Source organism: Mytilus californianus, unplaced genomic scaffold, assembly GCF_021869535.1.
Source record: "Mytilus californianus isolate M0D057914Y unplaced genomic scaffold, xbMytCali1.0.p SCAF_7, whole genome shotgun sequence".
Classification (NCBI taxonomy): domain Eukaryota; kingdom Metazoa; phylum Mollusca; class Bivalvia; order Mytilida; family Mytilidae; genus Mytilus; species Mytilus californianus.
The window spans coordinates 72733829-72798484 of NW_026262723.1; the positions used below are offsets into that span (position 1 = coordinate 72733829).

At 32.8% G+C, this 64656-nt stretch overlaps 1 protein-coding gene and 2 long non-coding RNA genes across 3 annotated transcripts; all 3 read left to right on the forward strand.

The window, feature by feature from the left end:
• Window positions 1-13934: 13934 nt before the first annotated feature.
• LOC127708784 (uncharacterized) lies at window positions 13935-27672 on the forward strand. Its single transcript, XM_052213902.1, has 8 exons — window positions 13935-14059; window positions 16626-16892; window positions 17407-17552; window positions 21167-21320; window positions 22454-22717; window positions 23190-23303; window positions 24194-24269; window positions 26064-27672. Exons 1-8 carry the CDS (start codon window positions 13987-13989, stop codon window positions 27142-27144), a joined length of 2175 nt encoding a protein of 724 aa, XP_052069862.1. The 5' UTR covers window positions 13935-13986; the 3' UTR covers window positions 27145-27672.
• Window positions 27673-38102: 10430 nt separating this feature from the next.
• Window positions 38103-54790, forward strand: LOC127708113 (uncharacterized). The gene is made up of 3 exons (XR_007985155.1): window positions 38103-38242; window positions 51582-51729; window positions 54524-54790. It is a non-coding gene; the product is annotated as an uncharacterized LOC127708113 (long non-coding RNA).
• Window positions 54791-56997: 2207 nt separating this feature from the next.
• On the forward strand, window positions 56998-58814 carry LOC127708056 (uncharacterized). Its single transcript, XR_007985140.1, has 2 exons — window positions 56998-57105; window positions 58242-58814. It is a non-coding gene; the product is annotated as an uncharacterized LOC127708056 (long non-coding RNA).
• Window positions 58815-64656: the final 5842 nt, after the last annotated feature.

Sequence of the window (64656 nt, forward strand, 5' to 3'; positions counted from 1 at the left end):
ATATGTATTTTAGTTTTGTGTACAAACAGATTACGGTCTGATTTTTGTTTCTAGCTAAAAACAACTCGTATCATTCTAAATCACAGTGTCAAGGCTTAGTTCGTATTAAGTTTTTTACCTTTTATTCGAAGAATTTTAACATGCTGATCATGGTATAAGGACATTTGCTTTTGAATGATATATGCATTCTTAATCAAAATCAATAGAGTTGTTTTTGTTGCCAAAATATCGTTAATAATATTTGCTTATTTTCAAGCTACAAGTTATGCACAATTGTCAGATTTTGTATAAATTTTACATGGAAAACCCAATTTTGTGTGATAAAAAGAAAACTAAACAATATAATTTTTAGATAAAATATGCAAAGATGGCTCTTTTAATGTTCATTTACAAAATAAAAAGAAAAATGGGGGTTATGGAGTTCTTTTCCATGCTACAAAACAATATAGGTAAATTCGCTACACATTCCTTTATAAAAGTAACTTTATCTGAGTTACATCTCCTTATATGGCGAAGTTGAATAAACAATTGAATCAAACAAAAAATTATCTGTATTTTCGAAAATTAACAGTCATAAAAATAAGATACATGTAAAACGCATCATTTTCTTCATTTACGTGAACAGATTTTAAAAGAATTACAAACCTCTCTTAAAACTTGCACAGTTCATTAAAAGATCGATTGTTTTCTGCTATTTTACAATCTAAGATGATGGAAGACCACCACCGATCTATTTCTAACGCCACTTTTAGTACATTTATTGTTATGATTATCAACTTCTATTGATTGATTTAGTTTTGCTTGCTTAACGTCCAGTGGCAATTATTTCATGCATATTCAGGACGAGAACAAATAACAATTAATTCAATAGGTAGGTTCTGCATGATGAAATGACCAGGATGAAGGGCTGGAGTTCTTTTTATGCAGAGAGCATGTAACTATAGGATCAACCAAATTCAACGTCCCAATTCCGACCGGACGTGGTTGTGAATTTATACATCCAGCTGAGCAAAACGGTCACCCCACTTTAAAAAGGGTTTTACTGGCGGAACGGGAGAAGATCAGGGATTACCATATGTCTATACCTCAGTCAACTCTTAGGGTTTCTACTTCTACAAAGCATTGACTTCAAGTAAATTTAAAAGGCAAATTCCCATAATATCTCTTAATTTAATATAAATATTATTTCATCTACTACATGTACATGATGTGTTTTTTTTTCAGATTACATTGTGAAGGTATTATGGAAAATGGAGAAAATCAAACAAATTCGTCATGTACAGTGCGCAACACAAAATCATCACCAATAAGGCCTTCTAATGGAGAACTGGCAAGCTACACAGACTTGCAACCACAAACGGTCATTCGTCCATATTCTATACTGAATACTAGTACTCAACAAAAAACATAAACATGCAGAATGTTAATTCTTAAAACAGTAATACATTTAAAGGGTCGTCATCTTCCTACGATAACGAAGATATTCAGGACAAATCTGACAAGAAAGACTATGAAAACCCTTATAAAACGCAACGTACAGAATCACTTCATGAGTATTCAGATTTATACGAAACAAATGACATCATTTAATATGTGGAGGGTATTGTATGTTTAATGGAGTAAATTTTAAAATTTAATTTTGTCTATCCAATTTTCTCCCTAATCGCCTCGCAGTCGATACCAATGGCAGGGAATATACTTCTACATCGTTAACTGGAGGAAATCATGAACTATCATAGATATAAATAAAAATAGTTTTGCTGTAAACGTCAATGAGACAGAAACCTAACGACAAAACAACAAAAGAACATTTTAAGGACATCATACATCATTTAATAATAATAAACAGACGTCTATATAATATGCCAAGCTCTAAATCATCCCGCCTTTTTTAAACAGACGTCTATATAATATGCCAAGCTCTGAATCATCCCGCCTCTTTTAAACATACGTCTATATAATATGACAAGCTCTAAATCATCCCGCCTCTATTAAACAGACGTCTATATAATATGCCAAGCTCTCAATCTTCCCGCCTCTATTAAACAGACGTCTATATAATATGGAAAGCTCTAAATCATCCCGCGTCTATTAAACAGACGTCTATATAATATGACAAGCTCCAAATCATCCCACCTCTATTAAACAGACGTCTATATAATATGTCAAGCTCTGAATCATAATATGTCTGAATCATCCCGCCTCTATTAAAAAGACGTCTATATAATATGCCAAGCTCTGAATCTTCCCGCTTCTATTAAACAGACGTCTATATAATATGCCAAGCTCTCAATCATCCCGCCTCTATCAAACAGACGTCTATATAATATGCCAAGCTCTCAATCTTCCCGCCTCTATTAAACAGACGTCTATATAATATGCCAAGCTCTCAATCTTCCCGTCTCTATTAAACAGACGTCTGTATAATATGCCAACCTCTCAATCTTCCCGCCTCTACTTAACAGACGTCTATATAGAATCATGTGTAAAACAGTGTAGCCGAGACCATTGATTGGCGCGCTAAAATATCCGATTGACTGGGTCAGATTAGGTGAACGTTCGTCTGTAACGCCCACAACTCACGACGTATTTATTATAGACATTTAAACTGTGGGGTCACCAAAGGGAGTAGTGGAGAAAACCAGAGTTCTGGGCCACTTCGTCTAATGTTAAACCTATGGGAGAGGATACCCATGAGGATACCCAGTGAGGATACCCTCTGACGTCATAATCACCTATTATGACACTTATTAAATTAATTAATTAATTTCTTTGGATAAGGTCATTTTAAAGTGTTACTAATTACGTTTGTGTTAATTATGCATAAGTATATGATTTTTATTTTTATTTTAATTTGATATATGAAAATCTCCAGTCTATTAATAGATATACAGGTAAACCCATCTAAGTGTGTATCAAATATATATTTGTTTATTTATATATCTATTCACCTACGACTGTGAAGAATAAGACGTACACGTTATTATATAAATAATATAATCGTTAAATCAATATTGAAAGCGTGTTTTAACTTGTCGTTATTGTACGTATAGTGACCTTTAACATGTTTAGACGTGTCTTTTTAATATAAGTAAATCGTTACATTAATGGAACAAAATAGTATTTTACATCTAACTATTTCTGGGGTGAAATTTTGAAAGGTATTTAATCTCGAATTTTATAATATAATTGTTCAATCAATATCGATAGCGTGTTTTAACTTTCAATAGGTTTTATTGATAAACGATGCACCGGTGTTTATCATTGTTAGTGTTTGTGTATGTTTGTGTGTGTGTGTTTGTGTGTATCGATTCAAGGTTTAATCCATACAAATATGAGCAAGGAATTATCCAATATGATTCTCCTTTTGTGTGATTGTATTCCTATTTTATTTATTTTTTTAAGTTTCTGCTTCTCGGTACCACACTAGTAATGATAACAACAATAATTTGTACAATATTTAATATCCGCGTCAATTCAGACAGACATGGGTCGCGGAGCCATCCACATGTTGTCTTTACAATATATATAAAGAATAAAATTATCTGTAATTATTTTATACATCGAGATAAAAAGAAATAGAGAGTTGCATATCACTCAACAGTATCTCTAACCTCACGAAAGGGCCAACAGTATGCTATATTTCGTGCAGGGGTGTAAACTGTCGAGACTTGAAGTTAGTCTTTCCGGGAGAGTTAACTCTCTCAAATATCAGATAAATCGCGAGCTTTAATCCAAGAGTTGAATTTCTTTGGCCAGTGTAACCATTTAACATAATATTGCTTGTTGGGTCCTTTGCCTTTTGTTTTGAGGATGTTTTCAACTTTCCATATATCATCTTCCCGAACATCCACTTTCTGCACTTCTGATTGGTAGAAAGTTCCTGAAATTTCTTCGTCTTGAAAATCAATAAGTCGATAAACTGGAAGCCCACCACGTAATATTCTTTGAGATATTCTAAATATCTCTCCGCTCCATTTCTCATCGTATTCCCTGGTAAAAAGTATTTCTTATGTATGTAATCCGAACTTTATCACCGATTTTGAAACGGAAAGGTTTTCGTACATTCTTTGTCTTAGGTTGTAATCTTTTTGGCCAATACATTTTCCACCACAGGTTTGTCTCTTTAGATAGGGTGACTTTATCTGGTGCCATGCCAATCGTTCTATGGAAGGTCTTGTTGTAGCTGTTAGCAAAATTCTGCAAGTTACCCACATAATCATAAGATTTCTTACTGGTGATAAATCTCATGATTTTTGATTTAATAGTTTTGATCACTCTTTCAACGTAATTAGCTTTGATTTCCGTATTTTGTGCAAATAGATGTTGAATATTTCTCTGTTTAAGGAGAGATTCTACTAATCGTGATCTGAATTCTTGTCCTTTATCTGTTCTTATTCTGTTTGGTGATCTTCCTTGTGATAAAACATGTTTCAAAGCATTCACAACGGATTCACCTTTCTTATCCTTTAGAGGCCTTAGCCATACATATTTGGAGAATATATCAATCACCACCAATATGAAATTGAATCCACTGTTAAATTTCGAAAATTAAGACATGTCCATTAAATCGATATCCCATTGATCGTCTATTCCAATAACGATAAATCTGTTCCGCTTAAACGACCGTTTTAATGGTCTTTGCAAGCTGTATGGCTCCTGTCGTTGTAGCCATTTTCGTATTCTATATTTACTGAGAACGAATTTTCCATCTGTTCGAACAAATCTGTAAAGTTTATCAGGCCCTGCAAAACTCGCTGGGTTAGCTGGATTGTAATAAATATTTCTCAAGTACTTTTCCCAAGAGGCCATCTTTACACATGGAATGATGAATATAGAATGACATACAGAGTAAAACGTTCTCATATTTATACAGTTGAGCTTTCATCGTCTACATCCTCCTCCTCCTCCTCCTCTTCATCATCATCACTACTATCTGTGCTTTCAGAACCATCATCATTTGTTTCGTTATCAATAGCTTCATCTAGATAGCTTTCCAACAAAAGTTTATATTTCCTGATGGCTACTTTAATGGCTTTCTCGTAGTCCATGTCATCGTTAAACAGTTCTGTGATCTTTTTCATGACTTTGCCGTGCAATTTACCATTTTGTAGTTGTAGTAGATACTGAACCAAACTACTATATCTGGACAAAAACTGATCCATATCCTCGTCTTTTAGTTTGCGATTGGCCTTACGTCTTGCATGGTCTTCATTCATGTTACCATCCATGTATTTATCAACTTGTTCTTTCCATATATCTTCATTTGCCTCTCTGGCAAGTTCAGCTAATTTTATAAAAGCCACATCTTCTCCATCTTCTATATCAATTTCGTCTAAATGAGACTTCTTGAAGGGAATGTCTTCATCCTCTTTTTCCCTTTTTCTTTTTAAATCATTATTTTCCGGGCACCACCTATTCATGTGTCTAGCTAAATCAGGGACGCTTTCAAAGACTACACCACAATCATCACATGAAGGCATGATTTTTCTCTCGTCTGGTAAATACGTCTGCTCACTTTGAAATGTTCTTCAAACTGAGGTGGTTCTAGTTCTTTTCTGCTAATATACTCTTCTGAAACACCTCCACCAATCATGTTCTTATTTTCGAATATATTAATTTTTAGTCTGTCGTCTTCTGGTGTATTCTGTTTCAGATCAATGAATAGGCTCCCATACGGTCGTTGTGTCCCCTCTTTGTACTTATTCATGAATTTCTTTGGATTATTAGGATACATCTGTCTAGCAAATATGGCTGGCCCAACTTGATCACGCGGGTTTTTGAAAAGGACTATATACTGGCTATTGATGCTCATGGTTCGACTCTCCTTTCCCTTCGAGAACGCATTCTGCATTATACAAGCTACACTTAGGTTCCTGTGATGGCTGCCCTCCACGAAGAGTTCACAAACATCCTTACTATTGGTGGCGTCTCTCATTAAATCGTGTAGGATGATTAAACTTGGATATCTAGAGTCTATGAATGACTCATCATTCAAATTTTCAGGTAAACCTTGAACAAACAAAATGTTTTTAATGGTCTGCTTCAGGTCACTAAATAATGGCTGCCACCGTTTATAACACCATATAATCCTATCAGGTGATGGTTTTATCATAGTCCGTGCTCGCTCCAATAATGTTTTCACCCAAAATATCTTACCTGAACCAGTAGGTCCAGCCAATATCATAGTGAACGGATGATGTAGTACCACATGCTGTGGTGGTGGTGGTGGTGTGTAAAGATGGCCTCTTGGGAAAAGTACTTGAGAAATATTTATTACAATCCAGCTAACCCAGCGAGTTTTGCAGGGCCTGATAAACTTTACAGATTTGTTCGAACAGATGGAAAATTCGTTCGTTCTCAGTAAATATAGAATACGAAAATGGCTACAACGACAGGAGCCATACAGCTTGCAAAGACCATTAAAACGGTCGTTTAAGCGGAACAGAGTTATCGTTATTGGAATAGACGATCAATGGGATATCGATTTAATGGACATGACTAAATTTTCGAAATTTAACAGTGGATTCAATTTCATATTGGTGGTGATTGATATATTCTCCAAATATGTATGGCTAAGGCCTCTAAAGGATAAGAAAGGTGAATCCGTTGCGAATGCTTTGAAACATGTTTTATCACAAGGAAGATCACCAAACAGAATAAGAACAGATAAAGGACAATAATTCAGATCACGATTAGTAGAATCTCTCCTTAAACAGAGAAATATTCAACATCTATTTGCACAAAATACGGAAATCAAAGCTAATTACGTTGAAAGAGTGATCAAGACTATTAAATCAAAAATCATGAGATTTATCACCAGTAAGCAATCTTATGATTATGTGGATAACTTGCAGAATTTTGCTAACAGCTACAACAAGACCTTCCATAGAACGATTGGCATGGCACCAGATAAAGTCACCCTATCTAAAGAGACAAACCTGTGGTGGAAAATGTATTGGCCAAAAAGATTACAACCTAAGACAAAGAATGTACGAAAACCTTTCCGTTTCAAAATCGGTGATAAAGTTCGGATTACATACATAAGAAATCCTTTTACCAGGGAATACGATGAGAAATGGAGCGGAGAGATATTTAGAATATCTCAAAGAATATTACGTGGTGGGCTTCCAGTTTATCGACTTATTGATTTGCGAGACGAAGACATTTCAGGAACCTTCTACCAATCAGAAGTGCAGAAAGTGGATGTTCGGGAAGATGATATATGGAAAGTTGAAAACATCCTCAAAACAAAAGGCAAAGGACCCAACAAGCAATATTATGTTAAATGGTTACACTGGCCAAAGAAATTCAACTCTTGGATTAAAGCTCGCGATTTATCTGATATTTGAGAGAGTTAACTATCCCGGAAAGACTAACTTCAAGTCTCGACAGTTTACACCCCTGCACGAAATATAGCATACTGTTGGCCCTTTCGTGAGGTTAGAGATACTGTTGAGTGATATGCAACTCTCTATTTCTTTTTATCTCGATGTATAAAATAATTATAGATAATTTTATTCTTTATATATATTGTAAAGACAACATGTGGATGGCTCCGCGACCCATGTCTGTCTGAATTGACGCGGATATTAAATATTGTACAAATTATTGTTGTTATCATTACTAGTGTGGTACCGAGAAGCAGAAACTTAAAAAAATAAATAAAATAGGAATACAATCACACAAATGGAGAATCATATTGGATAATTCCTTGCTCATATTTGTATGGATTAAACCTTGAATCGATACACACAAACACACACACACACAAACATACACAAACACTAACAATGATAAACACCGGTGCATCGTTTATCAATAAAACCTATTGAAAGTTAAAACACGCTATCGATATTGATTGAACAATTATATTATAAAATTCGAGATTAAATACCTTTCAAAATTTCACCCCAGAAATAGTTAGATGTAAAATACTATTTTGTTCCATTAATGTAACGATTTACTTATATTAAAAAGACACGTCTAAACATGTTAAAGGTCACTATACGTACAATAACGACAAGTTAAAACACGCTTTCAATATTGATTTAACGATTATATTATTTATATAATAACGTGTACGTCTTATTCTTCACAGCCGTAGGTGAATAGATATATAAATAAACAAATATATATTTGATACACACTTAGATGGGTTTATTTGTATATCTATTAATAGACTGGGGATTTTCATATATCAAATTGAAATAAAAATAAAAATCATATACTTATGCATAATTAACACAAACGTAATTAGTAACACTTTAAAATGACCTTATCCAAAGAAATTAATTAATTAATTTAATTAGTGTCATAATAGGTGATTATGACGTCAGAGGGTATCCTCGCTGGGTATTCTGATGGGTATCCTCTCCCATAGGTTTAACATTAGACAAAGTGGCCCAGAACTCTGGTTTTCTCCACTACTACAAAAAAGGGTCTCAAAGCCTAAATAAAATAATTCGAAAAACTAATCAGGAATAACCTTTGTGTTTTGATTTATATTGAATACTTAAACGTTCTTTACTTGTGTTTTTGTTATGTTTTGATAATGAATTTTTATGATATCGGACGTTCTTTCAGCAAAAAAAGGATTTAACTGGCTTTAATAGTTACAATGGATGTGTTGATTATTATCTTTTTTTCGGACGTCAAAGTGATTTAACAAATGCGGTTGTCCAATTATGTCATCTTTTAACTTTTATCTGGTCAAAACTTTATTTTAGAACGAATGCATGATCAACTTTAAAAAGTGTGCAAACACAAAACATATAGACAAAATATACTTCTTTCCTGTCTTTTTCGTACTTGCAAGTTATTAGACAGTAAAAAGGCTATTTGGATCAAGCCTTGTGAAATTTGCATTTACGTTTTTGAATAGGTAAAATGTATAGTTTGGTGATCTTTTCTGCTAACTACTTTACTTGTGAAAAACCCTTGGCAACAGAAACATATTCAGCTTTTTTTTAATCGACCCAATTTACATAGTAATGGACGACTTCGTACATTTTATGATCGCAAATAAAATATGTATATAATATACTGTGCACTGTAGTTCGTATATATACTGAGACCCTTTGGCAACCCCACAGTTTAAATGTTTATAATAAATACGTCGTGAGTTGTGGGCGTTACAGACGAACGTTCACCTAATCTGACCCAGTCAATGGGATATTTTAGCGCGCCAATCAATGGTCTCGGCTACACTGTTTTGCACATGATTCTAATATTTCAAGCTCTCAATCTTCCCGCCTCTATTAAACAGACGTCTATATAATATGCCAAGCTCTGAATCATCCCGCCTCCATTAAACAGACGTCTATATAATATGCCAAGCTCTCAATCTTCCCGCCTCTATTAAACAGACGTCTATATAATATGCCAAGCTCTCAATCTTCCCGCCTCTATTAAACAGAAGTCTATATAATATGCCAAGCACTCAATCTTCCCGCCTCTATTAAACAGACGTCTATATAATATGCCAAGCTCTGAATCATCCCGCCTCTATTAAACAGACGTCTATATAATATGTCAAGCTCTCAATCTTTCCGCCTTTATTAAACAGACGTCTATATAATATGCCAAGCTCTCAATCTTCCCGCCTCTATTAAACAGACGTCTGTATAATATGTCAAGCTCTCAATCTTCCCGCCTCTATTAAACAGACGTCTGTATAATATATCAAGCTCTCAATCTTCCCGCCTCTATTTAACAGACGTCTATATAATATGTCAAGCTCTCAATCTTCCCGCCTCTATTAAACAGACGTCTATATATTATGCCAAGCTCTGAATCTTCCCGCGTCTATTAAACAGAAACAATCAGAGATATATTTGGAAATTTCATTGAAAGAAAAACCTTATTCTTCTTTGATTCTACTTGCTACAACTTAAATAATTGTCCTAAAAACAACGTCTAGATATTTTTTTCCTTTTGCCAAATTTCATGACAGTAGGGATTAGAAAAAAATAGCACATTTTATAGTAGTATATAATAAGGCACCGGGATGAGTAAATATAAATCAATCCCAAAGAGAAAAAAAACAAACGGCCTGATGTATACTTCAACAATAATCAACAATGATTTAAAATAAAACACAATTAGGGCAGACGATAACAAACGAAAACCAATGGGTAACTGGATATTGGCTTGGAACATGCAAATAAGGAATGGGTTGAACATGATTTAAACGCTAAACTCTCTCCAAACTTTGGACAGTGGTGTAAAGGCACACAAAAAAACTAACTGGAAAAATTTGACAAATGAATTTCTGCACTGAAGTGTCAAACTTTATAATACTAATCATTTATCAATTGAATTATAACAATTTTATAGAAAGGCGAAAGATACCAAAAGGACATTCATGATAGGATTTTACAGATAATGGCCATGCAAATCAACACTAAAATCTGTTTATTGTCAAAAACAATAAAATATCAGAAAAAAAATGATAAAACTCTTGACATAAACTTGTGGCTTCGTCTAACAACGTTAGACGTATCCATTCATCCCTTGTTTTCTTCTCAATAGAGAGCTGTCAGCAAATACAAAATGCACCGTATAAACTAAAGCAGAGAAAGTTTTATATTTTTCTCCAAAAATTACCGGTACCCAAGAAGGAAAAACATCAATGAATAAAATACGATTAAATAAAATCATATTATGTCAATACAGGTTTGAGCTTTAAAGCGTTTTCTTCGAACATTAAAGCAATGGTCTTAATAAATAGTATTAAATTAACCTCCATAAACATCAGAAAGAAAAAAAGTGTATTAATGCTAGCTATTCACAAAGTATACAATAAGGAACCTCGAAATATCAATAAAATTAATAACCTGCTTTATCAATAGAACAATTAGTAATAAAGCAAATAAAACTAGACAGAAGAAACCTAGAGGGCAATCGAAAGTTCAATAGATACCAACATCATGACCAAAATAATCAAAGTACTGAGGTACTGAACATCGGATGACCGCAAGTTCTTGTGGCTGGTCACAAGCACTTGTCTCAGAAAAAAATCACATCTCTATACCTTAAAGTGAGATTAAGGTACATAGATATATTTTTTTCTGAGACAAGTTCGTGCGTGGATGATGAATAAACGACAGGGAATTCAACCTCACCGTAATAACTATTATATTGTAGTGATACAAATCAGTATACTCTGGTTTGTTGTTATATATTATATTAATATTTGTATATAACAGCTACATGTATATATAATTTTCATCCATTTGTATATCATTCTATTCTACTATTCTAATAATAGTGCAGTGCAAGTGCATGGTGGACACTCTTCTGTAATAATTCGATTTTTCTAATAGATTGGATTTGAATAGGCATTCATATTTTCCCGCAAAACGTTCTTGAGATATTCTTCCGCATGCGTTAAGACAAATTTTCGGTATTCTTGATTTGTTATTGATATATATATTTCTCACCACAAAACATTTTCATATCATTTATCTATGTTCTTAAAAATTATTTTCAAGAATATTTATTGATGAAATTGATATATAACAAGCGATAAGGAATGTTATTTTGCGTTCGGTTATCAATTAAAAAACGAAAATCACGTGGGTAAAAATGTATGTGGCAACAATACACGGAATGCCCTCACGGTCATCCGATGTAAAAATAACAATAAAAACTAACAATAACGAAACATTACAGAGAAAACCAGAGGTTGACCAGTCGCAGTCGGTTATATCACAATTAAATCCAACATTCCCGCTGTCACTTGCTACACAGACAGTGTTGAAGGAATCATATTAAATGACATTTATATCAATTCGTGTCGAAGATTTCATCTTGCGAATCTTTATTAGTTTCAAAACATGGAAGTGATTATGGAGTCATGAAACTTTGTTTTACTTGTCGTTTCTCTGTTGTCTTACTTCGATAGTGGTGGTACAGATCATTTCCAAAGTTCTATTTGGGTTGTTTTTCAAAGTATTCACTCGTTTTTATACGATAGCCATTACAAATTGAAAAAAAAAGATTGATTGTCACAGTATCTCGGTTTCTGCACTAACTGGAGTCATTATATCTCTGACTAAGGTTCCGAATGCCATTTATCGTCAATCTGACATCAGTATTGAATGTTTAGGTATCTGGCTTTCATACTTGCTACTGTGAATGATATTCGTATGAATTGTTAGTCATAAATGGAATGTTTCTCCCTCAGTTAACCTCATTTAATTTTGTTTTGGAGTTCATTTAATTATTTTAACTGCGATGGTTGTCTATGTGTAGTTTCCCTCATATATTTATAATAGAAATACGAAAGAACCATCAAACATGTATCCCTAGACTTTAAATAATTCATCTGCTATTGGTATATAAATAATGATATGTCAATTTTTTGCCATCTTGAATTATAAAATCAATAAGTAATATAAATCCATCAAACAACATCCTTTTAAATATTATTATTTGTGTTCAATTGTTTCTTAAATATTTGAATCAGGACTTTAAACTGCACTTTCATACTGTAAAAACTACCATAAAGCCTCATTTTGATAGCTTGTCATTGGTATTTAGATAGGAGCCAAAGTCTTACCATACATTATATTTATCTACAAGGTGTCTTATACCAAGATTCGAATCTGGGTAAAATATGTGTTGGTAAGTCCTAGGATTCTATCTTATTTGTCCACAACATATGATTAGAATCAACATCTTTGGTCAATTATCATATTTATTGATCATAGAACTTGATTTTGAATGGATCATTGAAGCATTTTATTATTTTTGGAATTTCTCGGGCCATACAATGATTCTTATCCTAATTCCTCCATTATCAAGGATTTTTAACTTTCAAAATTTATACCGGTACCGAATTTTGTTTAAAAAAGCTAATCCAGCAGGCTTTAATACTGATTGACAACCAAACAAGTTTTAGAACTCATTCCTCATTTAAAAAAGCAAATTTACAAAATTCGTTATCTAGGTCCCTGTTCATTGTCATTTGAAGTGTGTGGCAATTGAAATGGTTCATTGAATGGAATTTTATTCGATAAGTTTCATTTTCCTCGATAGACAAGTAGCGGCCACTTACTGCGTCAGCAAACTATGCAATTTGAAATATGTGATATGAAAATTTGCGATAAATACAGAATCCCTGAATTCTAGCTTACCCAACATCTCTGAAGCTAAAACTTTTATCTGTCATGGGATATAGAAATCAACAAAAGTTAAAACTGAAACATAACATGTGTTTGGTTTTCTTTGAAATACAAATATCAACATTCATAACAAAACATTTTGACACATCTGCATTTGATGACTTCTGTAATTTATACAAAACTAAAGTTGACATTTCCTCAGAGATTGGATAGTCTTTTGGCACTACACTTTACATAAACCTACACAAATTCTTTTACATCTTGTCTTTCAAGTCTTTGAACTCACGCCGTTAACCCCGAATAAAATTTCGAAAAGTTCAAATTTCACAGACTACAACTGGTGATTAGCATTATTCTTAGAAATTATGTAACCCAAATTATGAGTGGTCATATGTTCATTTCCTAAGACGTGATGGTTCAGTCATGCAATTGTCTGTAACCGGAGAGCATGATTCTTATGAGAAAATCACTAAGTATCTACTAATGAAGGGAAGCAATCCCGTCACAGATCATTTAAACGATTTTCACTACTGTTTGTACAGTTTCCTACGTATCTGTACACGTGTTTGATCTTCTAATGTAAATTATTCATAAATAATGTCAACGAAGCATAATGTATTTTTGAATTTCCTCATGCAAAATTATTTCAGAGATGAATATCCTATTTGGTAAAATGTCTGTAATATATACACTAATGTACAAGTAAATATTTGTATTTATATTGTTAACGTTAAAAAAATAAAAAGGGAAAAGGAAATGTATGATGTGGTCATATCCTATCATGTACATAGTGTTGGTCTCATTTAGTTATGTAAATGTGATAAATGTTTTGTGTCTCGATAAAGTCAAAGAAGATATGCATGGACTGTTTTTGTTTCAGATTTGGATCAGTTTTATACTGACAAAATTCGTCTACATGGAAAGAAACTGTAAGTTTAAATTATATTTTTTTGGAATTTCCTTTTCTCTTACATCTTGTCCTCCCCATCTGTTTATCTCTCCATAAAAAAGTTTTATCAATGCAAAATTTCCGACAAGTGACACATTATTTTAACGAACTTGACGGAACTACTTTACAGCTGACATATGATTAGAACAAAAACTTTACATTACTTTACAATGTTTAGTTGTGTCAATAGTCTGAACGATTTTGAGCTTGAAAAATTGTATTAGCACTTGGCCGATGTCTAAGACTGTATGCTGGCCTCATGATGTGTTTTGGCTATTTTGTCGTAGATTTGCTGTCTCATTGACGAATATCCCATATTTCCTTTTATTCATACCTGAAAACTTTTGAAGGGATAAATTTATTTGTTCATTGGTTCAATAGCTTCCTTGTAATCAGCAACTTACTATCAAGAAATTCATGATAGGAAAAACAAGCACTAATATATCGCGATCGTATATAGAAACAACGTATTTTTACATATGGTGAAGATTGTCTACACAAATCGTCAAAAGAATGAAACTTGATATGATTTCTTTACACAATTGGTAGGTATGCACCTGTGTATTTTCATAAGAATGATTTTCTGTGATTTATCCGTTTCAAAACATGGTATTTCATTTCTTCAAATACACAAGTTTGACAAAGCTCTATTGTCAATAACTTTCATTGGAATTACCTTCGTGTATAGTTTGCAACCTCTATTTCGTTTTTTTTTTTTTATCAAGATTACATATGGAAAAAATTGTCAGCAGAAAATTTCCTGCAGTTTACATTGAAGAAAGAGAATAAAGGGAAGATATCAAAGGGGTCAATCAATTTGTTTTATTTCGATTAATGATTTTTTATCGACCCCTTTGCTATCTTCCCTCTATTGTTCAATGTGAACCTTTTTGACCAGTGATCGCAGCGAACGAGCAAAAAAGCTTCACATTGTTTCGAGGGGCTGAAATTTTAAGATATCTATACGTAGAAAACAACCTGATAATCTGTTTATCGTTCTATTGCTGGTCTTTTCCCGATCCCTTGGATAGTTTACACTTGATGAAAGCAAGCTTGATAACGTCTCCTCTCACATTGTGACATTGCTGATAACTTCTCCTCAGACATTGTGACGTCGCTGATAATACCTGTTCACCTCTCAAACTGTGATACGAGAATTACGGAGCGACTGAGCAGGGTGATATAGGCGAAGAGAAGAACAATAACACTCCATAGCGGATTGGTAAAACTCATATCTTTACTCTAAGACATCACCGAATTCATAAATCATCGGTCATGAAAATTATGTAACCCTAAAACTAAGCCGAATATTTTATCAAGTTTTGGATAGAGACAGCAGAGACAAACGATATATTTGTTAATCTAATGATTGATATAAAAAGGAGTTGGTGTAGATTTCAAAAACTAGTTTAAATCTTTTGACGAACACGTCCCCTCAACGTTACAATTTTATGTCAATAAAAAAGTCAAGCATCTTTGCGATTTCAATTTCAGAGATATTTTTATTTGAAAGTGAGTGTTTTTATTTTTACAAAGTATGATTTGTCCCTTCCTTACATTGTGTGACATGGCTATTATTTTTTCACTAAACAAAGTTAGACTACTTTTTTCAACCTGTCTGTATGTTGAGAATATGGAATACTAGTGTAAAGCATAGAGAAGTCAAATGTGTTATATCATTGCACGAGGAGAGGGACTTATACTAAATATATTTTAATATATAATAATGGGATGTGATTAACAAACAAATAACTATATTGGGTTTGGGTTTGTATGCGTCGACAATGACATATTTGTTATGACGATAGGACAGGTTTGTTGCAACATTTGAGTATTTGAAGAAAGACGAAGTACGAGGGTTCATTTAGACCCATTACGTTTGTAATTCTAATTTGTTTCAAAGATCGCATAGCCTCAACTAATTCGAAACGAGTATCAACGACTATGAATGTGGTTTGATAAAACAATATTCTATAGTTGTTGTCCTTTGTAATAACACGTATAATATGATCATATTCCTTAGGTAATCTCGTGATCGAGAGTTTGAAAGCCAAAATATATATAACAAGGACAGTTTTCAAATAGACCCTGCTTTTATTCGAATCACTGCAAAAACAAACAAAATAAAAATGTTTTATAACTTATTAAGTTTAAATGCCTAGAATTACACCATCTGGTTAGTTTACTCAAGGGATAAGTCATTAAATGTTATATGACGTCAAAATATTTGCTACCGCATAAATTTTCGACATAATATAAACAACAAATACCACTTATATAAATGAAGAGTCCTACCGAATAACATGGCACAAAGATCATCAGTGGGACTATTTATCGACCGTGCATAAGAATATTATTAAGTTCTCTAAGGTTAAATCAGAAAAAAATGCTTAATCTGTAATCGATTTATTTGTACTGTTAAAGGACTTTTTAGAATTGATGTTCATGTAAAATGTTTAAAATATAATGAACAAAGTCATCAACTACTTCCTATGTTAATTGACATTAAAAGAGTTTTTTTCAAACCGATCTTGTAACCATTGTAGTGACAGCAATTCTGTGTGAACAGCAAACAGTGTCATTAAAATGTGACGAAGGAACTAGGATTCATATCAGTGAGGTACATTTTGGACAAAAAGAAGAAGTCTTATCTCTCGCCAATACAACGCCGACCAAAGATGAAAATACAACGAGGGAAATTGTTGAGTTATTATGCAATACGCACAATACTTGCCGCATTGATAACAGTCTAAATAATTTTACTGGTTTTCTGTCACTGGTTCCAAGAAAAATTAGTTTCACGTACAGATGTGGTGAGTGTTTCTTTAAATGTTTAAGATGACAATTTCAAATACAAATGTAAATATGTTTTTCTGTGCATTCAAGGATTCAAGTATAATTGTATATTAAAAGGATAAGTTAATTTTTGGTTTTTATGCCTCTATAATTCGGCAAAATAAATAAACAGTGGAATGATTCAACCTAACAACACAAAAAACACCTACAGGTCAACATAAAGTCACCACAAATTTAAAATGTTTTTTTTTCTGTTCATTCAAAGAATCTTAGTCTAGTTTTATATTAAAAGGATAAGATAATTTTTGGTTTAATTGGCCTTTTTTATTCGCCCTAATAAAACACAAATGGTGTGATTCAAAAACTTAGCAACACTAAAAGACAGCTATAGGTCAACATACAGTCTTCAAAAGTAGATAATGTGTACTTACCAGTTTACGGTCTGATTAAAATCATTTTCATGATAATAAAATAAAACAAAATTAATTCTTATATTTATGAACATTTTTGTAACTACAACCATCATTTCAGAATTTGAATATCATGGTTGTTTCACAGATGAGATGGAATATGGTCTGTATAGTCGTGGATTTTTCTTAGCCGACAACATGTCTGCAAAAATTTGCTATTATATATGCAACACAGGACACGTCTCTCGTCAATTTTTTGCTACAGAGGTAATTTTGTATATGTTTATGTCTTACTCATAATTTTTGATACCTTAGTTTTTGTTTCCACATCATTTACCACCTGTTCAACTTCATTTGAACATAAAGTACCGAGTGAAGTACTCGCAATACGTGTATCTGGAATAAACTACATTAGGTACCCTCGAGATCAAATAAATTAAGCTTCATGTAAGAGTCATGTAGCTCTTCAACTGTTTCGTTTCTAATACATCCTTGGGTTTCAAATATTCGGCTTTGATAGTTTCTGATGAAGGTAAATCTAGAAAAGCGCTTCGGACGCATGAAATTTATAAAGTGTTGTTTTCACTTTTTACACGTACTTTTTGGACAAAATAGATATAAGCCTTACACAAAAAGATATTTTACAAACATTACTATCTGTGAAAATACATCCTTTAGCAAAATATCTTTTTGGTATAACTGTTGCTCATATCTGAAAATTATTGACAATGTCTCAAAATGAGGGTATTTTGGCAGTTTCTTCAGTTTTGCACTAACTTCAAATTTTTTAGGCCCGCACGCGAATATGCAAGCAATATTCAGAAAGTAAATACTTATGTCCTATGATCATCTGAAGGATGTTATTTTGTAGATTTATGATACTTTTTATTATCGATTTCAAGGGACCAAAAAAGTGGCATTATCATAACAACTTCTTTGCCGAAAAGAGTTGCAACATCAATTTTGTTTAGACGAAATGCATGTATGGTTTGAAATGCTAAACAAAACAAACTACAGCAAGCAACTCATTGGGTGTCACACAGTACTTTTGTTCTGATTTTGAAAGAGTACGGCTAGCGTAAGCCAGAACATGTTCTAGCCCTTCAGCTTAGGCCCGACCACACAGTTATTTCGTAGTGCATTTCTTTTAGACAATATATTCAAATTAAAAAATCGCACCTACCCTATCTCAAAAAGATTTTTACAGTGTAGTGTACTACCTTTGGGACAAATTATATCAAAATTATAGAAAAGTCTACCAGCTCTAACTCAAAATATTGACCATTCTATATTAAGGGGGTTTATGATTCAGTTTGACAGCTTCAGAAATACTAATTTTTGACCTATTTCAACTGGACCAAATCGTTATTTTACCTAAAAATATATCACCCAAATTTTTTTAACATGTAATTTCACCCCCTACTTAATATTTCATGCAGAAATTAAAAAGAAATAAATTTGGAAAGTGTATGAAAAAAAAATACAAATTATACACTGTCCACACTAGGGACTATATAAGATGCCAATAAGACGATGTCGTCCGCATATAAAAGTAACGAAAGCGTAGAGTCACCAATATTTACACCAAGTCTGAGACTGTTTACTTCCTGTACCAGGTCGTTGATAAAAATTGAAAAAAAACGTTGGAGATATATTATTCCCTTGTTTAACCCCAGAACTACATACGAACCAATGTGAAAGTCTGTTGTTCACACGAACACAAGCAGAAGTACTAAGGTAAATGTTTTTAATTGAGTTGTACATTTTCCCATCAATGTTATTTAACAGAAGCTTATATAACAACAAATCTCGGTCAACAAAATCGAACGCTTTCTTAAGATCAATGAAAGTTGCGAATGAAGTCTTGTGGTTTCTCGATACAGCATTAAGAGTAAATACATGATCCTCACACGATCGATCGGAGCGAAAACCATTTTGTTCGTCTGATAAAATATCGTTGGACTCTAAATAGGATGATAATCGACTGTTGATGAATGCACTGTAAAGTTTTGATATACAAGAAAGTAAACTAATTCCTCGGTAATTGAGAGGTACACCTGTATCAGCAGATATGTCTTTTAGAATCGGACAAAGTATAGCCTGTCTCCAAACAGACGGAATGATACTGGTACAAAAATCAATTGAAACAATGAATGAATCACGGATACTACAGGTTCATATTTCAGCACTTCGTACGGAATACTATCTATACCACAACTTTTAACGTTTTTTGTTTTGTAAACAAGCCGTCTAATTTCTTCGATGGTTCTTGATTTTCATTATAAAGCGGGTCAAGCATTTTGTCCTCTAATGACGATTTGAGTTTTGAAGCTTGCCTGTAAAATTCATCGTCGAAGTTTTGAAGCGGCATTATCCATATTGTATATTTTCTGAAAGTCCGTTTTCCATTTACTCAATATAGTTTCATCATCCGTGAGAATCGTTCCATCTTCGCCGTATACCTCCATCGGGATTTGTTGGGATCTACGAGGTCCGAGTTTTTTTTATTTTGTTCCAAAAGTCATTAGGGTTCGATGTTGTCATGTTTTCAATTTCAACACAAAACGAATGTCTAAATTGTCGTTCACATCGCTTTAAATTGCGGTCGAAATTTTTTTGGGCAGTATGAAATTCTTCACGGAGTTTACGTTTAACGGACAAGTTACCTCTAAATTGAAGAAATCCTTTTTCTCTATTACGCATAGAATGCCACAGTGAACCAAGATAGTCATTCCAATAAGGTTTTCCTACTTTAAAACGTTTACTTGTCCTTCTACTAGTGTCGAAAACTAGAATTTTAGCGTTCATTTCGTCAATGATTATATTACACAAATCTGAATATATATTATTCATATTAGTCTGAGTTTCTCTCGTGGTTTCTATTCTGTATATCAGTTTGCAAGGCGGTTTTACGCATATCCGACGCTAGGAAATCATTTGGGATCGAGTTTAATTTGTATCGTTTTGGCAAAGAACACGTAGCTTGGCATGATTCTTTAGCTTCCTCGTAGGAAATGAATTCAAATAACCATGTACCGTAATTACAGGTCTTCGTCGTCATAGACTTATGAAAAATGACAAAAAGCAAGAAATCGTGCCTACTTATATACGACTATGAAAGCCGTGCTATTCTTGAAGGAGGGGTGTTTCCTTAGTTCCTCATTACTTATATAAGAGTTTCCTTTGAAACACCCCTTCACATTTGACCTAACCCAATATTTACCCGCGAAATATCTTGTTCATTTCTCCCTTTTATCAAAGTATGTACAAATACTTAAAATAAAGCTTCTACCGAACTGTAACTAATGTAAACTTTCTAATCTATGATACAAAATCATCACACTTACAACCTCGGGATTGGTTTATGTTAGATAGTTGTCTCATTGATAATCATACGACATCTTTTTATTTTTATATTGTCATCAAGATGTGAACTAATATTCTTTTAATTTTTGAATACTTTTCATGTTTGAGTCCCAAATGGCCAAATGGGAAGTTTGAATGATTTTATTCAGGTGCAACACACATATCTATAAATCTGCAGGTCCTTTGTTGAATAGAAAATAACCAAGCATGCATATAATCTTTTACCCAATCTTTTTATAATTTTGTGAAAATCAAATTAATTCGGTTGTCATTTTTAATCAGACATTTAAATTTCTTGTATACAGTTCAGCTAAACAAAGATTGCAATCAGGTTCAAAATGAGGTCACAACTCTTATCCACAACGCCTCAAAAAAAAGAAAGTCTTTAACAGAAACAGCTTCTGTTCATTTTTTACGAGCAAGCAATTTGATATGAATGGTTACAGTATCATATGTAGTTGGTTGTTTATTTTGGGGAAGGGAAAAAAATGTCAGACTCGCTTTAACTGTTGTAGAATGGCGATCAATGTTTTTGTGGTGGTACCATAGGCCTGAGTAAGCTAGAGAAAAGGAAACAGAAAGAAAACAAATGTGAAACTCCATGCGTGTCAAACGAAAATGAAATGTGTGGATCCATAAACAAAGCGTCAGTTTACGTGTTTGAAACAGGTATTTTTTCTAATTGAAATGAGGAGATGTGGTATGATTGCCAATGAGACAACTATCCACCAAAGTTGAACTTTTCTTGTCGTTTTATGTCTATGACTGAATAATTTATTATAATAGATTATAATAGGAAATTTATTATGGGGTAATAGTAGATTTCTAGTATTCGTTATCATATTCGTTAAAAGTGCACTGCATAGAATACTAGTACATTGAGATAGCCTGCAAGTACTATAACTTAAAGCTAAAATTATATCACACTGTACAAAAGAATGATATTCATTATTATCTTTCATAGATAGACAAGGCTTAAATAAACAGTTATCAAAGGTACCAGGCTTATAATTTTATACGCCAGACGCGCGTTTCGTCTACATAAGACTCATCAGTGACGCTCAGATCAAAATAGTTAGAAAGCCAAAACAAGTACAAAGTTGAAGAGCATTGAGGACCCAAAATTCCAAAAAGTTGTGCCAAATACGTCTAAGGTAATCTATGCCTGGGATAAATAAATCCTTAGTATTTCGAATAATTCTTACTTTTGCAAACAGTAAATTTATAAAAATGGCCATATAGTTGATATTCATGTCAACACCGAAGTGCTGACTACTGGGCTGTTGATACCCTCGGGGACGAAACGTCCACCAGCAGTGGCATCGACCCAGTGGTGTAAATAGTTATCAATAGTACCAGGCTTATAATTTTATACGCCAGATGCGCGTTTTGTCTACATAAGACTCATCAGTGACGCTCAGATCAAAATAGTTAGAAAGCCTAAACAAGTACTAGTACAAAGTTTAAGAGCATTGAGGACCCAACATTCCAAAAAGTTGTGCCAAATACGGCTAAGGTAATAAACACCTCTTGACACAGAACGTTTAAAAAATAGAGTTGGAAAGTAGGAATGTTATGCGTCCAACGTGCTTTTCTGGGTTTAACTTCATGAGGAGCGCTCAAACCCTAAACTTTTAAAGCCAAGGTTGTGTAAATATTTGATGATCTATATGACCTTAAAGGACCAACAACAATGATCAAAGACGTCCTGCAAGATCCATAAAATTAATTACGTCAATTTCATGCATGTACCATCACTTTGTCATATTGCAAATTTCTTTTTATTCAAATTCCCTTTGTAGATAAACAACAAATTGATTCAGCCTATACAACGCAGATGAATTTGCATAGTTGTCACTACGGTTCAGAAATGAAAGACATCTACATTAAATCACTCGAAAGATCCGAACATTGTGATGATCTGGCTAATACCACTCTGTCAGATACTCAAAATTGCTACAGAAAATTTTACTGTTTTAATTCGTCAATAGATATCCGTAATATTACAGAGGATTTCCGTTTCTTATTCTTAAGAAAGTATATGAAGATTACCTATTCTTGCTTAGGTGAGTTGTAGTTTGTGGGGATTGAACTGAATTAACCAGGCCCCATAAAAAGAAACCACTTCATTTGAAAATATACCTTCGGGTTAAGTGCATTGATATTTCCTTTTCTTCATGACACCATACACTTACATACTTGAAGGAAGGGGCAAAGAGCATAAACTATTTTAAAAAACAAGCGATAAAAAGCTTCATTTTAAATTAGAGATTCACTGTTATTTACGAATTTTTCGATAAGAGACGCCTAAAATAAAGTTTCCTGGAGACTTGTTTATTTGAGGTTTCATTTCTTTTTTTTAATCCATTCGTATTATGTGTCCTAATTTACTCTGCCTTATCTTTGCGGTCTTGAGATACAAATGTATTTGTTTAGAATGACTATTCTTTTTTCATACACATTTTGTAAAACCCTCAAAACCGTTTTTTACGAGTAATATTAATCATTTTTCAATTTCTTTTTTTTATCTTTGTCTAGGAGATTCCAATGCCCCTGTTGGTTCATTACAGTCAATAAACGGAAGTATAGGTTCACATAACAACAATATAATGAATAGTGTTCCTGTAGGATCATTACACTCAATAAACGCAAGTACGAATTCAAATAAAAACCAAATAGCAAATAGGGTATTTATATAGATTCAACTTTTTTTTAAGTTGTTTGCATATATTCAGTTATATGTAATCAACTATTTTAACCCATATGCATTAATTTTAAAGTGTGGTTAATGATTATAGACGTTGACGTTTGATTAAGTTCTGACATTTTATTTGTGTAGTTACTATACTATATATAAAAATATTGGTTTTTTTAGCCGAATGGGTGGGAAAATAGTCCGATTTTTGCCAACAGTAAGGAGAGAAATATGGATAATGTATAAATACGAGGACCGGATCCAATCTATCTTTGTATAAAATCTGTTATTATTTTCTGTTATTTGATTTCTAAAAGCGTTCCGTTTTTGTATGATTTCCGTTTTAGTACACAGTTCAAAAATAGATATTTCTACAATTAAAACTCTGATTGGTTGGATCAATGTAAAGATCCGAATGACTACTTGCCACACACGAAAGTTTTCTTTTTTCATTTGCTCAAAAAGTATTCCATAAATAAAACACTTTGATGAGGTATTATATCAAACATTTAAAAAAGAAAACTAAGATTTATGGCATGCCTAATTAGATATAAGAAGATGTGGTATGAGTGCCAATGAGACAACTCTCCATCCAAGTCAAAATTTATAAAAGTAAACCATTATAGGTCACAGTACGGTCTTCAACACGGAGCCTTGGATCACACCGAACAGTAAGCTATAAAGGGCCCCAAAAAATTACTAGTGTAAAACCATTCAAACGGGAAAACCAACGGTTTTATATATTTACTGGCATCGTTATAGGTTTCGTTTCGTTATCTTAATGATAACGTGTAGTGTCTGTAAATCATATATCTTATGGTTTTTAGATGCAGTGATATATTTTCAGGTATTGTTGGTGGCGTGGTCGGAGCTGTTATCCTTACTGTTTGCATCGTTTTTCTTACCTTGTGTCTGGTTAAAAGGTAAGGTAATTGTTCTATCTATTAACTGTAAAATTACAATAGTAAGTCAAACTAAAATTCGGGATTGAATTGAATAATGCGATTTCCCCCTTTCGAAAACTCGAAAAGTTGTGACATATTTGTTATAGAATCTAAATCATTTACTCTTCATTTGGATATAAATTCTATGAGACGATTGCATAATTATGCTCTTATATGGTATCGGTTAATTGTCGTAACAATGTCTTAATACGATTTTAATCAAAATAATTGTTTTAAACAAAACATCGAATTACCATACTCACGAGGTTTTTTATGATAAAAACGAGAGGTCGCGTAAACGAAAATGAAACGAAACACATTATTTCATTAGCTATATTAATTTGAAGTGGGTTGTTTTGTTGATGAAACGGATATTCATCAATCTAATTGATATATAGATATGTGATTTCGCTATGATCGACGAGTAAGCGAGTTAAAATAGATCTGAATCTGATGCAAATATCTTCTCATCATATAAAATAAAGGCAACAGTAGTATACCGTTGTTCAAAAGTCATAAATCGATTGAGAGAAAACAAATCCAGGTAACAAACTAAAACCGAGAGAAACACATCAGCTATAAGAGGAAAACAACGAAATAACAGAACACAAAAGTGCAACGAAAACAAACAACAATGCAACATTCATAGAAACGAACTATTAAATAACAACTGCCATATTCCTGACTTGATACAGGACATTTTAAGAAAACATGGTGGGTTGAACCTGGTTTTGTGGCTAGCCAAACCTCCGCGCTTTATGGCAATGTTAAATATACCGCTAAAATGACAACATTACATGACGGGAACAGAGTACAAATAAATGCAAAAACACCAAAGACAGAGAAATACATAAACAAATAATATAAAAGTACATTTCGACATGTTAACCACAGAATAACAACGAATAACTAAAATAATTTAGGACAGTACACAAAAACAGCTTAATAGAATTACGAAGTGTGCGTCTGTAAAAAATGCTTTTTAAATCCGCTTTTCCGGATTTAATTTTTGCAAGCGCTTGTAAATACGTAGAAACGTTAGATGCTATATGACTTAAAGGGATCTAACAACTGCAATATCCAAATGTAAAAAAATGATTTTATTCATGCAAAGGATATACTGTTGAAATTGAATTAATTTGTTTAGTTTGCCGGTAACTTGTTATTTAAAAAGTATCACTAAAATAGCGAATTCCAAGGTTAATTCAATAAGGGGAAGTACATAAAAACTGAGAAAATCAACAGTTATCAATCAACAGAACGAGTGAAAAACAGCTGTACGGGCATTTTCCGAAAATTGTGGTTCAACCCTGGTTTTATAGCTGGCTAAACCTCCTACTTGTATGCCAGTTGATTATAGTTCCGTTATATTGACAAAGTTGGGTGAGCAACCCAAACAGACGTAATAAGTTAATGTGACAATAATTGGGATCCAGAAAACTATGTAAACATACATCACAGTTGACTAAAATAAACATACAAATAAATTTAACAAAGACGTCAACAAAACAGGTGTTGTAGTTGATAGTAAATTGTTTTAAAGGAGTACGAAATGATTTTTTTTTCAACTGAATTAGACGCAGTTATACTTCTCTTTATGCTTCATTGACAAAAAACGTATAACATCATTTCATTTGTAAATGTTTGAAATGCAATTGTCATGCTTAGTTTCATTACATACATATTGCACAACAACTCTTTAATGAGAAATATCAAATAAGAGCTTTATATTGGATATTTAATCTCAGGCATGTATTTATTTTATTTCTTGAGGTCCACTAGTAAAAACAGAAAGAAGAAAAGGAGACAGTATACAACTTCTAAAAATGGTTCGGAGATCCAAGATAATGCTTTATTGGTCATGTTATCTTCTAATAATCCATCATCACCCGGATACGAGAGTCTTCAGTTAAATCATACGGAGTTCTTCGAATATGCACAAACCATGGTTACAGCTGAACAAGATTTAACCGATGACGAGATAATAAATGATCATTGTTCAAAGCAGTTAGCGAATGATAATAATGAAGTTAACCATTATGAGTTCGTTGAAGCAGCAAATTATTCTAAATATGATAAGGGCTGTCCTTGTAATCAAAGTAGTTTTCAGTTTCTTAATTCATCTGAATCTGTATCAAACAATAGTCAATTTAACAGCAACAATAAAATCGAGGAATTATTGCCTGTTAAAAATATTATCTGTGATACCACGATAGATAATCCATATGACACAATTGATCCAGAAGAAACTGGATTCAACAGAAGTAAGTCTAACAACAGTAACAGTAAATTAGAGAAAATTGTCCACGGTGAATACCCAACTCAAAGGAAAAGTACAGGTAATGCATACGCCGTGCTTGATCCTAAGGAAACTGGATTTTACAGAAGTAGTTCTTGCAACAGTAACAGTAAATTAGAGAATATTGTCCATTGTGAAGATCCAACTCAAAGGGAGAGTACAGGTAATGCATATGCCATACTTGATCCAATAGAAACTGGATTTTACAGAAATCATTCTTTAGACAATGAACTGGTGAAAGTATTTCCCGGTGATGACCTCAACCAGAAGGATAACAGTACAGTCAATCCATATGCCATACTTAATCCAGAAGAAACTGGGTACAGTAGAAGCAAAGTAGAGAACTGCAAACGCGCTTGCAGTGAAACTACTAGAATAGATCCTCCAGGATTAGCTTTTGATAACAGAATGGAGGATTATACACAGAATGCATACTCAGTTCTTGATTCAGGAGAAACAGGATTTATCAGAGGTCAGGTTACAGTTCAAATGAATGAAACATGTCATACAAATAATGAATATGATTTAAACAGTTGGACTTACCTTGCAAAATGAGCATTTTATAATAGCTACTTATGTTAATTTGAACGGATGCAGACAAAACCGTATAGAATAACTGTTTCAAAAATAATACTTACAACTACGAAGATGCATATGATCATGTCAGTGTAAAAAATATATGAAATTTTAGGTTGACCATTTACTTTGAAGAGTAGCAATATTTTAATACTAAATATGCTATTGAAAAAGTAACAATTATTTTTATTCTCCAACTCATGGAGTGGATGGTATATAGCACCAATTCGTCTTTTCTTTACAGTTCGTCTGTCCGTTAACATTATTATCTTTAATTATTTATGTTTTCTATGTTTAGGACTTTCACTCTTTATAGACGAAATTTTAATTTTTTATTACACCCACTGAACATAAATTTTTAATTCATAATTTCCAGCTTCTGTTTATAGATTGATTTGATTAGGAACTTAACAATATTGAATTGTACCATGTGATCGAAACTATTTGGCGAAACTTTGAATTCTTATTGTACCCACCGAACTTGGGATGTTTTGTTATCTGTATTAACTGATTTAATATTAAGTTGAGTTGTACCGTATATAAATTTATCAAAGATACAAGGCTTGTGATGAAGTAAGCAAGACGCGCGGTTCGTTTACATAAGACTCGTCAGTGGCGCTTGACTCAAAACAATTGAAAAGCCAATCAATTATGAAGTTGGAGAGCATTAAAAACTAAAAATTCAAAAAGCTGTGATAAATCTGGCTAAGGAACAGAAAAACAGAGCGTTTTGAATTATTTTAACATTTTATGAACAGTTAATTTCCACATCACATGATCACATCAATTATATGTCATGTGAGCATAGGAGCGCTGACTACAGGTTTTATCATACACAGCAATTTTCAGATTATGTAGAGTTGTTATTACACTTGATCAATATCATTTTTCGTCTTTCAGGCTGTCTCGCCATAACGAAAGTCACGAAGACCAGATTTTATATGCGAATCTAGATTCCGGCGTCGTTGGCGTCGTCATCATTTTGGTAGTTTTTTTAAACATTAATCACTTTGTCAAAACTTCATAGAACTTTAGTTATAACAACTCAACAAAGATACTATAGGCGTATAATTTGGTACGCCAGATGCGCGTTTCGTCTGCAAAAGACTCATCAGTGGAGTTCGAATCAAAACAGTTAGACGGTCAAATAAGATACGAAGTTGAGCATTCAAAACCCAAAATTCCGAAAAGTTTGAGTTCTTTTAGCTTCGCAAATAAAAGTCGGTTCAATGAACTGTTAATACTGCTGATGATTTTCATTTGCCAGTGTACAATTGAAATTACTTAACTCAATGATAGAGCTAATTCTCTTTAACGGTTTTGAGGTTTGGATTTTTTTCTAATTTGAAATTTTGTAAAAGAATACTTTGACTAAGAAATACCACAGCTAGTTTATTGTGTATGCAGAGTTGGGAGGATTTCCTCTGAATAGGATTGGGAATGTGCCAAAGAGACAACAACCCAACCAAAGATCAGAAAACAGCCCAACTATTTTAATCAAATTTATAAGTATTTCCTTCTACTTTAGAATTGTAAATAATGAAAGTAATCTAAGTAATACAAGTGCTTTCTATAGGTTGATGTTACCTTAGAAAAATCAAGGTCATAATATTTTTGAGTCGACAAATTTTAAACAATAGAAATTAAATAACTTGTTTAGATTGTTTCACTAATCTTATTGGCTTTTGTGATAAAAATTGTCTTGATCGAATATTGTGTGATCGTTTAACTACCGCTCAGGGATTATTTTACTGGGTACAGCAAAATAGGACCGGATTCTCTGAATACGTGCCTTTAATTTTTTGTCCCCTGACAATCCAAATAGGATTTCTTGATCTCACAGGTCGTACAACAGACATTGGGCTATTTATATTGTTAAGTCTTGAATGCAAGAAACAAAAACACGAAACAGAAAAAATATGATAGTAAATATTGAAGCCTACAAAAAATCAAGTTTTCATATTTTTACTGCAACTTTTCGGTCAAATCAAAACTAAACTTTGAAAAAATAATGTATTCAAAAGTGAAAATAACACTATATACATTTGGTGTGTCCGAAGCGCTTTTCTGGATTTACCTTCATCGGGAACACTTATACCCCAAAAATTAAAAGACAAGGATATAGAGGTACCGAACACGTTATGAGCTGTATGACCATAGCGAACCAAAAAAGACTTGCTAAATCCACCTAAGGTCAAGTTTGCCTGCGGGAGTGGGAACCTTAGTGTTTTAATAATTTCTGTAATTTAATCAATTTAAGAAAGGTATGTTATAAATCATGACAGTATCGGTGCACTGAGCTGATGATACCCTCGGAGATTCACAGTCCATCAGGAGAGGTACGAACAGTGCTGGAAAAATGACATAAACACTATAAATTTGCAGTATCCGAAGTTTTTTTTCTGGATTTATCTAAATCATGAACACCCAAACCCTAAAATGTGAAAGCCAAAGAAATATAATTACTGTACATGAACACGTGAAGTGCTATAGGAACAAAACTTTGCCTGAAGGGAGTTGAAACCATAGTTTCTTAATGATCTCAGAATTTCAACAAAGAAATTAAAATAGGGTTTTTTAGAAATTATATCAGTACCAACTTACTGAATACTGAGCTGATGACACCCTCGGGTACTAATTGTACACCAGCAGCGGTATCGACCCAGTAGTAGAACGTAAAAATAATACTCCTAGTATATAAATGTAGTTCGTCCGTAGCTGTATTCTAGATTTACCTTCTTCTGGAACGCTCAAACCCACAATTGTAAAGTCATGGAAATAATAATACCTAAACACATTAACCAGGACATCAAAGAATAGCTAAATTCGTCTAAGGTCACTTCTTATTTTTGATCAGCTGATATACATGGCAATTGGAGGCAAACAAAAATCTGATATATCATGAGACTGAATAATTTCTGTTTGGATAGAGACTGATTATCTATGATAATCGCCAAAGATACCGGGTGTGTTAATTTTTGGAGGTTTAATATGAAGAGCTTAAACCATATAGAAAACTATTGAAACATCAATTTGTGCAATGGAGTATATATGAGATAATCAGTGGTCAATGGGTTTTTTGTGCAATCAAGATGATCCCAGTTACTATAATAGAAGTTTTCAGAAAAACATTATAAAGAATATATTCATTTTTTTTTTCTCATTGACCTTTATAGGGCATATATAGTTTTCAATTCACACTCCATGATCCCCTTCTACCCTGAATATGTTATGCAGTGGCATTATCAATATAATAGAACGGTTTTCCTATCTGAGAGAACTACATCCTCTTCTTTAATCAGACTAGGTCTGATTAAACCTGAACTTCTTTCACTCGCACTAGCTGGGTCCAATATATTTGATTTGTTTCTTATAAAAGGTCGACATGTAAAAATCATTCTCAAATTGTTATATAAGTGTTATAAGTTGTATAAATACAGTTAACTTTAAGTCGCTTGTTGAGGAACTTGTGATGTCAATAATGATTTTGGCAAGACTGATATTGTACATTTCAAACCATCAGTGTCGAATAGAAAATAAAAAAATAATGTCTAAACCTATTCAAACTACCTTTCTAAGGTGATTAGTAATAATAATAATAATAATAATAATAATAATAATAATAATAATAAAAACACGAGGATATGTAAAAAACGTATGTTATAAATCATGTAAGTTCCGAATCACTGACTACCGAGCTGATGATACTCTCGGGGACTAACAGTGCACCAGCAGAGGTATCGGACCAGTGCTAGCAAACAAAAATAACATATTATAAATTTTGTCAATTTAAAGCCCTTTTCTGGATTTACCCTTCATCAGGAACGCTCAAACCTAAACATTTGAAAGCCAGGGATGTATAAATACTTAGAAATGTTAGGAGCTATGTGACCAAAGGGGGCATGAACAAAATAGCCAAACCTATCTTAGGTAATTTTTGCCTAATGGCGTTGGAACCTTAGTTTCTTCATAATTTCTTAATTTAGCAATTGTAGAAACATATAACATAAACCTAAAAAATAGATTAAACTGATGAACCTGTTATCTGATTTTCAAATATTAACTCGTTTCCTAAATTAAATATATTTAAAGTATGTTTTGTGTTTTCGCAACGTTTTAACAGATATCAATAAATAAATCATAGTTAAAAGGGTATTTTATATTTCTGTTTAACTCTTTTTCCTCAAATAACTCGTCATTGAAACGCGATGACATTGCAAAATAGTACGATTCAAACTTCTTTTTACGCTGCCGATGCACAACTTGTATTTGATTTTACTTAGGTATAATGTACATTTACTACATCGTATCTGTGGTGATGTAAAGCATAATTTGTGGTACTTCATGTATCTTAGATTTTATCAATGCAAATCTGACTAATCCCTCATTTTAGGTACATGTATTTACACAATAATAAATTTATGACGATCTAATCATAATAAGGAAGTCAATTTATATTACCAGCGGAAACAACAACTTGTTAGTAAAAAAATGGTAAAAATGATTTTGCAAGTATACTACCTCTTAGTCTTTGCAAGAGAAGTATTTCATATTGAGATAAATAGTAAGTTACATATTTTTTATAGGTTTTCAATTCATTTTATTATTATTTATCATTTTTTGTGTCATGGATGTGAAAATATCTGTTCTATAAATCGTACAGATGTTAAAGGGGAGGAGCCAGTCTGTACTACAACTTCCACTCGGTGACATCAAACGGTCACCTGCAAAAACTTTTTAAAAATTCAAAATTAAACATTATTAATTATATATACCTACGTTTGAAAAAAATCATTTTCTCTAATCTTTTGCAATTAACAAAATATAGCAATGATCACTTAATAATTACATCTGTTATCAATTCATTTAAAACAAGAGGTTGACAAACTACAGCAAACCCTAAATAAGCTTGACCTCGGCAATTTATTTTGTCCAATATTGAAATTTGAAGAATCATTGTTTCAACGGTTCTCAAGCTATTAAGCAGAAAAAGCTAGTGCCGAACGATACCCCATCCTCCATCCGCCGCCCAGGACTGATCATCATATTTTCGTAAATTAAACCCTGCGGCTATTCTACTTTTTTTACTAGTTTTATTACTAAACGGTGCATTACTATTTTTTCTGACTTTGTTCCACTCAGTCACTGGATTTAATCCAGAAAGTTTTTGAAACTAGTGATTTTTTGCTTTAGGAATTTAGAAAAATTTTCCTATGTGTCTAATTGCGCTTAACACTAAAATTTCAATGATTATTTAAAATTGCTGTCACTATTTTGAGAGAAAATGTTTAAGTAAAAATTTTATCACACATGTATAGGGTTCAACTTGGTCGATTGACTTTTGCGTAAACGACTAGTGATCCTTGTTATGGAATAGTTTTTGAAGAAATTTTAAGATTGGTTAAATCAAAGACGAGAAAGGGTTATGTAAAGGATAATAAATGGAGACCTACTGACAAAAACATCCAAAAGACATCTAGAGGGCAACATACAGCCTTCAACAGTAGACAGATGTCTATAACTTATGCCAAGCTCTTAATCGTCCAGTGTCTTTAAAGTTGTTGATAAGTATCCCACGTATAATATTCAAAACAAACATTAAAGACGTCGTCAACCAAACTTTATTCATGTCTAAAAGATAGTACCGAGTTTGAGCTATTAACAATAAAATATTCTTACCTTCCAAGTCAAATTCATTTGGCTGAATCCTCCTTCTTCAGTAAATTCAACAGCTCTCAAACGGTCATCATTTTCGAGAACTATTTTTAACTACATGTATGCACAGATCTTTCATTTAAAAAAAAAACTTTTTTGCACGGACCGCGGGAAAAACGACATGAATGTTTAAAAAATAAAACAATAAAAATGCCGAACTCCAAGGAAAATTCAAAACGGAAAGTCCCTAACAATTGGCAAAATCAAAAGCTCAAACACATCAAACGAATGGAAAACAACTGTCATATTCCTGACTTGGTACAGGTTTCTTATGTAGAAAATGGTGGATTAAACCTATTTTTAAAGCAACCATGACAGTCGCATAAAATACCAGTAAATATAAAAAAACATTTGCACTACAATTTAGGAGTTGTAAGGGATTGACAATCAAGGGGTTTGGAAAATTCTTGTCGCATGCGCTACACGAGTATTTTTTACGACCCTGTATTGTAAATCACTTACAAATCAACTCCTAAATAGACTGTACATATAACTTAAATGTGTTGTTTGTGGAATAAGATCTACAGAAAATAAAATGCAGACTGAGGGCATTATAGTAAGCCTATTTTAACACGGTCGAAAGGTAGTCTGATATTTCTCTGATATATGATGGTTGTTTCAGGACATAATGGGCCCCACAATTCCTAAAAAGGTTAGCGAGACATCAGAGCAATCGCGGACTTTGTCAAAAGAATACCAAGTCTAATATTTACAACGCGCGCATATTTTTATGGGTGTCCTAGATTCACTAAAAAGTCAGAAATGTTCATAACAAAGCAGGAATCAATGAATAGTTTTTAAAAATAATTTTGTTGATGTTTCCATACGATTTAGTTTCTATTTTTCAGGAACCATCACGGTGTGTGAAAATGAACCAGTCAAACTCTCGTGCATCAAGAATTCGAATATCAAAATAACCAGTGTTCAATTTGGACCGCGAAAAGAACCTTATTATATTGAAACTAGCAGTAATTATATTCTCAGTGATGATAATTCAACACAAGCACGGCATCCGTTAGAAGGAATATGCAATGAAAGACAGTCCTGTCTAGTAAATGAAACTTATATCAATTTTACACATTACCAAATACCAAGGACAATTGACGTAGCTTACAGATGTGGTAAGATTCATGAGAAAAATTACAGCATTTTGTATGCTCATTATATATCTTACTATATTACATATGGTTTGATTTTTCTTGTTTCTCATTAGTTTATTTGGTCACGTGTTTTCCAATATATATTTTGTATTTTTTCACTATTTTGACATATTGACTCGACGTTACTTTTTTTAGAAATGATATTGACTCCATGTTACTAAAAATAGTAAGATCGAGTCAATATCATTTCCAAAAATAGTAACATCGAGTCATTGTCATTTTCAAACTTACACTATAATTTACATATGTTAAATATAAATTAAGGACGTTCACTCAGTCAATACGTTATATATGGACCCGTTAGATTATATTGAACCTGAGACTTTCGTCTTCGGTCAATATAATCCGAACAGGTCCATGATTAACGTATTGACCTCGTCAAAAGTCAAAAATTGATAAATATATAGGAGATGATCTCGTTATGAGGACTTTATATAATATTTTTATTATTAGGTCTTTACACTTTTCCGTGGAAAGACCTATTGGTTTTGTTCTGATTATTTTTTTTTTCTTCCGCCAAATTTTTTTCTTGTGCTTTATTTTTGTTTCAAAAGATGTCGCTTAGTTTTTTTGTATATAATATCACACAGTCTATATGCTTTTGAAACTGACCCTGTTTAACCGAACACTTTTCTATGTAAGAGTTATCTTCCCGAACACTGTTTTTCTTGTTATGAGATCTCTTTCGTAACCGTAAAAGAAAGCGACAAAATAATTTTTCCAAAATGCTCATTATATCCTCAGGATGTTACGTTTTATTTTGACCGAAGCTATCCGGAGACTCCATATGAGAGTTATTCCCCCTTATACATTTGATTTAAGGGATGTGTATTTCTAACTGGTAAACCATAAGTGATAGAGACCTTAGATCTTTTGACTTGAGGTCTTTGGTAAAAAAAAAAAGAAAATTAGGTCAAGGTCAGAGGTCAAGGTCATATTCTAAATTTAGATTTTGGCTTGAGTTTACTTCTTTTCAAAACCGTATAAGATATCAACTACATATTTTTACTAAATTGTTAGTTGCGACATGTTGTAACACATACATTTTGGTTGAAAAAGGTACGCCAACATTAAATTGAAGTTTTCTCCCCTCTTAGATTTAAAATTACGTGTATGGTGATATAACTCAATCACCATATATAAAAACGACCTAGTGTCTTTTGATTTGAGGTTCTTGATTTATGACCTTCAAATTGAGCTCAAGGTCATAGGTAAATTTGACGTTCTAGATTTTGACCTTTGCTTTTATTTCATATGTATACATGATAAAGCCATGGGACTTTATGCATTAAGTTGCAAGCCATATGACCATGGAAAAGCCAACCGGAAGTGGCCTAGTCTAAACCGGAAGTAGCTATTTTTTGTACTTGTGTAATGTACAAGTATATAGAACCATATATTTTTGGAATCAGTGTCAGGTAAACTATCAAATAATACCGGAAGTGACATTTTTCAAACCGGAAGTAACAAATTATCTTCCTTATTTAAAAAAAAAATGTCTAGAAACCATATATTTTTTTAAACCAGCGTACAATAAGCTATCATTTGACGCTGGAAATAACATTTTAAACCGAATTTTAATGTTTTTGTATCAAAATAGATCTTTTCGGGTGGAAAGACCTTCAATTGTTCTCTGAACAATTGGTTTTTAATTATTATTATTATTATTATTATTATTATTATTATTATTATTAATTTATTATAACAAAGATCGATAGTGGGTTGAAGGAGTTGGTCAAAAGTATAAATCCAATTTAGAACGGTCAATAATGTATCGTGAATAATTGAATCGATAGCGATCGGTAGAAACTGAAAGCTTGTGTGTTAAGTGTGTATAACTGTGATTTGAATGAATATTCAGGGTGAGCAACCCAAACAGACATAATAGGTTAATGTGACAATAAATGGGATCCAGCAGCCATAACTGTGTAATAATATTGAAAATGGAAATGGTGAATGTATCAAAGAGACAACAACCCGACCAAAGATCAGAAAACAGCCGAAGGCCACCAATGGGTCTTCAACACAGCGATAAAATCGCGCATCCACAGGCGGGCTTCAGCTGGCCTCTAAAAAAATGTGCACTAGTTCAGTGAAAATGGACGTCAGACTAAACCCCAAAACATATAAATAAACTGAAATTAAAAAACATACAAGACTAACAAAGGCCAGAGGCTCGTGACATGGGACAGTCGCAAAAATATGGCGGGGGGAATTCAGTTCAAAAGAAGTCCGAGTCCGATGTTAAAATAGGTAACAAAAGAAACTAAGAAAAATGGCAATGATACATAAATTAACAAAGGACTACTAGCATACATCACAGACATACAACACAACTAATAAAAAAATTCAAACAAACATACAAATAAATATAACTAAGACGCCAACAAAAAAATGGTAGTTGACAGTAAATTTGACAATGACGTCTACAAAGAGTTTTTGTAGTGAAGTACTTAATTTTCTAAGGTGAAAGTAGAAATCATGCTTTAGCATCGGCGGCTGTTCTTCCAAGTAGATTTAATATATCAACATCATAAACGAGGCAAGAAGACTAGACATTGTGCAATGTCCAGAGTAAATGTTTATAAAATTACAATACAGGGAAAAAAAGTCTTTCTAACTATAACAATAAATAAAATGGATGGAAATCTATCCCTCTCCTAATAAAAGTACCAGAGAAACAGTGATTTACCAACAGCACTATAGTCATAATCTTTATTGATACGATTATTAAGCGGAAAGGAAATTTGAGGGGTAATTCCTTAACTGATTTGCTTCATACATGGTAAAACAATTAAACTAATCGGGTGTGCAATACAAGGAAAGGTCTTGCGTTTGTCATTAATTTTAATACGTTTGTAATTAAAATTCCAATTACAAGGTCTAAAAATAGTCAACGTTTTCTTATAATAGAAAAACAAAGGATATGGGGTATCCATCCATGACACAAAATCAGTACATGCACAGCAAAAAAACACACAATAAGCAAAGGAACAGCGCTTTTATTGCTGTTCTTCATCTCAAAGTCACAGTATAACATTGGATTTAAGAGTTAGTTAATGTAAAAAAATTTCTTTGAAATATTCAGAAAATAATGGATTATTTAGAGAAAATGTTCCGTTCAAATACCTGCATGTATCAAGTGTTACGTATGATCTTTGTGAAATTGAATCATGAAACGATATTCATAATAGAAAACAAATATGGGGTTAGAGAGGCAAAGTAAATTCTCATCGGAATACAATTCTTGTGACTGAATGATATATCTACATAACAAACTTAAATATTATACTCAAGCAAAAAAGTACTTAACCTATATTTGCTTGTATCCACGTCATTTGGACTCTGGCGAATAGTTGTTTCATAGGCAATCATACCACATCTCCTTTTTAAGGTATTGGGAATTTCTTTTCTTGTTCAGAACGTTTCTTGTCATTTTTTTGTAAGCTTAATTATTTAAAAAATGAAATTGTAACGACGGCAACAGATATTTTTACACCCAGATTCATAAATAAAAAGAGGGGGCCTCGGTGGCCGAGTGGTCTAAGTAGTTACTACTGTAATCACTAGCCAGTCAACACTGAGGTTGTGAGTTCTAACCCCGCTCGTGCGTGTGCACTCGACTCCAATCTTAATTGACTAGGATTGTCAGTTTTCCTATCGAAGGTCGGTGGTTTTCTCCGGGCACTCCGGCTTCCTCCGCCAATAAAAACTGGCCGCCACGAAATAGCCCAAAAGCGGTGCTTAAAAGTGGCGTTAAAACACCAAAAATCAAAAATCAAATCAATAAGTAAAAAGACAATTTAATAAAATCAAAAAATATCTATGATTATTTGGTAGTACTGTTTACACAGTAAATAATAACAACTTTCAACGGTGAGATAAACTGGTCCATAAACAAACATAGCTTATCGAAATCTTTGAGCATTTTAATACGGCTTAAATATTTAGTACTTTTTTGATATAATATTATATAAAAAAAATTGAAATCCTACAAGTTTTCCAAAGCACTAGTCGGTTCAAATTTAGTGAAACGTTGTTGAAATTTCTTTACAGAATATAAGTATTTTGGGTGCTATAATGACAACTGGTCAAGAGCCTTGGACTTTCAAGATGGAAATCCACATAATGAGATGTCGACACAGATTTGCTACCAATTTTGCTCAAAACAAAATCAAGTGTTTAAGTATTTTGCAACAGAGGTAAAAAAAAAAATGCGTATTTATTAAAAAAAATATATATGAACATGAATAAAAAGAAATATGTGATAAAAGTCCAAAAAAATATATATAAGATAAAAATCAAAAAGAAATATGGGATAAAAATCAAAAAGAAATATGGGATAAAAGTCAAAAAGAAATATGGGATAAAAGTCAAAAAGAAATATGGGATAAAAGTCAAAAAGAAATATGGGATAAAAGTCGAGTGAAATTTAAATAAAACGTTTTTTTATGGTTTCGCCAAAATTATCATATTTCATAACGTAATGCCTGTTGAGCAGTTTTCATTTAATGTTTGAAATGTAACTGTAACGATTAGGGTTTGTGTTAAGTAATGTATTCTTTCTTATTTCTGTCTTGCGGACTGTTTCTTGTGAAGTCGAATTTCCCTTTTCGATTTATGATGATTGTATTTTCTTACTTCTAAGTTTGACATTTGCCCAAATTATCCGCAAAATACCTGGTATGTATTTACTCTGTGGGACGTTATACAGACTTTTAGGACGTCACAATGAAATCGAAATAGAACGTTAAGATAATTTTACATTAAAATTGAATTCCGACCAATAAAGAGCTGAGACAAAAGAAAAATCACATGTATACTTTGAACAGATATATCATGTTATGGAGGGGTATTTGCGAAAAATACCAGTCAAGGGACTGTGAAATTTCCCAAGCCTCTAGGCGAGGGACATTTTGTCCCAAGACTGGTATTTTTCGCAAATACCCCTCCATAACATGATAAGTCTGTTTAATTACACTGAATAGATTTTGATTGAAACTGTCTACACAGGTGAAGAGAATAATACCGCGAGAATTATACATGTACTTATATACGCGTTAGTGCTGTCTTTCTGTAACGTCATGATATCTATGTGTAAACGTCATTGTTATTCCATCATTAAATCGTTCATTTGTATAGACGTCTTTTTTCCACTTTATATGTATATCTCTGACTTTTTTGTTTACAGTTTTCGATTTAACTTTCAATAGTGCTTTAGACTGGTTCTCATGTCTAGATGAATGTGCATATTACATATTTCATATATCATATATATGTATAGAACAAGGTGATTATACATAGCGGGATCCCAGTCTAATCTAATGCAATTTTTATGTAACAATTTTTTTTCATTGGCTAATAGTTGCCGTCAAATCCACAGTTGACCAGTCGTAACTAAGGAGGGACCCGCCATTTTGAATTCATGGATTAACAAATGTTCAATTACTACAATATTATCGAAAATTAAAACAACACCTACCTCAAAATCGCCGTTTTGGTGTGATTTTATCCAAATTTGAATCGTAGAAGTAACGAAATAACCTTCAGTTTGTAAGTTTTCATTTGTATGACGTCATGTTTAGCCATGACGTCTTTAGGCCAGAATCATTCATGAAGTTTCGCGGAATTTTATTAAATTTCAAATTTATACATTTTTTCAAGCTCTAACGTATTATTTAAGAGATAACTGTATTGTATTTGAAGCTTTGCGGACGTCCATCGGTAGTTTTACTGTCGCAAATTGAGTTTACCTGGCGAAGCGTAGAGGAGACAGGTAAACGGATATTTGCGACAGTAAAACTACCGATGGACGTCCGCAAAGCTTCAAATACAATACAGTTATCTCTATTCTAATGCAAAATAAACAAATCGTTGAATTTAAGTCATTATTTCAGTGTAAAATTTTCATTAAACAAAAATTCCGCGAAATAATGTTATCTTCTTTGGCGCCTAAACTATGTGACGTCATAGGTAAGCTTCCGGCATCAAACGTAAACACGTTTTCTGGCTTCTTGTCCGCTTAAGAATGGAATAAAATTTGATAAAAAGAAAATTTGTGGGTGCAAAATGTAAGTTATTTTGCTTATTAGTGGAGAAATTACATGTCAATACATTCCGGAATTCAAAATGTCGGCTTCCTTAGTTACAGACAAGGAGATAGAGAATTGTACGCTTACTGTCATCCAATCAGAACCATTGATACAAAATAATTGCATTAGAATTCTTTTTGTAATGCATTAGAATCGGAATAACAGTACTGTAGTTGAAGAGTTGCCACCGTCAATTTTGATTTGACGGTCGCAAATTTCGTTTTACTGTCTCCGCTACGCGTCGCCAGTAAAACTGCATTTGCGACCGTCAAATCGCCAATTGACGGTGGCAACTCTTCAACTACAGTACAGTTATTCCTATAGTGCTTAACCATGTTGTCTTAATAATCGGGATAAAGTGAGAAAGGTTCCGAAAAAAATTTTGGCGGAAAGGGGCTCGCGAGGGTAAAAAGGGAATATTCAAAAATGGCAAATACCACGGCAGAGAGGGGAATTTGAGGCAAATTCACCGGCAGTGGTGAAAAACAGGCAAATTCGTTTTAAATAAGGAAAAAATGTTAGAATATGCGAAAAATACACAATCAAAATCCGGCATTCTTATATAAGGTGTAATTATCAATTAAAGTATTAATGATTAGTGTGGACAAGTAAAAGCTTTTCTAAAAAGCTAGCCGTCTCATTGCTGATTACAATGAAATTATTTTTTTTGCATTGTTACGTACAATTCATTCAGCCTAATACATATTTTAAGATTTACCAATTTCGTTGAGGGGGAATGTATAAACACTGGAAAGGGAGTGAGGTGATTTCTTACTTAATCAGCTGCGTTTGTATTTTTTCATCGTTGTTTTTTCCAGACATATATATATTGTATATGTTAATCGACCACTATTCCTTGATTGTTTGTTTATTTCATTAAGTCAGAAAAGTATGGCCACTTCTGCATATATGTTTCTGATTATAGAAAAGTGCAGAGTGTGAAACGTAGTAAAATTTAAACATTTAAAGACACAAATAATACATTTCAAAAGATTTCTCACATCCTTTAAAAATTATCCTTAAAGTTTAGAGCTTTGCATATTGTATAGTAATTTTTTTGTTGTCGAAGATATCATGTTTGATTTTTGTCTATTCATTGTAGTTGGACTGCAATGTGGAATAACCCATGCCACCTTTTCTATATTTGAATTAAGACTTTCTTTGAATTAAAGTATTTCTCTTTTTTATCGGACTTCTTAAACAAACATGTTTGAGAAAAGGGAGCTTTCGTATAAAAGCAATTGTAAGCGCCTGAAATTCAAAACATAGTAGTTTCGTCATTAATTCTTTATAATTTTATGATAATTTCATTTGTTTATAAAGAAGGTGATAAGTGCAGTAATACCATTTAAGATTTCATTATGAGGTCATCAACATTATATAAATAACACATAGCTGAGCGGGTGATAGAGCAGATTGTTACCCCGATAAAACATTGTCAACTGAGGCGAAGCCAAGGTTGACAATGTCTTTTCGAGGGGTAACAATCTGCTCTATCACCCTCTCAGATATGTGTTATTTAATTTATTATACTGAATGTCATTACTGTCGATTAAATTTCAAATCCAAAGTAATAAACTATGACGTCTTGTACATAACAACCATCCGTATTTAATAAAGCGCACACTTGATCAAGCGTCTCCGTGAAGGGTAAGAGTATTTGCCATATAAAAGGCCCCGACATGAAAAATATGAAACAATTCAATTGAGAAAACTAACGGCCTAATTTATAACAAAACAGTTTACGAAAAACAAATATGACAGACATGAACCAACGACAACCACTGAACTACGGGCTCCTGACTTGGGACAGGCACATAAAGAATATGGCGGGGTTAAACATGTTTATGAGCGTTCAACCCTCCCCTAACCTGGGACAGTGGTGTAACAGTACAACATCAGAACAAACTATAAAAATCAGCTGAAAAAGGCTCAACTCATTAGATGGATACAAATAGAAATACATCTAACAAAAAAACAAAGTGGACGTGGACGGGTACTTGTACATCCCAAAAACAAAAAGACACTAAGTACAGATCTGAGAGTACTCGCAGTTACTGACAGCATGTTCAAAGCCAATAACAACTAATGAAAATAATCATGTATCTAAGACTAGAATATCAATCAGTACACATCCAACATCCAATGGATTTAGTGTAAGACGTCATTTACAGTCATAGAAAAACATGACCTTGTGCAATGCCAAACTATAAGTATCGACAGATTGTAGTACCGTGAAAGTACATGTGTGTAATATTTAGTATGGTTTTAATTTACTGATAACAAAATCAATATTTACACCAATAAAACAATATTCAAAGATTTAATTACAGTGTTGAATAGGTAACCTTTTAGAATAAGTTTATTTAAAGGATTGATAAGTTTACCCGGATCGTATCTAAATTTCCGGGCTCGGTTTACAACATCACCGTAAAATTTAGGATGTGCTATTCCGTTTGAAATAAGTTTTCTACAGGTACAGCCAAACTTGCAGACCAAATTTTTGTATCTATGATAAAATTTAGTAAATTTAAGGTTTTAAGTAATTTGTGGTAATGAAATCCTTGACTTAATAATTTACTAGTATTACATAGATTACGTTCATTAAAATCCAAAACGTCACTACAGACACGTAGACACGAGCATAGCGAACGAGTAAGGATATATAAACACCGTAAGACGGTGCCAAAGGAACATCACCGTCCAAAAAGGGAAAATTAACAATAGGGAAAGAAATTCATCCCTTTTGTCGTAAATTTTTGTGTAGAGTTTCTGGTGTAATACTGATATATCTAAATCTAGGAAAGTACAGTTATTGCTGTTGATATTAAAATTATTTAAAGTAAGCTCCTTTGGGTAAATTTCAGCAGTATAGTTAGAGAATTCTTGATTATTTAACGAAAAAATATCATCAAGATAACGGTAAGTGTTGTTGAATTTATCAATTAAATGGAATTTAGACGGTTCTTTACTGAGTTTGGCCATAAACTGTGATTCATAACAGTAAATTAACAATTCTGCTATTAAAGATGCACAATTGGTGCCCATAGGAATACCTACAATCTGTCGATAAACTTTATTGCCGAAACGTACATAAATGTTGTCAAGGAGAAAATTAAGTGGTTTAATCATCTCATCACACCTCCAGTAAGTATATCTAGCATATTTACCTTTCTCATTAGAGAAAAAGGCTTTATATGAGTTGCAGCAAATAAATTTGCAACCAGATTTATCAAACGACCATTTAATTAGATAGGAAAACTTTGTTTCGCGTGACTTATGAAGTTTGAATATCTCTTTGGTACAAATGTATCTTTCGCCTCACTTTTACTAGGTTTCGAATTGTCTTAACCAATCAACGGACTTTACCACTGTAGAATCAGTAATGTCTTACGAATCAGGTAGTAGTAAAGCTTTCAGGCCGAAGATTGTACATGATTTAATTTCTCGGAGACGGTAAAATGATTAAGAACTGGAGAAATATATTTATCATAATCATAATTTCATTCTTTAGTTTTATTTTAAACTATGAATAAATGTAACTGACAAAAATTCAAGAATATGGTCATACATATAATGTTTTATATTCATCAAAGACGTCTGTCGTATGTTTTTGTCTGTTCGTCTTTTTTGTTTTAGCCATATTTTTTTAGTTTTTTCTCCGATTAATGGTTTTTTATTGCACACATAGTGCTTCTTTTCCCTTTTTATATGTAATAAAAATAGAAGTCTTCTTATATTAAATCGGGTAATATTACTTGAATTTAAAACCGTATGTATGTATAACGTATAACATTAAAAACGTGATACATCAAGAATTATCATATGACGCAAAGTATTAAGTCTGGACTTGAGAGTAAATCTTCTATTGCTCCAGTATTTATCAAGATGTTTTTATAAAGTGGAATTATTATTTATACTGAAATTATATTCTTTTTCATGTATGTGAAGTTAGCGGCCGGTTTGTTATTCGTTATTCGATATTCAATATCCAACCGGCTGCTAGCAGTCGGTTCGATATTCATATTTTTTAGTTGAAAATAATAAAAATTCAAATATTCGACAACATTAAAACCACGATAGTCATAGATAAAAGGAGAAAAAATGTATGTAGAAAATCGTTTTTTGATCACTTCAACCTGTCGTAAATTCTCCATGTCCTCAAATATAAACCCTTATGTAAATCGCTCATTTTTAAATTCTCCCTCATGAATTCGTCCGAATTTAAAACATTCCTATACTAAATACATGGCTAAATAAGAGACAAGTCATAATTTAGGTTTGTTTGCTCGCAGTAACTTTCTTATTTTCTCAGCGAAACAACATTTAATATCTTGTAAACATTTTACAAATTACAAAAATATACCACAATTCCATCTATATACATTCACAATGTCCTCTAAATACATATCAATACAAACATAACTGTAATATATTATGCAGAGCTTAACGTTAACTTCGTCTATCAAAGTTACTGGAGCACATCGATAATAATCAAACGTAATCAGGACTTATATATGCCTATAAAACCCCACCCGTACTACCGCCCTCGAAATATTCGTGCAGAAAACAACAGTAACATCAGACCACTTCTGATTTACAAACTAGCCAAACTTGTACCACAAGTCTAAAGATAGAAATAGAATAGGGAAATTCCAAATATAACGGAATAGAAATAAATTTAAATTCTCCCTCATGAATTCGTCCGAATTTAAAACATGTCTATACTAAATACATGGCTAAATAAGAGACAAGTCATAATTTAAGTTTGTTTGCTCGCAGTAACTTCGATAAAACAAAGGAATAAATAATTTGAGAACTATATGCCAAGATTCAAGGAAACAGCCATTTGAGATTTTAAATTGTCTTTAATATACCCATCTTTGGCTTTATCAGAAGCCCATCTACCGTGGACTTTAAGTAACCTATCAGAGACTCCTCTATTAGCCCCCGTAGAAGCGCCACCACTTCTCAAACTATGAAGCCCAAACTTAAGCATATCTAAACCAATATCTGATAAACTCTCTAACAAAATTTCTCTCGCTCTGGTATAGGACAATGGACTATTTATATTACATAATTTATAAACATCTTTCGATTTCATAAAAGACAGTGCTCTGAAAATATAGCTATCAGAATTTTTGCTCAATTCAGCTAAATTGATATACTTATTTAACCAAAAAACTGGACATAAATCTGTACCTGTTGCAGCTATAACAACAGAATTACCCCTTCTGTATAAATCAGTTTTGCTTTTATCAATGCGAATTTTAACATGACTGACTTGAAACTCAATATTATTCATCTTAATGTTAGCCAATTCACTATACCTCAAAAATCCAGAAAATCCTAACAGAAATAATACTACTACACGCAATTTTTTGAGATTATTATGATCTCCGAACTTCAAAACAATTTTCCTTAATATATCTGGCGTAATAGGTTCTTTTTTGTTTATAGGTTTACTTAGCAATCTCCTTCCTCCTTCATAAATAAGACCAAGGAATTTGTCTGAACAAGGATTATGTTTGAAATTAAAGTCATGAAACCATTTTATTGAATAAAAACTTGCATCTAAAATCGCAACACTGGATCCCTGTTGAATGAGTCCACCTATATACATAGAAATCGTAGTAGTTGTCGCTGGTAAACACTCAAGTGAACATGAAACACACCATTTTTCAAACTTTTTAAAATAGCACTTGTATTTCTTAATTGTAGAATTTGATCTAGACGATTCGACAAAAGAGGGTAAATCTCGTATGATACTGGCAAATCTCGAATCATTGGCATAACACTCAAATTGTTTCCATTGATCTGTAAAATAAATATAATAATGAATACCAAGTAATAACTATAAACAAAGTAAATATAATTAACATTACTACTATAAATGAATGCGGCATTTCCCTCGCAAACAACCCAGTGCGGCATTTCCCTCGCAAACAAATGAATGCGGCATTTCCCTCGCAAACAAATGAATGCGGCATTTCCCTCGCAAACAAATGAGTGCGGCATTTTCCTCGCAAACAAATGAATGCGGCATTTTCCTCGCACACTTACTGTGGCATTCAACCTCACAGTATCTAAAAAAGTCATATACTTATATATATACAGTGGCATTAACCCTCACTGTATTCATAAACAATTAATCAACAATGTTAACAATGACATATCTAATTGTTGCAGTTAAAACATCACAATGTTAAATTTAACATTCTTACGAATATAGTCTCATATCTGATAACTGCGGCAAATAACCATCGCAGAAAACTAAATCAACTACAGTCTGTATACAACATTCAATGCATAAATCTCAATACTTCGAGAAATCCAACAACAAAACATATACATTACTGTTAAAAGGTCTCTGTGCAAATATACTCTTTTCTTGTGAACCTTTTGTAAAAAAGTTCATAGGTTTTACGTACTCTCTAAAGTCTATAACAAAAGATTTAAATCTGTCTGAAAACCTATTCACTAAGATAGGCCAAAATAACGCTGATGGCCATTTAGGTACAACTAAAGTGCCTTTAGCTTTACATAACCGCATGTGATTTAAACACTTGCTAACTAAACAAACTGGTGGAACTAACCAGTTATTATGAGCAGACCAATCATTTGCGAAAGCATCAACCCCGGAAGTATCTGGTGAATAATATCTAGAATTAAAATAGTCTACTTTTTTGTTTTTCGAATCTGCAAAACGATCGCATGTGAATGGTCCCCATAATTTATCAAAATATATAAAAATTTGATAGGAAACACACCAATCGTCATAATCAAAAATTTTGCTCAGATAATCTGCATAAGTATTTTTATCTCTAGGTATCCATTCAACATCCAAGAAAATATTATGTGACAAACAAATATGAAATAAGCTTAAAGCAATGTCTTGTAATTCTACTTTCATGCTACCTTTTTTAACAATCTGTACTACATTTTGGTCATCTGTATAAAGTTTAACAAATTTTCCTGTTAAATCAGATTTAAAAGAAGAAATATTCTTTTCTACAGTTTTCAATTCTCTCCATGTAGAACTTTTGTTTCTTTCATGACCATCAAACATAAAATGTACAATTTTGTTATCATTCGTTATAAACCCTGCTCCGGCATACTGACTAGCGTCAGTGAAAATTACACGCTGTGGTATTCTATTTATAGGTACAATGCGTTGGAAAGATAATGACTCGCATTCAAAATACCAAAATTTTAGTTCCTTCAAAATGTTGTCATTTATAGGGATGACATCGTCCCATGCAGATCTACAACAGACTAGCATATGCATATGCTTCGTCATCATTTGACAAACGTTACCAAGAGCAGGAATCATAGAAATGATTTTTCCACATATTTTAGCAATACATCTATAAGTCAAAATAGTTTTGCCATCTACTACGCTCGATATTACCAGCTTTAAAGCAAATCATTTTTTAAGCGATATTTCTAAAGTACAATCTTTAAAGTTCCAAACAAAACCTAACCAATCAATATTTTGTACTGGTTCCCAGACACTCTTTTCTGTATTAGCAATAAAACCGGAAAGCAGTAAATAATTTTTTACTGTTTTCGATAATTCAAAACATGTATCAAAATTTTCTGCTGTACCCATACCATCATCTAAATAAACCACCATGGGAAATCCTAAAGATCTCCAGTATTTAACTAACACACGTACTGTCTTGGTAAATATATGACCAGCTGATGAAAGTCCAAAAGGCAAAACCGAAAAAGTAAAATAACGCACTGTATCACCATATTGCCAAGAAAATCCTAAATATTTTTGATGATCAGGGTGAATTTCTATATGGTGATAACCAGACTTTAAATCAAATTTAAACCCAAAACCGCTAAAATTTACAAATGTCATAGCTTCTTTAACCCCTTCAAATTTAACTTTTTGTTTCTCGACAAATTTATTAACATGTCTCAAATCTAAGACTAATCTTTCTTTACCCGTACTATTTACCGACACAGTAAGTGGATTAACGACAAATGGTCGATTTACTTCTTTTATACATTCTTTAGTTAAAAGTTCTTCAATAGAATTTTCCACAAATTCTGAGTGTTTTAACGCGGATCTATTATTACTTAGAAAAATAGTCGGTGGTTCAGTACTCAGAAAAGGAATTCTATAACCAAAATTAATAACATTCATTATAAAATCATTAGCGTTAAGTACATTTTTCCAAAACAATGCAGGTTTTCTTAAATTTCCTTTAACATTTATAAGATTTTGACAAGATTTTTTCTCATACTTGTTAACAAATTGAAAACAATACTCAACTTCATCTATGTCTGTATCTGTTTTGTTACTGGGTCTTTCCTGTGTTCTGTTCCTGGAACTTTGGTGCACCAACTGTCGCTGTAGGAATCCTTTTTTCGGGGCAGTTCCTTGCAAAGTGCCCGGGCTGGTTACAATAGAAACACTTGTAACTTTCTGACTTGCCTGCTTTGGAGAACTCGGTATCACTGACTTGGCCAAGGCCACGAAAAAAACTCCTGGAATTGAATTCTCCTTTTCCGGAACCACTATTGGAAGATTCTGGTTTACTGTACGGCTTGGAACTTCTTTTACGAGAAGCCCTGGAAATAGCAGCACGCAAATCACTAGCATCTTCTTTATTGTCGGCCAACGGACTATCCAAGTACTCTTTAACCGTGTCCCATCCATGCTTGTCGGCTATCTTTAGAATTTTGTTACGCTTACGGATGATTTCCTTTTCCTGGGTAATAATTTCACTAACTTCGGAAGCGTTTCCAAGCTTTATACAACTTTCAACGGCAGCAAGCCTCTCCAGACGCTCGGTATTAAACGAATGTTGCACTTTAATTCCCTCACTTTGGAATACAAATTCTGGTTGGTCGACACCGGTTGCTTTAACACTTTTTCCTAAACGAGCTTCGAAATGATTAATCAAGGAATGTTTTTGCTTCTCTAAAGCATTGTTTAAAGCTGAAGTGAAAAGCGAAATAGTCCCATCCGTACTTAACTCTGTTTCGTTACTATTTTCAGCATGTTGAGTAGTAGCACGGCGTTCATCATGGTCGGAGCCTTCCTCGGACATATTATGCAGAGCTTAACGTTAACTTCGTCTATCAAAGTTACTGGAGCACATCGATAATAATCAAACGTAATCAGGACTTATATATGCCTATAAAACCCCACCCGTACTACCGCCCTCGAAATATTCGTGCAGAAAACAACAGTAACATCAGACCACTTCTGATTTACATACTAGCCAAACTTGTACCACAAGTCTAAAGATAGAAATAGAATAGGGAAAATCCAAATATAACGGAATAGAAATAAATGTCTTTATGAAATATAATATGTTATCACTATAATACAATCAAATATGTACTTTTATACATGATATTTCTAGAAACAAAAACAAACGATCACTCTAGTAAAATTTGAAAATATCAATAGAAATAATTATGGGAAGCACAAAAAAAGAAATTGTTACTTTTCAACTAAAAATCGTTGAAAATTCAGGTAAAAGGGCACAGGGCCATGACCAAACCTCCCTGATCTCTCAATCTCCATAATGTTATGCAGATAATTAGTTAATATAAAGATACAAATGACCATAACAGGAATTTGGGTAAAATTTCCGTCTTCCATATTTACGGAGGGCTCAAAGTGCCAGTTTGATATTCAAAATATATAGTGAAAACCTACCTGAGACCGCTTAAATAACGATGAGACCTCCCTGGTCATTCAATGTCCATAAAATTGAATGATCTTTTAGACTATGTTTATATATACAGATCGTATCAAAAGGATTTCCCAGAATAATGTCATCTTCTATATCTACGGAGGGCTTAAATTGCCACTTTACAGCTAAAAATCGTCGAAAATTCAGGTAAAAGGGCATAGGGGCATGGCTAGACGGTAGACCTCCCTGATCTCTCAATCTCCATAATATTATGCAGATAATTAGTTAATATAAAGATACAAATGACCATAAAGGAATTTGGGTAAACATTTACCCAAATTCCTTTTGATGTCATTTATATTTATATATTAACTAATTATATGCATAATATTATGAAGATTGAGAGATCAGGAAGATCTAGTCAACGCCCTGTGTCCTTTCACCTGAATTTTTGACGATTTTTATTTGAAAAGTGACACTTTAAGCCCTCCGTACATATCGAAGATCACATTTTTCTGGGAAATCCTTTTAATTGCATATGTATCTATACAAAGTCTACAATAGCATTCAATTTTGTGACTATTGAATGGCCAGGGGTTTCACTGTTGTTTCAGCGGTCTCCGGTAGGTTTTCATTATAAATTTTGAATATCAAACTGGCACTTTGAGCCCTCCATAAACTTAGAAGACGAAAAATTCACTCAAATTCCTTTTGATGTCATTTATATCTATATATTAACTAAATATATGCATAATAATATTCAGATTGGGAGATTGAAGATCTAGCCAACGCCCTGTGCCCTTTCACCTGAATTTTTTACGATTTTTATTTGAAAAGTGACACTTTAAGCCCTCCGTACATATCGAAGATCACATGTTTCTGCGAAATTCTTTTAACAGCATATGTATATATACAAAGTCTACAATAGTATTCAATGTTGTGGCTATTGAAAGACCAGGGGGTCTCACTGTTGTTTCAGCGGTCTCCTGTAGGTTTTCACTCTAAATTTTGAATATCAAACTGGCACTTTGAGCCCTCCATAAACTTAGAAGACGAAAAATTAACTCAAATTCCTTTTGATGTCATTTATATCTATATATTAACTAACTATATGCATAATATTATAAAGATTGAGAGATCAGGAAGATCTAGCCAACCCCTTGGCCCTCGTTCCTGGATATAGCTGAATATTTAGTCAATAGATAATATCATAATTTTTTTGGGCTTTCCATAGTTGTTTCTTTTGATATTTTTAAATCTGAATAGAGGGATCGTTTCTTTTTGTTCAAGTCTTAAAATATCATCTTTTGAAATGTTATTCTTGTTTATATTCTATAAAAACTATAGGTCATAAAGAGAAATATTCGATTTACATACGAGTTTATATTTGAGGACAACGAGAATTTACGATAACTTGAATTTGTCACAAAAAAAGATTTCCTATATCTCTTAATTTTTACAACTATTAACTAATAACTATCATGCTTTGAATGTTATCGAATGTTAAATTTTTTATCATATTCAACTTAGAAAATTTGAATATCGAACCGACTGCTAGCAGCCGGTTGGATATTGAATATCGAATAACGAATAACGAACCGGCTGCTAACTTCACATACATTTCTTTTTCTTTCTATATTTGTTTTTGAAATTTTCGATAAGTACATCTGTACGAAAAGTTACTTGTTCTTATTCGTTTGAAAATATGAATATAACAGTTTCTACAGAATATATTTGATACAATTGGAAAATTCTAAATAATTTGTTATATTATAACTGTGTTTTAGAATGGAAACGAATGTTATTGTGGTAATGGAGAAAAATTAGGCAAAGGTCCATATAAAGCTTCATCTGGGTGTACTACGGTTTGCGGAAATAACCGAGACGATATATGTGGTGGTGGTTGGAAATTGTCGGTATATAATATGAATACAGGTATGTATTTCTATTTGTATCCATCTGATGAGTTAAGCCTTTTTCAACTGATTTTTATAGTTTGTTCTTATGTTGTAATGTTACACCACTGTCCGAGGTTGGGGAGGGTTGGCGCCTTAAAACGAGTTTTAACCCCGCCACATTCTGTATGTGCCTGTCCCAAGTCAGGAGCCTGTAATTCAGTGGTTGTCGTTTGTTGCTGTGTAACATATTTGTTTTTGTTCATTATTTTGTACATAAATTAGGCCGTTAGTTTTCTCGTTTGAATTGTTTTACATTTGTCATTTCGGGGCCTTTTATAGCTGACTATGCGGTGTGGGTTTCGTTGTTTACGTCCGTACGGTTACCTATGATAGTTGTTAATTTCTGTGTCAGTTGGTCTCTTGTGGAGAGTTGTCTCATTTGCAGTCATACCACATCTTTTTATTTGCATATGAACTGAAACATTTTGATTTGTTTTGGCCATAGACCACTAATAATTTTACATTTTAAAAATTGAGGAACCTCGGTGGCCAATTAAGAGGTCTCAGTAGTTCATCTGCAGTTATCACTAGCCTTTCAACTCAGAGATTGTGAGTTTGAACCTCGCTTGTGGCATGTGAGTTCCAATCCAATCTTTATTAACTAGGATTGCTAGTTTTCCTGCTGGTGGTCGGTTATTCTTTCCATGTGTGTGGCTTCCTTCACCAATAAGAACTGACCGCCACAATAGAGCCATGAGTGCTTAAAATGGCGTTAAACACCAACAATCAATCAAGCAATCAGAGAAAAATTCATGATATACAGTGGGTTTCGACAAGTCACTGAGAGATTTTAGAAAACTGTAAATATTACCGTCATACACAAGGTATAATCCATAAATCCATCAAATGAACATTTAAAACAAAACATAAAAAAATAGTTAAGCTATCTACTTTCATTTCCATCCCGTAAAACAGAGCAGAGAAATGAAGATATACACTTAATTCAAAGAAAATGGATTTTTTGTCACCGTTGTGTTCTTGGACCAGCTATCATAAAATGTAACGCTTTACTCGATTTTATGCTAGTTATAATGAATCATAAATATCTATGATATAAACTCTTCTTTCGGATTTAAAATTTTTAAAGTGAACTAAAAAGTGTAATAGCTATAGAACAAGAATGTGTCCATAGAACACGAATGCCCCACTCGCACTATCATTTTCTATCTTCAGTGGACCGTGAAATTGGGGTCAAAACTCTAATTTGGCATTAAAATTAGAAAGATCACATCATAGGGAACATGTGTACTAAGTTTCAAGTTGATTGGACTTCATCAAAAATGTTTAACCAAAAACTTTAACCTGAAGCGGGACAGACGGACGAACGGACGAACGAATGGACGAACGGACGCACAGACCGAAAAACATAATGCCCCTAGGTGGGGCATAAAAACAATGAAATGTCATGGCTTCTAGTTATTAGTAAAATAATTCTAAAAAGAGGTGCGGGTGAACGTATAAAGGTCAACATACGGTCTTCAACAACAGACCAGTGTCAATACAATATGTCAAGCTCTAATTCCACGAGATCCATAAAAACGTTTGCATAATTCAAATACTAGAAGCAATCAAAAATTACATATTATGATATAAAAGAAGTATTAACTATAGACAATTGCTTAAGAGGTTCCATAATTTGGACAGGCAAATGAATATGTGGAGGGGTTAAATCATCTTTATTTTTAGATCTCAATCATAATACCCTTTTAATCTCGATCAGTAAAATAGCAAAGGGTACATAAAAGAACGTACTAGTAAAGAAACAGAAAATTAACGCATATATGTATATTATACCGGTATAATAGACAATAAGACAAGTGCAATTGCGTCACAATAATTTACAATACCTTTGAGAAAAAAAAAATCGCGTATATTATAGATTCTGAAAGCAAGCTTAAGGTACTTAGCCTGCTGATATTAAATCATGTCATACTACACTAATAAATCGGCTGCTTTACTTTAGAGTAGATTTTATACAGCAACGTATTAAAAAGTACAGTAATAGTCCATATTATGTAATGCATCAGCTTAAATCTGAAGAATATTTCAATGCAGAAAAAATCAGAAGAACATTAAAAATATTAAGTTTTGTTTCAAACTGTAATAAATATGACAAATAATGTTAACCCCGAATAATAATACAATCAACAGGATTATAATGTTTCACATTTGTCAGTAAGTCTATAAAGACAAAACTAAAGATTTGAAGGACAACTCCTCAACGCGTCTGCATTATAAATTATATTACAGGAAAACTAGGTGTGAAATACCACATTGTATTAAATTTATCAGTCCCCGGGACTAAGATGTAGTAGTCACGTAAAATCATTGGTTTGGATAATAATTAACCTATTGAATATAAAGTTACCTATCACGTACTTGAACAAGTGACCATTTTAATTATTACATGTTAAATGAATGTATTTTTAACAAGTTAGAAAACATAAAACGCACATAAACCAAAATTATAGTTTGACTACTGCTGATTTGTCTTCAGTAAATTTGATAAAAACACACATTTGAATGACAATCGTAAGATTTGCAAGCAAAATGAAACCAAACCAAACAAATGGCGAACTATTACTTTGTGTTTTACAAATTTCAAAATCATATATTAACATTTAAAAAAATTAGTTGTCGAATGTTTGATATGATGGGTCTCTTTAGAGACTGTTCAATATTTATCAGATATTATGAATCGGTAGAATATTTAAAAGATGTGCTGAATGAAGACAATTGAAGTTTAATTTATTTTTTTTTTCATTTTAAAGTTAAACAAACAGCCAATGGTGTGCTTACTAATACCAAGACAGCCATTAACTGCAGGCATAATGCTGGTGCAAAAGATATAAATGTAACGTTTCAAAATTCATCTGGAACCTGCAAATCTGTTACAACTACGAAGAACAAAGTGCTCCCGTTAAGTCCCGACAAAATGTACATTGGTAGAGACTATTGTTCTCTTCTTGAGAATAGTGCTGAATTAAGAGACGACCTGTCTTGCTACGAGCCAATATATGCGACTTTGAATTATTCTTGTGTTGGTATGTAAATTTTATTCTAACGTACAGATTTACATTTTCATGTACGAATAGTATAAACTCATCATAGATACCTTAAACATAATTTTAGGCTTGTGTAATATAATAGTAAAAAAATATAAATCATAAAATCGTTGTGTTTTATTTCATTTTTAATTGTTTTATTTTATCATTCGGTATATTAGTTTTTTTCATGTTGATTATCACCTTTCAAAATTATATTTTGAAGAATTTTCTTAAAGTAGTAGGTGCAATGATGGCTTAGTTTAAACTTATTTTCGTTGCAATAATAGCAAAGGGGATTGGACGATATGTTTGATAAAATAAGAAACAACCCTCTCCAGATACAAATATATTCACAAACATTTGATAGTGACAACTAAATAATGTATCGTTCGCCTCTCTTTTAAGGCAATACTAGCTTTTTTGTTTCCGTCTTTGACAGCGAGATTTGATCTTTCACTGAAAACCTTCAGTTGCAATTGAGATAAACATTCTATTAACACATGTATTTAAAGTATGAATAGTTATGAAAGATTATTTTTTATCCATAATTTTTTCGGTAAGATCACCGTTAATGTAAAATAACGGACAGCCAAAACTTACCTGTATGTGTCCTAATCACTCGAGATCTGTGCAATTCTGACTTGGGTAGCCGACAGCGCGGCAATGCTGGCGTTGTTCAGCTGTACAACAGGTTTTTTCCGTCGTCTCATTTTTTTAATTCATCCGTTTTCCCATTTGTTATACTTCATGTGTATGCGACACGCTTTCACCATTTGCGTCAACAGAATTGCAACTATATATTCGTTGTCAAATGTAAGTCTTTCCTCATATATTAATTAAATTTATGTTTTCTTGCCTCAGAGAGAATATGTATCATTCACTTATTGTGCAAAATGTCCGGCTAATGCCAATAAAAGTTTTAAAAACTAAATTGCTACACATGAAAATCGGCGACTTAGTCATTCTTTATAAATGTCTGCTTACAATAGATTAAATACATTCATTGTAGAAAACCTTGCGTCTTCGATCAGAGATGACACAAGGAACAACGACGAGCAAAATGGAACAGGCAAGTCATAAGGGAAGTGTTTTCTAAAATGTTTTATGTTCTTTTTTAAAAAGCTTGGGAGTATGCTTGTAATTGTTGCACTGGAGATTTTGATTGTTCATAAAGAAATTTTGATTTCTATGAAGAAAAAAACCCTTAGGCTAGTAAAAGACGTTACTATGCGACAAGATTCATCGTATGTTTTGAATAATATTTTGTCAGAATAACACGTTTGTTATGATTTATGAATTAGTTGAAAACACGTATGATAACCCAATAACGTGTTCACGACACGTGTTTAGGAAATAGTTTGGAAAGCCAAAACGTAAACAGATTAAAAGGGTTTAAACAAAAACGGTAAACAACAGCTAACTCCATCAATTGTCAACTTTGCAAGACGGAGTTGCAACCCAAAAGTAATGACGTTATTTATAAACCGGAAAGAAGTAAGGCCAACTTCCCCAGTCATGATTTAAAATTGATCCACACTCGGGGTTCAAAATCATAAGTCGTTGAAACCTACTGTAATTTATGTAATGTTCTTTTAAAAGTCACCAGCTTTACATACTTCTATCAAATAAAAATGTTATTCAGCTTAACATATTGCATTTTAAGACACTACTCTGTAAGATGTGCACGTTTTACAAGATGTAGCGAAAACATCTTTAACCAAAATAAATTAATTTGTATCTAAAAGACAATATATATATATAATTACTTCAAAAAATGATCAAACTGCAAGTTTTTGCCATCCTTAGGCAATCATATTTTGGGCCGCTTTAAAATACGACAAAATGGTATTAAATCATCAAAATATATTATATGAATCTATAACATTCAGAGTTTAAGTAAAGAGTAATGGCCTTTATGAGAAAATGGCCCTATTGTGAAATAAACTTAGGGTAAACTGGCCCTACCTCTTTACAAACAAATTGTATCCGAATTCAAATAATAGAAAGGTTTTGAGAGTTTTGTAGACTGACAGTAAATAGTTTTTGAAAATATTAACAGGTATACATATATTTAAATAGTCTTTTTACGGTAAAATGGTTGCTTCCAGTAAATAGTTTTGAAACTATTAACCGGACGGTAAATAGTCATTTTCAGACAATTTCGTAAAAACAGTAAATTTATTCGTCTATGATTTTATAAAACACATACCTACTGATGTATAATAATATATTTTAGTGATAATTATTGGCGCCATAGGAGGAGTATTAACCATCGTAATAGTAGCTTTATTGTTGTTGGCATTGAGGTAATTATATACAATGCTGATTTTGAATAATTAGAACACAAATACCTTCTTTTTGTAAATTTGAATCTTTTAAGACCTATACAATGTATACGTTTTATGCTATCGATGTATACACGCTCAAAATGTTTGCTTGTTTTAAAAAATACAGCGAAGAGCTGCTCGTTGTTTCGTCAATAATTTGAATAACTGTTTTCATGTCTTATAAAAATCTTGATTTGTTTTACTTTTGACATTCCAAATCAATTAAATAAACATCGTATGGTTATGATTAAGACTATGACCGATGAGAACTGGCCATTTGGTTTTTGTATGTCTATCATAGACGGGAATTATAATGGTATGCCGTTATCCATCTACCCGTCCGTTCACACATTGTGAAATTACTAGAGTATACTTTGGTCAAATTTCATGAAACTTTTATGATATATTTAAATTGGCGAAAATTTAAATATACATACGAAAGACATAATTAACACTACCTATCGCAGCTGGTTTTTTCTTCGGTTTTGTTGATTATTTTTAACTTTTTATTTTGAAATTAATCAGTAAATCTTATCAGGTTAATAATTACTTTATTGAACAAGCCATACATGATCTGTGTTGAGTTGATAAAGTTATGCCGCAGTTCCTTTACCTAAGCTTGATTTCTGGCATTAAATATACTATTCATCCCATAACACCAAGCCGGTTTTTTTTTTTTGGATTGCTTACTTTAACAATTCATGCATGCCAAGCAGGGCTTTGATAAGGGGGGGGGGGGTCGTAACTTTTGTCTTAATCCTTTGAACAAATCCGTATTAATATTTTTTAACACCGTATTTGCCATTTATCCCACGCTAGAAACTATGTCAGTATTGTACAAAATTCGAAGTGTTTGTCGTTATATATATCTGAGTTTGATGTCCAATAAGGAATTTTGTAGTTTCTGCTAGTAGATGCTTTCATAACTTATCCCCGGGGTCGATTATGCGTTTTACATATAGTATGGATACCTGTCTATCACTCTCATGGCCTCTAAATGTCTATTAATGGTGCGTTTTCACTGTGTTGTATGTTTGATTATAATGTATACTCTATAAGTGTATCTCAAATAAAAAAATGTATGACAAAATGTAAATAATGCACATCTGTTACAGAAAGAGGATACAACATAAAGCTGCGGAACAACCTCCTCTTGACAAGTTATCTAACTCGGGAAGGTCATTTTCTGAAGGGAATGATGATAATCATGTTTATGCTAATGAGAAATCCCCTCAACAAACTATGGGCTTGGCTAATGCAGAAAACGTAATTTACTTGAATTATAAGGAAAACTCTGTAGTATTCAGTAGACCAACTGACCAATCATCTAACACAAATCTAAAAGGAATTCAAAATCAGCAAGATAACATTAAACCTTCACAACTACAGAGTAATCATGACACAAGTGTTTATTGCAACTACACTTCAAATATAGCTGGAAGCAATCATACATCAGGCGGAGAAATAACTAACAATGATGCAGCTCAAACAGAAGTTGAGTATGAATATACAGACAGAGTCATGCGGAAGAACGACAATGTGTATAATGAGACAAAAGATGGTGTGTATGATGTAGGTAGTCATGTCAGAGTAGAAAAAAGAAATGAAGATACCTATGATCATTTTTTCGGAAATACTACAGAGGATGATTATGATATTTCCCGTATTAAAAAGACACATTAATACTAGACTATTTATTCTAATGACCTTTGTGATTACAATGATATACAGAAAACAATAGTAACGAAGTAACACTCTGTCACAGCTATGTTGAAACAGGAGGCTTTCATAGAAACATCTAAACATTAACCGGATTGTCTTTTAAGAAATGATTTATAGAAAAGTATTAATTTAAAGAAATAACGTGCCCTTTTTACATTTAAGTAGAATAAATTGACTTCCTGTCTTAAACATAATGTTAATTTTAAAAGAGGCATTTCTTCCTGAATCGTCTGCGTTTTTAACTGTTTGACAGTCAAATCTTGTTTAAACAGGTGAATTCCATTTATACTGTAATGATACATGTTCGTTTGGTGAGCTTTCGTACTTTGGTGGTATGTTACGCCGCTGTATACATGTAATACCTGAAGTACATGTATCTTGCACTTTTTCGACTCCATCTCCTTCATTGTTTAGTTTAAACAAATCACCATCAATGGAAAGTTTGTATCTAACCAGGAGGACTCTCCTTTTATCCCCCTTTACTTTGGAGACGTTTTAGTACAATTTCTTTGTCCTTATAAATTGATACATATTTTGCTACCTCTTTTCCCGAATCGGTGAATTGACACGAAGTTTACTTTTTTTGTCAATATCTAAAAATTAAAATCACAAAAATACTGAACTCCGAGGAAAATTCAATCGGAAAGTCCCTAATCACATGGCAAAATCAAATGACAAAACACATCAAACGAATGGACAACAACTGTCATATTCCTGACTTGGTACAGGCATTTTCAAATGTAGAAAATGGTGGATTGAACCTGGTTTTATAGCGCTAAACCTCTCACTTGAACGACAGTCGCATCAAATTTAATAATATTGATAATGATGCGTGAACAAAACAAACAGACACAATAACTTATCTTAATTGAATTAAATGTATCGTGTTATCTTCCGGGAGAAATTGAATGCCAGTAAAGATGAGGTTTCCATTGAGCTCCACTTTTACTACAGTCGTCATGGTGCAATAATGCAGTTTCCAATGCAGAAATCAAACTGGTTATCCTATGGATTAGCATAAGCAGGTCATCGCAAGTCACCACAAGAAAGATAGAAATGCTCAAATAAAAGTTACAAAACCATCTTTAACTCGACGTTTCTATAACATACGGGATCTTTGAACTACGTGTGTTCATTTTTTTAAAAAGTTCAGAGATTGTGTTCTTAAAAAAGGATAACTTTTCAGTTCAGATGTAAATTTCAACAATTGGTACATTTTATAGTTACTTAGTATAAAGCGACTAATTCCTTGATAGAGGGTTGCTTCCCTGAAGGAAGCTATCGAACCATGGGTTTCTAATGGTAAAATTGAAGTAATTCCTTTGAAAGTTGTACGAACGCCATCATGATTTGGTAGGTGACAGATTTTGAATTTCTGTATCAAAGATGTCCACTTGTCGTAGTCACAGCCCAGTCCTCTTTTCCTCGATTGTAACAACACAGAATTCGTTTTATCATCGATTTTGTTCGTACTTTAAGTAACACGATGGGTGTCACTAATAGAGCATAAACTACTTGCCCTTCTGGAACGCAAAAGTTCAACCCAAGTGTTTAATTTTGTAGGATTCGTATTGGCCAATCTTTTATTTTCTGTGCAATGTTTTGCTGTTTGTCTTTTCGTCATTTTTCTTCTGGTCATGGTTTTTTATTCGTTTTTTGCTCACCTGGATCAAGTGAGCTTTTCTCACCTGGGCCAAGAGAGCTTTTCTCATCACTAAGTGTCCGTCGTCCGTCGTCGTCCGTTAACGTTTACAAACCTCCTCTGAAACTACTGGACCAAATTTAACCAAACTTGGCCACAATCATCACTGCGGTATCTTGTTTGAAAAATATATCCGATGACCCGGTCGCCAACCAATATGGCCGACATGGCTAAAAATAGAACATAAGGGGTAAAATGAAAGTTTTGTCTATTTTTTGGAAAACAGCAGTATAAGTAAAGAAAATCCGACAGAGCAGAAATGTTTAGAATTTTGAGATCTATCCACTGTCAATTTACATCAAAACTGTCAGACCACACTTTCTTTGAGAGTAATTGTAATTGTAATAACGAATTTTACCCATTGTTGTCATTTTGAAGAGAGAAACTTTGAAAAGCAAAAACTATAAGCACGACAAGACCTACGACGACTACTTATTGGAGTTATTGCCCTTTATACTTTGAACGACAAAATTATTTTATTTATTAATATTACTTTTACTGTTAAGTCTGTTTTTGTGATATACATTTGACGTGACTCTATACTTATGTATCCCGTCATACTTTGGGCCACAGAGCTATTTTTTTATTAATATTACTTTTATTGTTAAGTCTGTTTTTTGTGATATCCATTTTACGTGACTCTGTACTTATGTATCCCGTCATACTTAGAACGACAAAATTATTTTATGTCTACCTGTGCGAATTTCAAACGCGCGTTTTTACGCCAGTACTTAAAACCTTCCATCCTTTATGGGTGGATTTTACATAGATAAATAAAATCGTATAATAAAAAAGAAAAATGAGGATATTAAATTTGATGTATGCCTTTTTGTGCTTCTTCGTTACATTTGTTTGTTTTTATAGTGATTAAGATGATAACACAATGTTGACTGCTGTACCCCTATTTTTGACATTTTTACCTATTGTGTCTGTTTGTTTTGTTCACGCATCGTTGTCTATATAATTGAATTTGATGCGACTGTCATACAAGTGAGAGGTTTAGCTAGCTATAAAACCAGGTTCAATCCACCATTTTCTACATAAGAAAATGCCTGTACCAAGTCAGGAATATGACAGTTGTTATCCATTCGTTTGATGTGTTTGAGCTTTTGTCTGATTTTGCCATTTGATTAGGGATTTTCCTTTTTGAATTTTCCTCGGAGTTCAGTATTTTTGTGATTTTACCTTTTAATGATGGTTTTAACCAATTTTTAAAAAAAAATTTCAGTCTTAACTTATTATATCTTAAAAACTATAAAAGATACATGATAGACACTTTATATAGCAAAGTTGACCAGCAAGACAAGATCTAGAAATAAGTCAAATTTTGCTTTAAGTTAGGTAGAAACTGTAAATAGCAAAATTGATCAACAAATCCAGATCTACAAAATTGATAAAACTAATGGCCGAAATCGTCAGTCGACTTCTTTTTGGAATTATTGCTCATTTATGACGATTTTTACCAAATGTTTAGCGGATTTAGCGTATCATCTTGCAAAACTATCAGAGAGAGAGAGAGAGAGAGAGAGAGAGAGAGAGAGAGAGAGAGAGAGTGGTCGAAGTCAGGTACCCGGAAAAGGTAGTGTGATATTTATGTCTTCCCTTTTGTCTACAGTTACGGCTTTTGAGCTCTTCCTCCTATTATTCAGTATACTGCCAACATTTATCATTTTGAATACTCTGGCAAGTTGCGTATGATTAATAACTGGGTAAAACTATTGTTGATTTGGTTAGTTAGAGATGTTGGTCACTTGAGATGTGACTTAAAGTCTTTGCTGTGGCAATATTCGGAGGCAGTTTATTCCAGTTCTTGACGTTGTTTACAAAGAAGAACCATTTCCTACAATCTTTTGTAGCTGACTGTAATAGGTATGTAGTATGTCCTTTACGACTGAAGCTTATTAATTCTTTTTTATGATTTTTTTGGTCTATGGCTACAAGGTTATTTGTTATTTAGTTATACACGATGAGTCGTGCTTGTTTACACCTCGTTTGTAAGCTTTTCAATCATGTTGCTGACACTCGCTTTATTTTTATGTCTGCTGGTTACTGTACACGTTCTGTCCTTTTTTCGATTTTTTTTCTATATGGTTTTGTTCATACGGGTCCATACTGTCGTAGCGTATTCCATTAAAAGGTCTTACTAGTGTCTTTTAAGAAACCAAGGCTTCAGCTAGCTTTACCTGGGATGTTGTTTATATGTTCTATCCAATCTAGATCAATTGGGATGGTGCAACCTTTTTATTTGTTTTTTTTATTCTTCACTGTGAGGACGCTGCCTTTTTTTTCGGGTGAACCTCCATTTTCCAAAAGTTTTTTCGTCCATTTTTGCCAGTTTGTCTAGGTTATCTTGGAGTTTATGGCAGTCGTTGTCTGAGGAAATGATCATCGGCAACAAAGGGTGCAATCAACAGTTTTTTTCTACGACGTCATATTTTGAGGGACCATGCATAAGTGACCCTTAGTGGTGGACTGATTAATAAAGATACTTGTATAAAACTAAATGTCACTGGAATCAGAATGTTCTCTAGTTTATAATGAAATAAAAATAAAATGTACTTTTAATATATTAAAAAAATTCCATCCAAAGAACATGGGGGAAAAAATGCCTAATTTGAACATAAAAAACCTGAAATCAGGTCGTGCATACCCATGAAGACATGATACATGCACATTTTACATAATCAAAACTGTATGAAATTTATAGGTTTTTACCTGGCCTTTCAAAAAAATCTTGTTTCAGGGTACGGTCTCCTGCTCCGAAAAGAGATACAGTGGCTGCAAATAAGTTTTCAATTTTCACTGCCAAAAAAACAGGATGTTTACAGTGTTGTCTCCCCTCAAAACATGTATATTTAATATAATTTTAAAATTATTTCAATCATTCAACCTGTTTTAATTGAAAGCTAATTAACTAATTTTTACAATCAAATACAAAAAACATGATACTTTTTCACCAATTAAGTAAATAAACAGGGGTTTCCCTCCATAGTTATTTTTAGTCGGGGAATAACCCCTAGTTTTTTATACGAAACTGTTTATAGCACCCAAACCGCGAGTCTCACTGTTGAGTGGAGGTAGTTCGTTAATATAAAAAAAGAAATAGCTTTGGTACTAAAATGTATCCTTACGGCAATCCAGTTTCTACTTTCACTTTGTCAGATATCTAAACTTCGATCACTCTGATTGTGAGAAATTCCTTTATCCATTTGTGTGTCTTACCTCTGGTGTCATAATGGTGAGATAGTACGTAAAGTTCTAGTAAAATCTTATCGTATAATGTCATCGTCACTGAATACAGTCATACTGAATACTCATTTTATACTTGGCGATGATGGCCGGCTAGAAATAAATTAATCAGTTTAATAATGACTGGGAACAGTATATCTAACATATTATATATATATATATATATATATATATATATATATATATATATATATATTATATTATATATATATATATATATATATATGTTCCTGGTAATGCCGAACTAATTTCTAAAGAATCTTTTTTGTCATGAAAGCATGAAAACAGAAGTAGTGAGAGAGAGAAAAAAAATAAATGCAAATTACATAAAACATACTGTATACGGCATATATTGTATCAATCAGATCATCAGAAGTTTATTAAATGATGGATATTGTTAGATAATTTAAAAAAAAAATGTCCGATTTATATTTCAAGCGGCTATTCATATTGTAGTAATTAAGGAAGAGTGATCAAGTCATTAGAGTGTCCCTTTTAAAGTAGTTGATGCTCTTTTTTCCCACTAGATAGCAAGGAACAAAATAATTATGAATGTTATCAGAAGTCTGTTACTAGGTGATGGTATCTATCAGGGACAGTCTATACTAACTAGTAAGACTCTCCCTGTATCTATGTAACTTCGGGCTCTTCTGGCAAATTAAGCTCAAAGGCATTTCCAGTTATTTTAAAACAGTCTTATGTTAATAGTTTTAAATGATTTTCTATCGATCTTTCCATTTTCTTTTTACTTGTTGGTTGGTAAAACCTATGATATAATATTTTACGCTAGTATACTATACCCAGATAGAACTTATTAAAAGTCAATATATCGTTCAAAAGGAACGTTTTGTTTCCTT

Excerpts from the sequence above, each read along its gene's own strand:
- LOC127708784 (XM_052213902.1), top strand. The coding sequence starts at position 13,987 with ATGCATGGACTGTTTTTGTTTCAGATTTGGATCAGTTTTATACTGACA. Across the intron at positions 22,718-23,189 it reads GATTACCTATTCTTGCTTAG|GAGATTCCAATGCCCCTGTT; the intron begins GTGAGTTGTAGT and ends ATCTTTGTCTAG. Across the intron at positions 24,270-26,063 it reads ACCTTGTGTCTGGTTAAAAG|GTCCACTAGTAAAAACAGAA; the intron begins GTAAGGTAATTG and ends TTATTTCTTGAG.